The sequence below is a fragment of the Balaenoptera ricei genome, chromosome 6 (assembly GCF_028023285.1).
Source record: "Balaenoptera ricei isolate mBalRic1 chromosome 6, mBalRic1.hap2, whole genome shotgun sequence".
Classification (NCBI taxonomy): domain Eukaryota; kingdom Metazoa; phylum Chordata; class Mammalia; order Artiodactyla; family Balaenopteridae; genus Balaenoptera; species Balaenoptera ricei.
Genome location: NC_082644.1, coordinates 8,061,504 through 8,132,265, shown reverse-complemented (window position 1 = coordinate 8,132,265; position 70,762 = coordinate 8,061,504). Strand labels below are relative to the sequence as shown.

General features: G+C 48.1%; 2 protein-coding genes across 4 annotated transcripts in view; both read left to right on the top strand.

The window, feature by feature from the left end:
* Positions 1–13,308: 13,308 nt before the first annotated feature.
* Positions 13,309–59,296, top strand: GATA4 (GATA binding protein 4). Of its 3 annotated transcripts, none has more exons than XM_059926204.1 (6): positions 13,309–13,924; positions 48,482–48,648; positions 49,665–49,790; positions 56,264–56,351; positions 57,917–58,044; positions 59,114–59,296. In XM_059926204.1, the coding sequence occupies exons 1-6, from the start codon at positions 13,309–13,311 to the stop codon at positions 59,294–59,296; spliced, it is 1,308 nt and encodes a 435-aa protein (XP_059782187.1). The 3 variants fall into 3 exon arrangements, with proteins under 3 accessions (XP_059782187.1, XP_059782186.1, XP_059782188.1); XM_059926203.1 differs by having other exon boundaries at positions 48,479–48,648; XM_059926205.1 differs by lacking the exons at positions 13,309–13,924; positions 49,665–49,790 and having other exon boundaries at positions 48,484–48,648.
* Positions 59,297–69,293: 9,997 nt separating this feature from the next.
* The window catches only part of NEIL2 (nei like DNA glycosylase 2), a 14,555-nt gene continuing 13,086 nt past the window's right edge, over positions 69,294–70,762 (top strand). Inside the window, exon 1 of the mRNA XM_059926789.1 lies at positions 69,294–69,429. The gene's annotated coding sequence lies outside the window, so the exon portion shown is untranslated. The remainder of the gene's footprint in view (positions 69,430–70,762) is intronic.

The following is a 70,762-nucleotide window of genomic DNA, read 5'->3' as shown; positions in this document are numbered from 1 at the left end:
GCAACAGTCACCTTCCCTGGGAAGTCACCCTCCCTGCAATAGGGAGGACCAACCTCGGACACTGGATCCTTTTAGAAGAGATGCAAGGCTTTCTTTTATATAGAAATCACTTTTCTGAAGTATTTTAGGGGGGAGTGAATCATGTACCAGGGATGTGAAGTCTCACTAAAGACTGGAGACGGGAGTGTGTGTGTGTGGAGAGAGAGAGAGAGAATAGGGGCTGAAGAATTTTCTCCTGTCCCAGAAATACTCTTAACCCCCTGCTGTTTTTAAAGTCTGATTTATTGAGGTGAAATTTACATACAGTAAATTCACCCTTTTTAGGGTACAGTTCTATGCGTTTTGACAAACACACAAATGGTATAACCACCACCACAATCAAGATATAGACTAGTTCCATATTTTTTCACTTGACGTCTCCAGCAAGGCTCCTGATTGACAGCAGCAGAGGCTTCTTCACAAGGTAAGGAAGTGCCTCTGGCAATAGGAGGAAAACCGTGAAAACAGTGGCACTGCACCCAAGTAGCAGTGTTGGAGTGAAGCAGCGGAGAGTTCTTGCCGAGAGTGAGGATATCTCTGTGGTCCTGATACTAGGAGCTTGCTGTGTAATCTTGGGCAGAACATTTACCCTCTCTGAACCTCAGTTTTTTCATCTGTATGTTGGAGATAGTTATGGTTGGTGGTTAGAATTCTCTCTGCCCCTTGAAAATCTATGATATAATTGTATTGGGTGTAGATCACAGCAAGATGGATTTGATAACCAAATATGACACACTCCTTATAATGGAAACTGCCAAAATCATTTGAACTATTGATTTATAAAGATGGTTTTGTCAAAGAGCCTGAGAAGGAGAATCAAACTGAAAAAGACAAGTAATTACAATGTATTGCATTTCAAAAATGTTATATATGTGGAATAATAATACAACATATAACCTTTGGGGACTGGCTTTTTTCACTAAGCATAATGCCCTGGAGATTCATCCAAGACGTTGTATGTATTGCTGAATGGTATTCCATGGCATGCATGTGCCACAGTTTGCTTGTCTATTCATTTGGTGGAGGGTATTTGGGTTTTCAGTTTGGGATTTTACAAATAAAGCTGCTATGAACATTTGCAAAAAAAGAAAAAAGATATAGGCTAGCTCCAACACACCCCACCAAATTTCCTCCTCCCCCTCTGCAGTCACCTCTCCCCCAAACCCCTGCCCCTGGCAACAGCCTCTGTTTTCTATCCCTATGGTTTCGCCTTTGTGAAAATGTCATATAAATGGGTTCATTTAGTCTTTTGAGTCCAACCTCTTTCATGCAGCCCTAGTGCACTTGACATTCACTCATGTCGCTGGGTGTATTTGTAGTTCATTCTTTTTTGTTCCTGAGTAGTATTCCCTTGCATGGACTTCCCTCCATTTATTTATCCATTTCCCAGTTGAGGATCATTTGTGTGGCTTCCAGTTTGGGGCTATTAGGAGTAAAAACTGTAAGTGTGAAGATACCAGCAATCCTCTTTTATAGATTAACACACAGCTTACATTTAGCTTTTCTTATCCTGAGGCCAATCGCAAATAATTCATATGCTGAGCAGCCATGTTCAGAGAGTTTGGGACGGGGACGTCACAGTCGCTGACAATCATATGTAGCGGTGGGGGGGGGGGCGGGGAGGAAGAGGCGGGGAGAGAGAGTGAGAAGCCAGGGCTTTTGGAGTGGAATACACACCAATTTCTCACATAGTGATTAAGAAATTGATCACTCTTGGCAGATAAGGCTGTGTCTTGTTCTATCTGCTCCAAGCCCTCTCCACCCCACCCCTACCCCACCCCCAAGCAGAGTGTGGGCTCTGGGAACAGGACATCTCCAGAGACTTCCTGGGCTGGGGGCGGAAGGATTCTTCCCCTCACAGGGGAAAGGTTCCAGCCCCAGTGAGAGGTGGTATGAGACGGGAGAGGGAGAACGGGCGGGCGCAGCGAGCTGAGGCTCCTGGGGTCAGCTCTGCCCCTCCGCGGATTAGCACCTCTGCTAAAGAGGGCCTGGGGCTGCGGAAGAAAGCAGACTTTAAAGGCAGAACACGCTTGTCTTTCAGTCAAACACGCAGACACAGGAGCATGTATGGGAAAGTTGAAACTAGCGAAGAGAAATGGAATGTCAGGGATCTTGCAGTCTTTTTCTTTACTCAGGTCAAAATACAGCAAATAGCCTTTTGACAGAAATAGGTAGGTCAAGCTGTTGGAAGCTCCATGCCTCCCATTTTCTTCTGCTGTTGCAAGAAACCAATCATTTCCAAATAAGTAATAAATACCTCCAAGCGCCCAGGGGTGTGTGAGAGAAGGCAGCCCACTCTCTTTGGGCACCTGCTGCCACTGAGCGGTGGTGGCCTGTAAGCGACCCTACTGTCCAATACAGGGACGCCCAGGCCTGTGGGGAGAGGGTCCTCCCCCACGTGCAGGACCGCAGGGCCTAGAGCCCTCAGCCCCGCCGCCGCGGCTTTGGGAGATGCCCCGGGCGGGCTCTGCTTCCAGGGCTGGGGGGGTGGAGGCGAGGCAGGAGATGCTGTTTTCGCACTTGGGCTTCGCGCTTCCTTGACACTTTCCTGTCTCTCGCTCCGCCGCCAGGTCGCGGCGCCTGCCTGGGCGTCTTCTCCAACTCCGGGTCACCTCGGGCTCGGTGGCGCGGGGAAGGGTGCCGGGGGCGGCCTGTGCGGAAACCGGCCCAAGCTGGCGCTAGGAACACCGCGTCTCCGGTGGCTCCACAAGTCCCGACATGAGCGTCGGGGCCTTGGACTGGCAGCGCTCCAGCCGCTGGGTCCCCGTCAACACCGCAGCCCTCCCGGGAGCGGGGCGCGATTCGGGACTGACCTCGCCCCGTCTGGTCTCCTCGCCTCCATCCGGCCCAGGCCTTTCCTTCCCAGTTCTCTCGCTGGCCTCCCCTCTCCCTGGGGGTCTCGATCTCTATTTCTGTCACCTGGTCTCTTGACTCCTATCTCTTCTTCTTTCTCTGGGTCTGTGTTTCCCTCTCCGACCCCGCCCCCCCTTTTCCCTGGTCTCTGTTCCTCTCTGCTCTCTGCCTGTCCTTTCCCTGCTCTGTTTTTTCCATAACACTTCACACCACCTAAAAGTCTATACTGACTTATTCATTCTCCGTCTTCCTCTTATAGAATGTAAGCTCCACAGGCAGAATTTTTCTCTGTTTTGTTCTATGCTGAATCCCAGCGCCTCGGACAGTCCCTGGCACTGAGTAGGTGCTCAGTAAAAATAGGATGAATGACTGGATGAATGAGTTAATTGATGAATGAACAAATCCTGTCCCTCTGGGTTCTCAAGCCAGTCTTTTCTCTGTCCTTTCTGCCTGCCTTCTTCTGTCTCTCCCTCTTTTCTCTGCTTTCTCTTGTTTCTGTCTCTCTCCATCCCTCCCTCACTTTTTTTCTCGGTCCTGCTGTCGGACAGCGTCCCTCCAGCTTTCCAAAAGGTATGGGTTTGGGCCATCCGCACCGGGAGATGGTACACCTGGCGTCTCTTGTCGGCCTTTGTCCTAGGGAACCGGGCAGCCTCCCTGTCCAATCGTCGCAGCCTAAGCGCCTAACCAGGTCCCTAGCTGAACTCGACCTCCAAAATCCTGACTGTGCGCCTGGAAATCCCTTCTTCCTGCAGACCCCAGAGTCCTGGGACTCCCGGTTTCCTTAGAGGCAGCCTAGATTTGGGCGAGAGATTTGTAGGTGGCGGTGCAGATAAACACCCTGCAACGACTCAGACTGGGCCTCTCTCTCCATGTCTGGTCTGGGCCTCAGGGTCCTACTTTGAGAAATGGTGGTGACTCTAAGCACCTACTGTGTGCCAGGGGATGCATTCCCCTTTGAAGGGAGTGTTGTTTCTCCAACTCCCAGCAACCCTGAGAGATGCTATTAGCAACTCCTTTTGTAATTGTAATCATTCAACAAACATTTATTGGGCACCTATGTGCCAGCCCTGGCTGCTGCCCTCATAGAGCCTACATTCTGGGGTGTGTGTGGGGAGGAAGGGGTGTGTATAAGCAACCACAGATAAACGAATTTGTAACTCCGTGGAACAGAAGGCCTAGGAATTAAGCAAAGTCACATTTTATGTATTCCAAGAACATTTATTGTGCTCTTTCTCTGTACTGGGCCCAGCCAGTGCTGCAGCTTCAAAAGTCCCTAACAGGGTAGGAGGGAGGGAGAACCCACAAGGGAAAGAATGGGGCCCACGTCACCAAGAGAGATCCTGGAGGTGACAGCTTCGGTCCCCAAGAGTAGGGCCCCTCCGGACAGCTCAAAGATTCTGCAGGCCCAGAGCGGGTCTCGGTGCAGCCTGGGCAGTGGGTGCCGGAAGCTCCCGCTTGCTGCTGTTCCCCCACCCCCATCCGAAGTCCTCGGATTTGGAAGGGGAGAGGATGCCAGGCTGGGAGAGGGTAGAGGGGCGAACGCTAGGGCGTCAGCCTGGCCGCAGGGCGCCCGGTGCTCGGCGACCCGCTGGCGGCAGAGCCCGGACTTGCGGGCGCCTGGACTGGGTTTCAGTTCTCGCCTCCGCTGCCCCGGGACCTGAGGAGCGCCCTCCCCATTCAAAAAGCTTTTGGCATCCTTCCCGAACTTGGTGAAAACGTGGAGAATCCTTTTCACTTTTCTTTCCCTTCCCACGGGCTCTTAGATTATGAGACACGAACTGTTTTATTTAAACTTGATTTTAATTTTTAAATGTCAGACGTCCTCATTAAATGAAATTTAGAAATATTTGAAAAGCAAAACGAGGGCTTTAAAAAGCGTTTCGTTATAGAAACTCGATAATAAGTAGAATGGATGAAAGAACTAAGACTCAGAAATCTAGATTCGAGACCTATTGCAGAGCGCCCCGACTTTGCCACCTCCAACAAATGTCTTAACCTCTCTTGGGTCTCCTAGTTCCCGTTTGTATGAGGATGGGAACATCTTCTCTCCCTCCCTCTAGCGCGGCGATGTTGTTGTTTCCTCGAAAAATAAATGGAATTTGAAAGTGTTCTGTAATCTGGAAATATGGTAGGGTGTGCCAGAAACTCTAGTCCTCAGGGCCGGAAGCAGCAGGAAGCGTTTGCGGTCTCTGAGACAGAGCATGGCTTCGCCTTGCAGCACTGAGTAGTATTTTTACAAGCAAGACAGAATTAAGAAGCGTGGCGGACTTCTCTCCTCACGTCCACCGGCAGGAGGCTGATGAGCGCTTCCTGGGGGGCAGAGCTCGGTTCCCGGGGCGGGGGTCTCTAGCCCCCCTCCCCAAGAATTCCCGCTGCCAAGGCACGGGGGCTCGGGAGGGAAAGAAGGTCTACTAGCCTCACAGCTTAATTCGTTCTCCGTTTTTCCGTCCGCGGGCGACGGCCCTGCTCCGCACCCGGACCCTCCGTGCTCCACCCGCGGGGTGGGGTGTGGGGGTGACGCTGGGCGCAGTGTGGGCCCCGCGAGTGAGGACCGGCTGTCGCAGAGGGAGAGGGAATCGTGCCGGCAGCGCCAGGCCCGGCGGAGGAATTGAAGGGCCGCGTGGGGACAGGAGCCGGCAAACGTTCAGCGCGGGTCCCTTTGCCTGTCTGTCCCGGAGCCCTTAGGTACAAGCTCGCAGAGACGCGTCTACATCTCGGAGGAATTCGTTACACAGGACGAGGGGTGACTTTTCCAGTGCCCTCCCCGGTCCTGTCTCTCTGCGGGTTTCTTGCTCCCGATTAGAAGACTTTGGGGGCCTGCTGTTCTTTCAGGCGTCGTTGGTTTCCAGGGCTGGCGGCCGCCGAGGCTGATTTCCGCAGGGTGCCCGGCGGCCGCACCAGCCAGAACTGAGACTGTGGTCCCGGCGTTGCGCTCGGCTTAAAGCAAGCCCGCTCGGGTCCCGCCAGGAACTCCGGAGAACCCCGCCCGGGGAGACCGTCGCTGTTGTCGCTGTGAATCCTATCGTCCACTGTTTATCAACTTTTTTTTCCAGGGAACTAGAGTTCCGATTCCTCTGTACTCCATGTCCTGCCTACAAATACGTCTCTAAGGTATGGACCGGCTGAAGTCCCAGAGGCCTTAATGGAGCAAAAAAATCCGGCAACTTATTCTTGTGTCCTGGAGAGATTTTTTTTTGTTTAATCGTATAGCACATCTTAGTAATTCTTATTTGTCTAAATTTCACGACTTGACTCTTCATTAGACCCAGGCCCTTAGTAAAAAGAGGTCAAAGACTTTCACAGTATTACATTTTCCTTGCAGATTATGGGAAAGAAAAGTGGAAAGAGGGCATGAATGGGGTTGGGCCATATCCCAGGCCAGCCCAGAGACATCTCCTTAAAAATAGCCAGGAGTCCGAACCTCAAAGCACACCACACACACACACCCCCAACTCCATTCCCAGCGGCCTCCTGAGTGAGGGAGAAGCCTGGGAACTTAGCGGCAGCCGATAAACCTCCTCCAGCCGGCGGGCCAGTGAGGCCTTGAAATGCTCTCTGCTCCTGGCAACGGCGCGGCGGCCGCGGCGGCTCCCGCCTCGCCCAAGGGAGGGAGGGGGTGAGCGAAGGAAGGAGGGAGGGAGCGAAGGAAAACGAAACACCCTAAAAGAGCGGGCCGCTGGCCAACCACCCTCTGGACCGTCCTTGAGCTGAGCCCTCGGGGGAGAAAGTTGGGGCGCTGGGCCCAAAGGGAGGGGAAAACGCAGAACACAGACACAAAATTCTCGGTTCCAGGAGCCTTCCTAGAAGCAAGGAATCTTTGACGGACTCCCAGGCTTCAGCCCACCAGGAGAGCGCGGACGGGGCTGGGGGGGGCTGGGGGGTCGGTGGTGGTGGTAAAGGAGCTCAGTCGCAGGCCTGGCCAGGAGCGGCCCCCTGGTGAATCCGGGCTTCCTCGAAAGGAAGCGCTTAGAAAGAACAGTCTCTTCCATCAGGGGTCTCACAACAGCCACACAGAGCAGGGCCTGCTATTGCCCCCACCACTGTACGGGAGGCTGGGGGTGGGAGTGGGGCGAGGCTGGCCGCTGGTCACCCAGCTACTGCGACCCTCAGCACACGCGCTCTGGCGCCGCGGCCGACGCGGCACTGCGAAGGTAGCAGCCCGCGTGGGAGCGGCCCGCGTCCTTGGCTTTGGTGAGGACGCTCAGATGGCCGCTCCGCCAGATGCTAAGTCCCAAGGCCCAGTCTCCAGGTTCAGCCCCTTTCGCCCTCTGGGGGTCGCGCGCGGGAGGCAGCTCTGAGACATGGGGCATCGCTGGGGCCACAAATTCCCAGGGAGAAGAGAGATGCCGGGGCAGCTTCCTGCTCCGCCGAGCTCAGCCTTGCAACTCCTCAGAAAGCCCTCATAGGCCCCTGGCGCAGGCCTTCGGCTTCGTGGCTCTCTCGCTCACCCCAGGGGGAAGGAGGACCCGTTTCAAAGAGCACAGGGGTCGCGTGCCCTTCTCGGCTGCATCTGAAAGTGCGCCGGCCGGCGTGTCCCCGCGAAACCGCCTTTCCCCAGGTCCAGCCTCTGGGATCCCCAGGACCCCCTCCCTCTTAAGTTCCCAGGCCCGGGATCTGCAGCCCCAAATTCTGCAAGGCGCTGGCGAGGAGCTGGAGGAAGCTGGAGAAGGGACCCCCTAGCACGCCACCCTCAGCTTCCCGGGCGCGAAGGGGCCCAGGCGGGCAGCGGCCCAGGGAGCGGCGTCGGTGAGTCCAGCGGGCGCTCAGCCCTTCCGCCGCTCTGCCGGGCGCCTCAGTTTTCTCTCTTCGGCCTGAGCCCCTCTGGACCTCCGCACCTTCAGCTCAGGGAAGAGAATTCCCCGCGCAGCCGCTCTCAGTCTTTCCTCCGGGATTTTCCTGAGAATCCCCACGAGTTGGCCACGATCCCTTTGGGGGGTTTCCTTCCAATCAGCCCCGCGTCCTAGCCTCGGCCTCAGTGCCCGGATTGCCCTCGCGCAGGCCGGGAATCCACGACCGATTACAGACTGCGGAAGCGGGTCTCGCCCGTACCCTTACTTCGGAGGCGCACAGGTTTCTTTCAGGGTGGTATCCCGGCCCCCTCCAGACCCCTCCAATCTGGTATGAGAAACCTGCGCAAGGGAGAGAAACGCGACCTTATGGGGGGTGGGGGGGAAGTTTAACCGAAAGCTTGAGAGCCACCGGCCGGCTGTTATCTGGAGCTGAAGGCTGCGGTAATCGATGGGTTATTTTTACGCGGTAATAGGGCCCTGTGATTGCTCTATTAACCTTTAGACCTGTCTGAGGGACTCTCCGGCTCGCAGCCCCGCTGCGCTGCGGCCTCTAGGCACTGACGCCGACTCCAAACTCAGGCCTGCCACCCTCCCCGCCCCCGCTCTAGGGAGGGGGGCTGAGGCCGCTGGAAGAGTCCTCTCGACCGAGAAACTCCGCTGGACTGCCGAGCTCCCCAAGTCCCTGCTAAGTCCCTTGGATTGGAGCGGCGGCGCCGCAGGCGGCAGAGAAAAACGCAAAGATCTGAAGGGAGGAGGCCGCAGGGGCTGGGAAGCTTCGCCATGAAAGCGTGCACTTTTATCTGCATGAACATAAAACTGTGCGCAGGAGCCTGGCGGACTCCCCGGGCTACTGCGAAGGTGAAAGGGAGGCTTAGGTGTCCGCGCTCTGATTGAGGGGGGCAATCTCAAGTTTGGCGTCTCTTCCTCCTCCCCAGAATCTGGGGCTAGGAGAATCCCAGTACCCACTATCACCCGGAGCTCTGCAACCAGTCGGGCACCCCCGGTGACCCAGGGCCCCACACCCGAGCCGGGGTCGCGCCCAAGAGGTCACCTTCCCCTCTATCAGCCCCGCCCCTCGCCCCCCGCGTCCGGGGCCGCGGCTGGAACCGGACCACCAGGAAGCGTGGGGAGGAGGGAGGAGGTGGAAGGCAGGGGAGGAGGTGGGAGAGAGACGACTCATTAATAAAGCTGACCCTGGGCAAAACCGCAAACCGAATCGACCTCAGGCAGGGCGGTGGATGAAGCCCGCGCGCCCCGGCAGTCGCACTTTGGCGTCTTCCGAGGAGATCCCTGCGCCTGGACTTTGCCTGCTAGGGGAGTTTTTTGAACAGCCCCGCAGCCAGGCGCCCGGCGGAGGTGCAGCCCGCCGCGGCGCACCCCCGCCCCCTGTCCTTGCACGTGACTCCCGCGGGCCAGTCAGCGCCGGCGAGCGGGAGCGCAGGGAAGAGGGGATCCGCGCCGCGAGCTGGGGGACTCCGAGGCGGCCGGCAGGGAGGCTGCGAGAGCTCAGCCGCCGCCGAAGCTCCCGCGGCGCCCAGGGGAGCGCGCGCCGGCCTCCAGGAAGCTCGAGCCGCGGCAGGTACGGCTTCTCCCGCGCTTCTCCTTGCTCTTTCCCGTCTCCTCCGCGCTTGTTTGCTTGGGAGTAGAGAGGTAACCAGCGGATGGAAGGGAGACGTTGGTCATCCCCCTCTCCCTAACCTTTCCCAAAGCCGGCTCTGCTTTGGCTTAGCAGCTTCTTTAAAAAAAGAGTAAGATTTGAGGGGAAAGCGGACAGGGATACTCGAAGTGCTTCTGGATTCTTTTTGTGTGAACTTGAACGTTTTTAATCCCCGCCCCCGCGTGCAGATTTCCCAGCCCTTGTTTGCATCTCGCAGGCCTGGGCCTGGGTGGCGATGGTGGCCGCGAGAAATCCCCCTGACCGACTACCCTAGACAGGCCGCACGGCGGCTCGAACACGGAGGGAGTCAGACGGAGGAGTGTCGCCCGTGGGTGACAGAGAGGCGGTGGGAGGCGGCGCAACTGGGCCTCGGGCCCCGGGGAGGCGCTCCGAAGTCGGGAATGGCTGCTGAGCGCCCGCACTTTTCATGCCTCCCAGTCTTCCTTTCTGGGGTCCAGGGGATTAAACCCACACTGCTTCTGGGTGGGATTAGCTGAGGGCGGGAACCCAGCGGAGAGCAGTGAGGTCCCTCAGCTGGCCACGGCTAGCTACCCCGGTCCACGAAATTATGTCTCTTGGCTTTGGGCTGGGGGGGGGGGAGTCACCCAGGGGAGAGGAGGATGCCCAGGTGGTACACTGCCACCAGGTTGAAAGAATGAGGGGCCTTGCGGTTGGGGGAACAGGGTGGTGAGGGGCCCAGGGCCGGTGGGAGTCGGGGCCAGCGCCGCCGGGAAGGTTGGGAAAGCGCCTCGGGGAAGGATTTCCTGTGTTTCTCAGAAAAGGAACTGCAGCCAAGAGCAGGTTTCAGGCTTTTAAAGAGAGAAAGGTTTTATTGGGGTGACGGGGTGATACCCCACTTCTCCACTTCTGGATCTCCACGTCCCCCGCAGCGACCAGGTCCGTTATCGCCGACTCGGGTGTGCGTTCGGGTGTGACAGTTTTCTGCGCAGCAGGCCGAGGGCGAAGGCGCCAGCTGAACCGAAGGAGCAGGAGTGACCTGTAAATGCACGGGAACGTTAGGACGCTCTCGATCTTCTCGGCGCTCAGAAGTAGATCAGAAAAGGGCTCTGAGCTCACTCAGCAAGGAAGAAAGCTTTCCTGTCTGGCCTGTGAATTTGGGGTGAACTGGGATGGGTGATCAGCGGGAGAGGGAAAACTGGGGCACAAGCCCGGATCCCCACAGCAAGGCCAGACCTCTTCTGCCGTTCTCAGGAGCTCGTTCCGCTCCCTCCCGGGATGGCCTTCGAGGAGGCTCAATTACAGAAACAAGCAAGAGTCTTTTAAAGGGAGTAGTTCATTTCTTGTCTTAACAGAAAGGTATAGAGCGGTATTTTCTCCCCCTCCTATTGTTCAGTAATCCAACTCTGAGGTAATGTATCAGCCATTTAAAAAGGCAGAGAATGTAATAAAGACAAATGTTAGATTTATGGCATTTTCAGCGTTTCCATTTTAAAGCTTAAGTTAGCATCTGTATGTATATTGGAAGTTGGATTACAAAATTATAAATCTTCCTTTCCTGCAGCTTTCTGAGAAAAGAAACTTATGACATTTGTTTAGAACTGCAGGAGTATTCCAGAAAATGCAATGAAGTAGGTCAATTATTTGATTTTAAAATCAAATACCAAATATTTTATTAAGGTAAACCTATGTATTTACTTACTGAAGCCCAGACATTCCTATAGGTATTAATTTTTTGTCTTCATTTTCAAAGGGGAAAGTTGGTGATCTCGGTCAAATTTTTTAATATCCATCCTCTAACTAAACTTCTTATTGGAAGGAAATGTTCCCCAAACCAATAACTTATTGTATAGTTTTGAAAGCAAATAATAAACCACTTAAGAGTTAACATATGACTGTATAATACAGTGCTATAACATTATTATTATTAGTGATGTTGCAAAAGTGATTAAAAGCATTATATAGTGTGTATTAGACATTCCTTTTCCAGAATATTTTTACAAGAATAAAGATGACCATTTATTATAGTACATAATACGTCTGAAGCATTTTCTCATGGTACATTGTAGTAAAAATAATAGTCAATTGTATAGAATTTTCTTTGTGCCTGTTATAAAAGTTTTATAAGACCCTGTTATAAGTGCTTTCCATATACTAATTTATAATCCTCAGAATGACCATACCAGATAGTTACCTTTAATATTTGAATTTTTGCAAATGAGGAAACTGAGACACAGAAAGGTTAAGTAATGTGTCTACAGTCATTCATTCAGTAAGTGGCAGAGCCTGGATTTAGTACATAGTTCTGTTAATATATCTGTAAGTCTACTACTGCAATTAAAGAAAAAAATGTTAAGGGTAGCTGCCTCTCCTAAGGAGAAAAGTGGGCATGGACTGGACAGCCGTAAACCCCTGGAGTCCTACAGATCCTGTCCTCTACCCCCTTTAATTGTACTTTGATCTTAAAGGAGTTTCAAAACTTTTCGATGCTTCAGTCCCCTCTTTTGTAAAATGAGGAGAGACACTTTTACTTAGCGGAATTGTGGAGAAAATGACCTGGAACTAAGCAGGTGCTTCAGAACGTGGAGCGCTTAGTTTTATCAGAAAAATTGCCTGGTGAAATCAAAACACAGGATACAAGTATATAATCAAGTCCTACAAACTGTTCTTTCCCCCAAGCAGTCTCATTGGTGTTCTGATTCCATATGTGGGTGGATCAGTGATTCCATATGAAAAACCCATTCGATGAATTGGAATGGTTCAGTGAGTACTGTAGTTCTGTAAAGTGACTTTGTACATTCCTCTTACTTTTCTTAATATCAGTCTGCAAAATCTCCAAAATAAAACTATTTGCGACAAACGTGTATCTTGTCTGATTTGATGTCCACGTGATACAGCGTATGGATAAGAGATTCCACAAACTTTTTCACCGAGATTTAGCAGACACTGTGCTCACTTATAAATATTTAGACTCTGCCTCTAGTTAAAAAAAACAAAAAAAGATTGCAAACAAAAACTTCTTAGGCTGCTGGTTTTTATAAAGTTTGTCCTTGTCTTCCATGGGCAATCTAAAGTTCTTTCATAGCCAAGATCAGCTGGGGATAGGTGGGGGGACAGAGGAGATGGGACGAGATTTCTTAGGTCTAGGTTCTGCGCGGAAACCGGAAACCCTTGGACTTTTAAAATATTGTGACAAGAATATGCTAGAAATAAGGTAAAATTAAAGTCCTTCCTGACAAGCAATACGAAAAACAAAAAATTGAGCGTGAGCATAACCAGTAATTTCATGTCCAATAACTAGGAATCCCCGGGTCTCTAAATCGCCCCTCCCCGAGGCTTCCCTCCGGCAGCCGGACCCCACGGCCTCTGCAGAACAGCTTCCCGCGGAGTCGGGTGGCCTCCGAAGCCGGGCCCCCGAGAGTGGCGATTTTGTTTGCAGGGCGGGAGAAGCAACCAAGCTTAGGGGAAATGGGCTCTGAAAGCTCTGGATGAACTTATTTCCCTCTTTGTCATTCCCTCTTTAGACTCGGCTGCATCTCGGAGGAAAGGAGCCCGCCCGGCCCTCGGCCTTGGAGCCAGCCTCCCGCACCCTGCACCGCAGGCCGGGGTGTCCTGAAGACGGCGGTGCCGCGCAGCGACAGGCCAGGCCCGCGTGACCCCGGCTGGAGCCCCGTGCCCGCGCCCGGGCGCCATCCCGCGTCTTCGCGACCTCCAGCCCCTGCAGTGGATTCGGCCCCTCCTCCACCACCTCCGGGAACAACCGCAAATTCAATTTGGGATTTTCCTGAGTAAACCAGAGCCTAGAGTCTTTGGCTCAATGCTGGATTTAATACGTATATATTTTTGAAGGATTCGTGTTTTTTTTTTTTTTTAAACCTTTGATTTTTGATCTTCATTTTTGTGACAGCCCCTCACTTGTACATTAGTCGTCTTTTTATTTTTGTATTATTATTTTCTCTCCCCGCACTGCTCCTTGTTCTGAGGACTCGGACGCTGCGAGCGCGCGTGGCGATGTACCAGAGCCTGGCCATGGCCGCCAACCACGGTCCCCCTCCGGGGCCCTACGAGGCGGGCGGCCCGGGCGCCTTCATGCACGGCGCGGGCGCCGCGTCCTCGCCGGTCTACGTGCCCACGCCGCGGGTGCCCTCCTCCGTGCTCGGCCTGTCCTACCTCCAGGGCGGAGGCGGGGGCACCGTGTCCGGGGCCGCCTCGGGCGGCAGCTCAGGGGCCGCGCCGTCGGGCGCAGGGCCCGGGACCCAGCAGGGCAGCCCGGGCTGGAGCCAGGCGGGAGCCGAGGGAGCCGCCTACACCCCGCCGCCCGTGTCGCCGCGCTTCTCCTTCCCGGGCACCACCGGGTCCCTGGCCGCTGCCGCCGCCGCCGCTGCGGCCCGGGAAGCCGCGGCCTACAGCAGTGGCGGCGGGGCGGCGGGCGCCGGCCTGGCGGGCCGCGAGCAGTACGGGCGAGCCGGCTTCGCGGGCTCCTACTCCAGCCCCTACCCCGCCTACATGGCCGACGTGGGCGCGTCCTGGGCCGCGGCCGCCGCCGCCTCCGCCGGTCCCTTCGACAGCCCGGTTCTGCACAGCCTGCCCGGCCGGGCCAACCCTGCGGCCCGACACCCCAATCTCGGTGAGTGCTGAGCGCGCGTCCCCGGGCGGTCCGGGGCCGGGACAGAGGTAGTCCTGAGCCTTGTTTGGGGCATTTAATTTTACACAGGCATGCGGGGGCGGGGGCAGGGGATAGAGCGGCTACGTGAGTTTCCAAGGAAAGCAAACTGGGAGACAGAACCTGGCGGGCGGTAGTGGCGGTGAAGGTCACAGCCCCACGGAACCCAGATTCTGTTTAGTGAGGGCGGGCCTGCCCTCTAGATCCTTTTCTGAAAGGGAGAGACGTCTGCAGGCTGGCCCCGGGCGTCGGGTGTGTCTGGGTCTACGTGCGCCCGGGCAGCGCCCGTGTGTAGGTGACTGCGGCGCCGCCGGGCGACCCGGCTGCACAGCGCTGGGAACACCGGGTTTCTGCTCCCAACTCCTCTCGGCCGTTGCTCAGAATCCTCTGCAGGGAACTGATTACATGGCTTGCGCCCAAGATCTTCTGGGCCATTTGGCGGGCCAGTTGGAGGATCCCTCGGGGGTGGCAGAAGACTTTCCTGTCGGGGAGTTCACACCGGGAACAAATGAGGGACCCTAGCAATGGAGATGGGTTGACCTGGGATCAGTGCCAGGTGGGTGCCTCGGGGCCAGAGCGTGTCGTGACCGTGTGCTGGTCGGCGGGGCATAGGTGCCCAGGGCTGCGTTGGAAGCGCACCCCAGGTCGGTGTCCGGGAACGCGGGGAGCCCAGAGGTGCATCTTTATAATGCCCGACGGAAGTGGAGACTTTGCCGCAGGTCCAAGTGTTCAGCCTCGTCCGGTCCCGAGGGCTGGGGTTAGAAATTACAATCGTAATGGGCACAGTTTTATAGCTTCTTTGAATGTCAGACTTGGCAAGGACGTCAAACGTGTGCCCCTTGCTCCCATTTACAGATGAACAAAATGAAGTCCGAGGCAGGGCTTCGGCGCTTCAGGCTGAGAGAGAAAGGAAGTGGCAACGCTAGTTCAAAATGCAAATGACCTCTGGTCCTGTGGAATTTCAGGAAGGGACGGGATCCGGCTTGGATGGAGACGACTCCTGTAGGGGAGGGGAAGCCCAGACTTGAGCAACAAAGTTAACATTTACTGACTACCTACTAAGTGCTAAATCCTTTCGCATTTGTTCTCACTTTGAAGAGTAAAGCCTGTTCCTCCCCCCAGGTTTCCAGTCTTGGGCTGGCTCCGAGAAGGGTTCAGGCTTTGAAGAGCTTTTAATTTATCCTCAGACCCTGGGTGGCCTGGGGAAGATCCCCAGGGGTGTCCGCCCAAATACACATCTCAGGTAAACTGATTAACCGTGGATGTGGCGCCGGGGCTAGGAGCTGTGGCTCCCAGTTTCCCCCTCCCCGTCACGGGGGAGCCAGACGGCACCCCCAGAGAGGAGGGCCCGCCCCTCCCCAGGCTCCGGAGACTCTCGGGAGGACCTTGAGAGATAGCTGGGCAACATCTCCATACAATGGCAGCTCGAGGTGGGCGTGCTGGGCGCGGGCCCCTCGGGCCGCGCGTTCTCAGAACTCTCCTGAGTTCTCTCTAGAACTCCCTCTAGAACTCCTATTTTAAAATAGCGAGGAATGGTCCACGCAGTTTCACTTCTTCGAACTTGGGGGTGGGGTGGGGTGGGGTGGGGAGGTTGCTTCCTAACCCTTGTGATCCTGGACTGAGAATTTGGTGCTTGGTTAGGGCAAAAAGAGAAGTCTGAAATCCAAAGATGGGGGGAGGATTCTTTGTGGTCATGAGAGTTACAGCCACAACAATGTAAAAAAAAAAAAAAAAAAAAAAAAAGATACTGTGTGAGGAGTGCACACAGTGAGTATTTAGATTCTCAAATGTAACCCATACCAGGCCGGAGGGTGTTGAAGTAAGTAATGTTTCCCACACTCCAGTGTCAACAGATGGCAAGCCGACCTTTAAGGAGGGCCCCCTTGCTGACAAGTGTGGCCTGTCTTCCGGGTGCGTTGTGCTCTGTCCCCACTACTTCAGGAAGTCCCACCTGAAGACAGCCCTGGGGTCCGGCCAAGCAGTTGGATTTTCTCTTCTGTACACAGCCAAGTGTTTTAAGTGGTCAGGTGATGAATGGTTCCACATTACCTATGTGAGGGGACAGGAGGCATGTTGAATTTGTTGGCATTCACATCTCCAGCATGTTCTGCAGGTGGCACTTGCATAACAGCCAGTTAAAAGCAGCATATGTACATGTGCTTTTTATATGTTCCTCCTATCACATGGATCCTCCTGTTAATGCCTGGTAGCTCTATCGAGGACCATCACTGACATGTTAACTGATGCTGAGTGACGGAAGGATGATGACGAGTGATTACTGAGTCCGTGGTGTTTATTGAGAGCTTGCTGTGTGGAGTTGCCACCGGGTCCTAAGATGGCAGTACAGGGTGGAGGTATGACCAAGGCAAACCTAGATTCAATTTCGGGTGCCCCTGTGATCTCGGGCAAGGTACTTACCTCTCTCAGTCTCCTCTCTTTTCCTGTAAAATGGGATGGTTGTAACTACTTTTAGTGTTGTTTTAAATTAGAAAAATAAGGTTTGTGAAGTTCTTGGCTTTGGCACATAAATGATGGCTATTTGAGTAAATAGTCACTATCATGCAGAGTGACCAATTTTTCTGATTTTCTCAAGACTGAGGAGCTTTTTAGGATTGGGGATTTTTAGTGCTAAACCTAGGATAGGCCCCCAACAAACGGGGATAATTGGTCACCCTAAACAGACTTGAAGGCAGGTGAGTGACCCAGCAATGGGCTATGGCCATGAGCTGAGAGCAGAGGAGAGAGGACAGAGGTGTACCTCCCTCTGTCTACGAATCTGGAAGTCTTCACCTAAGTGGTGCCGTCTGCACTTGGTGTTGAAGGGTAAATAGAAGTTTGTCAGGAAAAGTACCTGCAATTTGGAAAGAAAAAAAAAAAAAAAGAAAGAAAGAAAATGCATGCCCTCATTTCCTGTCACACTGTCTGGTACCATGAAATAATAGAACCCAGCCTGGCTTTGTTTAAATGATGTATTTATCACCATAGGTGAAACCACACAGACTAACTCATTCTTCACTCAGAAACTGTCTTTAATTTCAAAGAGGAGAAAGAAGAGACCACCTTTATTTCTCTATGAAGTATTAAGCGTTAGTATTAATAGTAGTTCATATCTTGCCAGAGTTCTTTTGTTGGTTATTGGAATAAGGCAAAAAGCAAAGCAATAAAAGCAAACAGGGGCGTCTGTAGAGCTCTGGACTTAGGGTGGAAGGAACGTCTCTGCCTTGACTGCCATGTATATAAACTTTAATTCATTCCAAGTTCAATACGAGCCCCGACACAACCATTGAATTCATGAATTAGGCTGCACTGATGGAATTATGTGACCTTACCGAGACCAGGTACAGAGTCTCACTCATGTGTAAGTGCCTGGCACATGCTGGGCACTGAGCAAATATTTCAGTGGAGATCCAGGAGGGAGTTGCTGCAGTCCTCTGCCCAGGTCAAACCACACACCACGGCTGCTGAAGAGACCCACGAAGAGACCCACCGGAGGGCTCTGGGGAGGAGTGAGCCGGATGGGAGAGGGTTCCTGAAGCCTTGGGAAACCACTGGAGCAGTTTCCGTTGGAGAAGTCCCAGGGTGGGTAAGAGAGGGAGAGGGTGTCTGTGTATAAATATCTAAAAGGCAAAAGTCTATGTCCTTTTAACTTTGTGTTGCTCTAAGTGAGCAGATATTACGTTTGAGAAGAACACTTTTGCACACAGGATTGTAGTTGTTGAAATGGAATGTGGGCTATGGCTTGTCTTATTCATGAACCCCTGGGCACTGAAAGTGCTTAAGGAGACACCGCGTGGCCATCTGCCAGTGGAGCTGTGCTGGGGACTCTTGCATTTCAAGGGCTCGGGTCTGCGTTGGTGTGCCTGTGAGTTAGCTGTGGCGGGATGATATAGCTGTCTCCTTTTAGAGATCACAATCACAGTTGTTAACGTAGGCATATCCATTTGTCAGAACTCATGGACGTATACTATTAAAATAGGAGTGTTTTATTGTGTGTACATTACACCACAATAAAGTTGATTTTTGTACCAATTAATGCTTGTAAATACTTAAGGCTGAAAAGGAAACTGGAAATTATATGAGAATATGCCTTAAAGAAAATAACATTGTGGTAGATGTTACTGGAAAAGCTATGAAAATATAGTTTATGATGGAATAACAATTCTTTTGTGTAATAGAACAAGCAGTTATATTTTCAAAGGAGTGCAACAATTTTGAATCATTTTAAGGGTTGATTAAAAAAAAATAACACAACGAAATGCATGTATATCACTCAGTGTTAGCCAAATGGTTTCTTTGAAAGCTTTGTCTCATTCACGGTGTTCTAAGAGTTTGTTTAAGGTATAGGTTGGTGGAAAACTCTGAAGTGTTTTCTGGATCTTATGGGGACTGCTTATCAATTAAGCCACTTGCTTTCAGTGCCAGTGCATTTATGTAGGGAACTTTGTGAGATCAACTCATTGTAGGTAGCTTGTTTGGCTAGAGAATGATTCGTCAGTCTTTGAGAAACCAAAGTTGTTTACCTTTCCGTTACCACCCTGAGCAGGTCAGTCAGAGCTGGGGCTGGTCTGTGGTGTTGCCCTGAGAACCATTTAAATGGGGAAGGTGTGTGTGTGGCTGGGGGCGGGGGCGTAGCCAGGGATATGTCACTGCTTCTAGTGAGATCTGTCACCTGCCCAGGGGTGTCCCATTGAAAGGTCAAGCCACATTTGTTAGGTACTTTCTAAGCGCTCAGGTGAAATGATGCACAGGAGACAGCTTTAGATAACACTTTCTTCAGTATCCCTCCCTATTTTTTTTTTTTTTTTTTTACTTAAATGAGCTAAGAAAACAAACATACTCCGAGGTGTGGGGAAACAGGAACTCTGATACCTGTGGATGGGAGTGTAAATTGGTACAACCTTTATGGAGAGCCCTTTGTGATATCTGACAAATTACAGAGTTGATACCCTTGACCTAGAAATTTAACTTCAAGGAATTTATTCTACAAATATAGAATATATTCTGTGGGCACATGTTAGTTGCAGCACTGTTGTGTCGTTGGAAATAATTATTCCAACCAAAATTGGAAATAATCTATATGCGCATTAGGGGACTGTTTGTGTTCACATGGTACATACAAACAATATGATATCTTGCCAGCATAAAAAATTAGGAAGTTCATTATGTAATGGTATGGTATCCTCTTCAAGACATTTATAAGTGCAGGATGTGTGTGTAGCGCTGTATTTGTGTAAAAAAAGAGAAGAAAAGATTATATGCATTTGGAAATATTTAATTTCTCTCTGGAAATATTCACAAGGAATTTGTAGCATTGATTGCCTGTCGGGAATAACTGGAGAAGTGAGGGGAAAGGGTGAGAAAAGGACTTTCACCATCTATGCCTTGGAACTTTTTGAATTTTGAACCACCTTAACCATTTTTCATTGTCCTTTCTGTGCTTCTTTATTAATCCATTAAATAACAAGAAAATACATTTAAAATACAGGGAGGTTAAAGTTAAGATTTACTTTGTTTTGTTTTTACTGCCTTAATTTTTAAGTGTACAGTTCAGTAGTGTTAAGTTGTTGTTTACATTCTTGTGAAACAGATTTTCAGAATTTTTTTGTCTTGCAAAACTGAAAGTCTATACCCATTAAACAACACTCCAAACTTCACCCTCCCCCAGCCCTTGGTAACCGCCGTTCTGTCTCTATGAATCTGACTACTTTATTATTTTTTTAAATAAGTTTATTTATTCATTTATTTTTGGCTGCATTGGGTCTTCGTTGCTGCGCACGGGCTTTTCTCTAGTTGTGGCGAGCGGGGACTACTCTTCGTTGCGGTGCGCGGAGCTTCTCATTGCGGTGGCTTCTCTTGTTGCGGAGCACGGGCTCTAGGCGCTCGGGCTTCAGTAGTCGTGGTTTGCGGGCTCTAGAGCGCAGGCTCAGTAGTTGTGGCTCGCAGGCTTAGTTGCTCCGCGGCATGTGGGATCTTCCCAGACCAGGGCTCGAACCCGTGTCTCCTGCACTGGCAGGCAGATTCTTAACCACTGCGCCACCAGGGAAGCTCAATCTGACTACTTCAGATCTGTCTCTATGAATGTGACTACTTCAGATCCCTCATATAAGTGGAAATCATGCCGTACTCATCTCTTTGTGACTGCCTAATTTCACTTAGCACAATGTCCTCCAGGTTCATCCATGTTGTAGCCTGTGATATGACTTCTTCCTTCTTAATGCTGAATAATGTTCCATTGTATGTGTGTACTACATTTTGTTTATTCATCCGTCATGGACACTTGAGTTGTTTCCTCCTCTTGACTTGTGAATAGTGCTGCTGTGGACATGGGTGTACAAATGGAACCTTTTTAATTTTGAGCCATGTGACTATATTACCAATTAAAAAAACATTAAACCAATTAAATTTTTAAAAAGACATAAGTATTCATGAATTAACTTCCTGAAAGTCTCCCGCCTTTTAAAAAAAAGAGTTCTATATTTAGAGTTTATAGATGTACCGGAAAAGTACTTTAAAACATAAATTGTTATTTACTGAATTCGGCTTTTGATTTTTGCTTATCCAACAGGAGATTCCTTTACCGAGGGGTCAAAAAACCCTTATCCTACTCTCAGTAATGCCTTCTGGGAGCAGATCTCCGTCCACAGTTGTCAGATGTCCCCCCCCTCCCCGAACCCAACCCCACTGACATGACTTCCTAAGATCCCTTCGTGGGCACATACACTGGTGACCTTTCCTGGTGTGGGCACTTCTCCCTCAGGTTATATTGGGGCCAGAATGGAAAACCACTAACCTAGGACAGTGATGGGATTGTGTTAGAAAACCAAATTACCTTCTCCCGAGGCAAGGTAAGTCTTTTAACCAATTCTTTTCAACCTGTCCTTTTAAGACCTTTGAGTTGTACTGAATTTAGAGCTGAAGCAGGTTGCACACATTGCTGCTTCTGTTTGCATAAGAAAGAGGAAGGACCACTGGTTTTTCCATTGCCTTGCTCTAGAAGTGGGCAGTTCTTGCAGGTCCAGGGCTGCTGCTGTTTTAAGATCTTGAAGGGGCCTTTTTGACATCTGAAAGTATCTGTCTGCTGGTGACTTCTCTGACCTACAATCCTGCATGAGGTGCAGTTGATAAGGCTCTCTCATGGCTTGGGAATGAGTATCACTCTGTTATATTGACCTTCTGTGGCCCATGACATGGTCTCATGTAACACACTCCAGGGAGGATTATTTAAACGTTTTATTGGCTACTATAGAGCTACTCTTTTGTCTCCTTCTAAAGAAGGTAAGGGAAGATAATATGAGTGGGGTTATACTAGGAATAACCTCTGACCTGTTTTAATTTATACAAAATAAGTTTACAAGTTTGGGTACATTGATGTTTGGAAACCAACTAACAACTTTCAACTTTTTAGGGATAGGAACCTATATCTTGTACCATACATGCATATGTATATGTATATATATATACACACACACATATATATATATATGTATTGTGTACTGTGCATACATGCAAGTAAGTTGGATCCTTTCTCAAGGGTCAATGAGGAAGTTGTCAGGTAACAGGAACTTTTAAGTCCTTCTTGAGAATTAGATATTGTGATCTCCATTTTGCAGAAGAGGAAACTGATGCTCAGACTGATTAATCTGCCCCAATTCCTGCTGGTAGTAAACAACAGCTCTGGCTTAGAACCCAGGTAAGTCCCACTTCCAGGACCATGCTTTTTCCCTGTTTGCCACACTTTGCATTTGCCAAGCTTAAGGGCCCTCCACTCTTCAGATCCAGGAGGTACGTGGTGTTTGAAGGACTCAAGTAAACTTCAGGAGTTTCTATTACTTTGCTCACTACCTGCTCCCTCTCCCCAGTGTGGTTTCTCTTCTGTGTTGTCCTGTTTCCCACCAATGTCTCTCCATCTCATTCTGATACTACAGAACTTGCAATGCCAGGAATCCCTGCCTCACACAAGCTTCCTTTCAGCATCCTGATGTGGGTGTGCGGAGAATTAAAGAGAGATTGCCCAGAATTCAGACCCTCCAAACTAGAAGATTCTTCTTCCTCTGGGGGGACTGTTGGCTGCAGGAGAAGAGCAAAGCCGTGTGGCTCTCTCAAAAGTCCCTTTTCTTAAGGAAACTAGAACCATCTTCTCCGTATTCCCTTTTCTCCGAAGGTCGGAGCTAAGAAAGGAGGAGAGGAATCACAGCGATTATATTTTTTAATGAAGATGAGAATAGGGGCATGGATCAAGACAGTGGATAAAACCCCAGGCTGGAAGAGCCCATGGAATTGGTCTGAGCTGATCACAGAAGCCATGAGTGGAAGCTTTCTCGTTTCTGGCAGGGGGCCTAGGGTTTTATCTATTGCTACTCTGTAATCAGAACTGAGCCAGGATATTTAAGCCTCTTATCTGAATGAAGGGAATTTGGTTTTCTGGCCTTCAGTACTTTGCAGGAGCCCCCAAATTGCCTTCATGTCTTTAAATATCTTTTTTTTTTTTTTTTTTTTTTGCCAAAGGAGGAATATAATCCAGACAGGTAAGCCATGGCATGTGGTTCACCCTCTGCAAATGGAATGAACGTGAGGATGTCTTTCACTCTGTGTTGAATCATCATAGATGGACTTTATTTTGGAGGATGAGAAATCAAGGAGTTACCACCAGAATACGGTGGGAAGTTTTGAGGATTATTAAGCCACAGGCTTTGGGATTCGTCAGTCACAGATCCAGTTTTGCTTCTTAAAATTGAATTAAATCCTTAAAGTATTTTTTTAATCCTTTTTTTCTTCCTAGTTTATATCTCCATTTCTACTTCTAGAAATCCAGTCAAACTTTATCAGCTCCATTCAGTATTGATCGATAGCAACTGGTGAGCAAGTTAATTATAATCGCAGAATAAACGCTGAAGTCTCAAAGTTCACCACTTTTGCAATGTTTCCAAACCCCTCCGGGACCGTGCCAAGAGACTCTCATTGACACATTCAGAGCAGGTGTGGGAGTTTGAACCCAGGCAGACAATCGGATCTGATTCAAGACAACTCAATTTGGCTTCTTATCTGCAGCTTTTCCTATCTTCTGATGTCTGTCATTTCAGATAAAAAAAAGTTCAGTCAACTGAGCTGGGAAATGGCAAGTTACATTTTCTTCTGATAAAAGTTTTCTAGTTGCTGTTTTATCAGATTGGGTTGAAATTGTATGTGTTTCTGTCAAGGTCTGCAATGACCTTTTCAGATATTTTATCAGGTATTAGGTGGGGAAACCTCTTTTTTTTTTTTTCTTTCTTTCTTCGACCTAGCAGAGAATGACCTGACTTCCAAGATCATAAATCAAACCAGGCAAAGAGAGGCAATAATACAGGTTACCCATCAAAATTGAGTAGGCGGGGGAAAACAAACAACAAATAAAACCTTTCGCTAGCATATAGAGAGAACTTAACTTGACCCGAAATAAAGAATGTGGTTCTCACAGTGTACACTTAATAGGAAAATACTGCTTATTTGAAAAAAGAGAATGTTTTCCAGGTCAAAGATGGCTTCAGAAAAACAAACAGTTTTTTTTTCAAATAGTATCAGTAAAACTTAATTATTTTTCTTTTATTAAACTCAATGTATATTTACTATGGAGAAATGAAAAACTCATATAAACCAATGCACAGAATTTGTAATCTTACCATCCAAAGATAACCACTGTTAGGCATTAATCCTTGGCTTCTTAGTTACCATACATATACAGGCATGTGTATATCTATATATTTAAACAGTCATAAAAGTTACTGTTTAGTTATTTCAGCACTGAAGAAAGTTTTTTATAAGATTGGTGACCCAGACTGGCTCCTGAAGACTGGTCTCTTAAATAGAGCAAAACTGGGAAATTGACCGAAAGAACTGCCAATAATAAATAGCCAATCAAATGGGAGCGTTGTGTGTAAAAGCATAGTTTTTCAATCTTATAGTATGTTACGTTTAGCCATTTTAAGGCTAGAGCATACTTATAAGTTTTAAGTGGTTGCCCCCTTGAAGTGAGGTGACCAGCTGCAGAATGTGTTGACTTGTGAGGCTCTGATTTGTTGGGAAATGTGAGCAAGTAGCTTTCAACCCACTTTTTAGAAGGGGGGTCAATGAGGTAAATCAGTATCAGTCCAGCACCGAGGGTTCCTGGGATCCTGTCTCCTGCTCTAATCTGCCTGCTGTGTGACTTCGGACAACTTACGAAGCCCCTCTGAGCTTGAGTATCTGCCCTGGTAAGGTTAAGAAATCAGGCCAGGCACAGAAATAGTGAGAAGGGGTATTTAAAATCCAGGGTCTGGGAATTCCCTGGCGGTCCAGCGTTTGGGACTCCGCGCTTTCACTGCCGTGGGCCCAGGTTCAATCCCTGGTCGGGGAACTAAGATCCCTCAAGGCCCACAGTGGAAATAAATAAATAAATAAATAAATAAATAAATAAATAAATAAATAAAATCCAGGGTCTGATGGCAGTGCCCATGACAATAGTTCATGCTGGCTGTTACAGCAAAGCTACCATAGTAACGTGTCACCTTCCTGACCTTGTCTGGCATCCACTTGACTTCATGCAGTCTGTGTAGAGCAGGTTTCCATGGCTACCTGCCTCATTTTAAGCAATAGGATCTGTGAAATTTCAAGTTTGATGGGCCAATTTTATTTTTTCTTATAAAATACTTAATTAACTACTAAAATGTAAAAACAATGGTGGGAAACCATGGGTTAAGTGACCTCAGAGTTGGTCTCAGTTTGTGGTTCCTTTGGTTTTGTTTTTCTGTTATTAACTAAACCCATTCAGTGTCTAAGGTCCCCGCAGGCCGTGGAGATCCACAGAGGGTAGAGCTCTGTTACAAACACCGGCACCAGACACATCATTTGCCTCATCAGCCAACCAGCCAACACATATTTTTTTCCTGCTTCCTGTGAGCTGAGCACTTGTTAGGCTTTGGAGATCGAAAACGAACAAGGTGGTCTCTGCATCCCAGGAGCTTACAGTCTGGCAGGGGAGGTAAAAAAAAAGTGAGAGTCTGGGTGTATGGAGGGCTATAGCGGGGTAAATCTGGGTTCCACGTGCGTCTAGGATGCCAAACCGACAGAGACCAGGCTTCCTGGAGGAGTGGACTCCTATAGGGAGTCTGAAACGATGGTTAGGAGTTCGCTGCATGGGAGGAAGGACATGGTAAGCTGAGGACATCTCTTGAGTTGGCTATTCTGCAGTGTCGGGGGGCGGGGTGAGGGGGCCACGCAGCAAGCAGAGGTATCTGGAGAGTTCGGACTTGGCCTCGGGAAGAGAAGACTTAGACAGTGGAGGGGCAGGATTCAAGTAGCGTTTTGGATATATCATTTTGGTTATAGTGTAGAAAGGCTAAAAATAGTGGCTCTTGTTTGTTTTGCTTTTGCCTCGCTCTTGCAAGGTGATGACCGCCTTCCCGCTGCATTTCTGCACCTGTTCCCACTTGGAGAAAGATGTCTGATGGAAAGGAAGAGACACGCTGTGAAGATGTTGTGCAGGAACTGTGTGTCTGTGCGTGCTTTAGCAGTAGGGCACAGTGAGGCTGGGCGGCTTGTGTCCAGGCTGAGGTAGAAGAAGGGGCAGAAATCCAGGCTGATTCTAGTTCCCAGACCAGATCCCTGCCCTGGGAAGGATGGGGACGTGGCTGATCTGACCTCAGAGGTGGGGTCCCACCCTCTTCTTCTCAGTGATTCTGCCCGTAAAGGTGAGGTGTAAAGGGCCAGGAGTGGCCTGAATAGGAATACAGATAATTACAGGGGAAGATACTGTTTATGCAGGTGTGCAAAGCCAGATGCCACAGCACCTACCTCCCAGGAGGGTTAGAGGTGAAGATGAAGACTTTAAGTTCAATTCCTGCCTTTTAAACAAGTTTTTAAGAATATGTTAAATTTCGGGCTTCCCTGGTGGTGCAGTGGTTGAGAATCCGCCTGCCAATGCAGGGGACATGGGTTTGAGCCCTGGTCCGGGAAGATCCCACATGCCACGGAGCAACTAAGCCCGTGTGCCACAATTTAAAAAAAAAAGAATATGTTAAATTTCAAACATATGCAAAAGTAGAGAGTGTCTACTCATCCCCCAGCTTCAACAAATGTCAACTCTCGGCCAGCTGTATTTCATCTGTGTCCACACCCCCCCCCACCCCCGCATTCCCCTACACTAGGTTATTTTGAAGGAAGTTCCAGACAACTTATCATTTTATCTCTAAATACTTCTGTCTGTATCTCTAAAAGATATAAGGACACTTTTAAAAAAAATATGGCCCCAAGACCAGTATCACTCTGATACAGTTAACCACCACTCCTTAATATCATTAAATATCCAATCGGTGTTCAAATTTCCCATTTGTCTAATTTTCTTTAACAATTTGTTCAAATCGGGATCTAAATAAGGTCCATACGTTGGCTCTGTTGATGTCTCTTAAGTTTCTTTTAACCTATAGTTCCCCTTTTACTCTCTCTTCTTCTTCCTGGAATATGTTTGCTAAAGAAACTAGGCTTTTCCTGTAGGTTTCCCACAGCCTGGATTTTGTTGATTGCATTCCCCTCATTCAACATGTTCCTCTGTCCCCTGTTTTTCGTGTAAATCTGTGATTGGAAAAATAGGCTAGGTAATGTTCAGCGGCCATTGACGGTCATTGCCTAGATCTGTTATTTCATCAGGGGTTGCAAACGGTCGCATTCTAACGCTCTCATTCCTTCTTCATTTATTAGCTGAAATACGTCTATAACAGTAAAAAAATTTTTTTTTTAGTTTATCAAATATTTGGTTACCCTGAGATACAGTTTGTATAGGAAAGGCAGGATAAATGCTTGCTTCTTTCACTTTACTTCTCAGTGTTCAAAATAATGAATTAGTTCCCTACCATCCTTCCAAGATTACCAGTGAAATAAAAACTTTTTAGTATCATTAAGAACTCATGGATTTAAACAGATATGATGTGTTTTATTCCATGTCCTTATTACCCTGATTGATGTTCACATTGTCCCATCTTTTGCCAGTGGAAACTTGTCCAAATTGGCTCCTGAGTTCTTTTGACAAAATCTTGGTTTGATCCTTTCCTACTTTCCATACTACAAAATGTTCCAAGTGCTTATGCGTTTTCTCCTCCCAGACCTGGGTTTGGCTATCTCTCCAAGAAACCCTGACTCCTTTTAGTGAGAAATGGTATTTGGACACCACTCTTAGAGTTGGCTCTGCTAGTTGTGCTTTTTGCTGTTGGGTTAGTCATTCAGTATAGAGAGTTAGGAAATACTTCCCCCGTCCACCTGAAGATAAGATAAAATACATCATGTGTGGATGCTAATACTTCCAATTCAAATTTAGGACTGAAAGGCTTTCACTTCCCTTTATGCATCCTTTTTTTTAACTGTCGTAAAATTTACACAACATAAAATTGACCATTTTAACAATTTTTCAGTATCATTTCAGTTGGCATTAAGTGCATGTACATTTTTGTGCATCCATCACCACCATCTGTCTCCAGAACTTTTTCATCTCCCCCCCAGTGAAACTCTGTATCCATTTCCTCCTCTCAGCCTCTGGCAGCCACCATTCTCTTTTCTGTCTCTAGGAATTTGACTATTCTAGTTACCTCATGTAAGTGGAATCATACAGTGTTTGTCCTTTTGTGTCTGGATTATTTCACTTAGCGTCTGTCCGCAGGTTTCATCCATGTTGTGGCCTGTGTCAGAATTTCCTTCCTTTTAAAGACTGAATACTATTCCATTGTACGGATAGAACACATTTTGTTTATCCAGTCATCTGTTCACGGACACTTGGGTGGCTTCTGCCTTTTGGCTATAGTGAATCATGCTGTTTGTACACCTGTGTACCAATATCTATTCAAGTCCCTTCTTTCATTTCTTTTGGGAATATACCCAGAAGTGGAATTGCTGGATCATGTGGTAATTGTGTGTGGTTTTGAGGTACCACCATACCGTTTACCGTGGCAACTGCACCATTTTACATCTTTCCATCTTTAAATCTTTTCAGCCACACCAAGAATCTCATCCTCAAAAACCCCAACATAATTCCTCGTTTGCTTTATGCCATAACATCCGTAGAGTCTGAGGAAACCAGTACCAACGCTAACCTTGACACTCGGTTACTGAAACCTGCTCTGTCTGTTTTGGTCGTTCCTTGCCTTTTGGCTTCGGCTTTACCTCCAGTGTTTCCAGCTCTTGGCTTTGGGCTCCTCTGCCACTACACGAGCTGGTTGCTACGGCAACTCGCCCGACCTCCTGCTTCTCGATGCAGTGCTCCACCGCAGAGGACCACCTTGGGCATCTTGAATATCATCCGCCACATCTTAGACCTTTTCCCGGTGCTCCAGCGGCCTGGTTGTCCTTTAGGGAGTGGCAGAGTTGACACAGTGGGGACAGATGTGGAGGACCTTGAAAGTCAGGTAGAGGAGTTTAGGACTTTATGAATAGAGGCAAACATAATTGAAGCAGTAAATTGGGAATACATACACGCAGAGGTGTGTGTGTGTGTGTGTGTGTGTGTGTGTGTGTGTGTGTGTGTGTGTGTGTGAGAGAGAGAGAGAGAGAGAGAGAGAGGGGCTGGCATGGAGACAGAAGGCCTCTGGTTCAGTTAGAGGCTGTCAGAGGCTTTCTCTAGCCTGGATAACGAGTGAGTGATGGCAGAGGACATGGAAGGAAAGGCCTGAGATGTCACCAGGCCAGACTGTTCCAGGAAAGGCATGGGTGAAGACAGTGGTATGTGTCAGACAGCTTCCATGTGCCCCTCGTTCCCCAGTTTACATGGGCTGGGGGTGGTCATCCCCCAGTCGCTGGCCCAGAGGTGGCATCTGAGTTTGCTTCCCTGCTCTGGGAATCTGAGCTGTTCCTCCACCATGCTGCCCTTCCACTTAGCTGATAATCTCCCGGTGGGAGTGGGGGTGAGAAAGAGGGGACACTGGATCGAGGTAGGAATCCTGGATTTGAGGCCTCACATCCCTGACCTGTCGTGTGGACCAGGCCAATGTCACTTCTTCCCTTGTCTGGGATTCCACTTCCCCGTCAGGAACACACACCCCTTACCCACAGTGCCTTGATTTGCTGCATTGAAAAAGTCTGGAGGAACTTGTGAATAGGGAGTTGAGTAAACTGTTAAGTAGAATTTCTCACCCGCACATTCCCATTTAAGGCCTGGGGAATCGGAGGCGTCACTTCCCCCTCTGCCTGGTAACCTCTGACTGCTGGGACAGCCCGGGGAATACATGGCCCTTCTAAGAGAGGGCACCGAGGAGAGCTGGGAGGCTCTTATTTGACTGCTTTCCTGTGGAGAGAAGGGCAAATTGTACTGTATTCCAGAGAATCCCTGGGTTTTACTGCTTAGGCTTGGAGAGTCTTGGCCTTTGATGGCAAGGCCAAGATGGTGGGAGCTTCTGAGCTCAGCTCTGAACTCCAGAGGCCAGACTGTCTGCTGTCTGTCATGGGGAAGAAGCGCCTTGGCAAGCCACCTGGTATCTTATGGTCTCATTTTTCCTTCTACCCTAGTAATTCCACAATGGCTTTTTCATGCAAACAACTTTGGTCTCTTCTTCTCACTCACCTGCCTGTGGAAGAACCGGAAGCAAACAAGGAAGAATCAAAGAAATCAGGTTCACACTGCCTCTTGGCAGCCAAGAGGGAGCAGAGGTGGATCTTGTCGTGAATGCAAGAGAGCTGGGGTGGGCTCGTCTCTCCAGGCAGGCTTTGACTCACCTACAGGCAGAATCCCTGAGAATTGTACACAGCCAGCGTTCTCACCGTTTCCATGGTGCTATCCTTTTATTTGGATTATAGTTCTTCTAGACTGAAAGTGTTTCCAGGGCAAGAATTATACCTCACTCAGTTTGGGGTCCATGATACGATTACATGGTAAATACTAAGTAAACGTTCATTATCTGAAAAGATAAAATCAGGAATTCATCACAAAGTATATGGCCCCTCCGGCTCACATACTCATACCTGCAGTCCGGCCCACTGAGACTGGCTGGGAGGAGGGAACCATCCTTGTAAAAGGAACCTGACGGGGAGGGGTCCAGGGACGAGCATGGCCCCATCATGATCGTTTTACAGGGAGAGGGATCTGGTGAGACTGGGGGGTGGGGAGGGGAGGATACTGAGGAGCTGTAAGAATCATGCTCAGGCAGCCCAAACCTAGGAGGTGGGGGGAGAGAGGAGAGCAGACAAAACTCTAGTGATGTGTTCTCAAAGGTAACAACAAGGAAACAGGGCATCTAAGGGTAGGACAACGTACTGGACATGGTGGGCCAGAGACATGGGGGAGGGACAGTCAGGTGGGATGTCCAGGAGGCAGGTGGCCCGGGCTGGAGTCTGGGATCATCACTCTGTTTGAAGCCATGAGAACAGGAGAGAGCCCCCAGGGTCATGGGGAGAGTGACAGGGGGCTGGCGGGGGCAGTGCTGGCCTCTAGCAGAGGTGGGAGGGGTAACAGGTAAGAGATACCTGGCAAGAGGAGCTAAGAAAGGAAGCTGAAAAAATCGACAGTTAACGTGCCCTCCATTTTCACCTTGCAAAACCCACCTGAACTCATTCTTTGATCCTGCGATGCTCTGCTGAGCCCTGATGGTGCCCCCTAAGGCCCCCCAGAGCCTTCACATCCTATCAGAATTCCGGCCCTGGAGCCCATCTCCCCCTGCCAGTGTATGGAGACTTGCAGAATTTCGCTCATCAAGTTTGTCCTTTCCAACCCGTTGAGTGCCTGAATCCACTCTTTTCCCTCCTCCTCACTGTGAATAGATTCCTTGAGGTCCTTCTTAGAGAGCCTCTTAAGGCACCAGGGAGAGTTTTGTATATACGGGTAACCGCCTCTCAACCTCATCATAACAAATGGGCTCAGGAACTCAAAGATTCTCTGTAGAAACAAACTCTCCCGTCAGACTCTGTTTAAAGGGCATAAGTGCCTGTTGATTTGGGAGGCTGGTCTCTGCCTGCCTGAAGTGCTTCACAGAAGTGACAAGACACTCTCCTTCAGGGAATGTTGATATTAAGTTTCCTGCCCTGTGTAAACACATCTCCAGGAATGGCATTAATAAAGGGGACCCTTTTCCCAAGACAAAGCAGAAGGGGCGGCGGGGGCGTGGAGAAGGACCAGGAGGACGGATCTGCCGGGCCAGGGAGAGCTGGCCGAGCGCACCGTCTGACCAGCTGTTCTCGGTGAAGGCAGAGCCCGTTAGCCGGGCTGTTTTTCGTCATAGTCACAACTCTTGCTTATATTTCTTGTTGGGACGTCCATCTTTTTACTGTTTGGCAGCTGATAACAGGGAGACAGAAGAGGCTTGTGGTGGAGGGAGCAAGTCAGGAGTCAGACACTTGATTTAAAATTCTGGCTTTACTACCCATTGCAATGTTCCCCACTTTTCACGTCCGTAAAATTGAATAGAAGCCACTTCATAGGGTCATGGTGAGTAATAGGAATGATGTTTATAATGCATAGTACCTGACATGCGGTAAGCATCCTTAATGTTAGTCACTAGTCACCTGTTAGTAAATGTTCACTGTTATCATTAAACATATTATTTCAAATAGGATTTTTCGGTTCCACTAATGAAAGGTTAGGTTGCCAGGTGGAATTAAATGAGGGTTTTGTATTTGTTCGAAGTTGCCTTCTTTCTCAGTATTAGTCTACATTTAGGGACATAGACCCCATATCCAACTTAATGTCTGTAATTTCTTCTACATACGGGGGCACATGTCCATAAGCAGGGGCACATGGGGCTTGTAGACACCTGAAGAGTGACTTTTGTCATAGCTTTGGAATGTCTTTTAAATCCTTCCGAGGAAGGTGGAGCCAGTTGTCTGCCTCCAGCGAGAGCTGAACAAAAGGGACAAAACGAAGAAACCGCTTGGGTTCCACTTAGAAAGGAAGAAGGGTTGTGTGGTGTGGCTGTGGAGGGTATGTGTCCTGAGGAGGCGTGGCTGGGGTCTGTCGCTGGGAATCTGACAGTAAATGAGAACCCCTTCCGCCTTGAGCTGCTTCAGTGGGGTCTTCCCTGGGGTCCAAGTCCAGCATCACTTGGTTAACATCATCATGGGAATTCAGGGAATTGTGTGTGCTGAGGCCACCGCACATGTGCCTGAACAGCTCTTGAGGCTGGGCTACTTGGGCAGTCTTCCTTCCCTCGGGATCTTGCCGCCACAGGATTTTCCTTTTGTCTTGGCTTTTCTGAAGTTGCTGCTACCTCTGAGTTTCTTTCTGGAAGACAGAGCCATAGGAAGACCCTGCCATGAGGAATCTCCCCAGCTGGGCCAGCAAACAGGAGCCATAGTGGTCAAGATCTCACTGATTTATTTGGCTGTTCAGTGCACGGCTCTGCATTTGTTCCTGATTTTTAGCTTTTGTGTGTTTGTTTTTTTGTAAAGATGAATAAATAATTGATTTAAAAGAGAGAGACACAGTGGCCAAAAGGAGGAAGCAACCCAAGTGTCCATAGACAGATGAGTGGATACACAGAACATGGTGTGTATATGTACAATGTGCAGATTCTGACACAGGCTCCAGCACGGATGAATCTTGAGAACATTATGCAGAGTGAAATAAGCCAAAAAACAGTGCATGATTCCACTTACATGAGGGACCTAGAGTAGTCAGATTCATAGAGACAGGATGGTGGTTGCCAGGGGCTGAGGGGAGAGGGGAGTAGTTATTTAACGGGTACAGAGTTTCAGTTTAGCAAGATGAAAAGAGTTCTGGAGATGGGTTGTACAACAATATGAATATACTTAACACTACTGAATTGTACACTTAAAACGGTTAAATGGTAATTTTATGTTTTGTGTATTTTACCTCTATTAAAAATAAAAAACAGAAAGAGAGACAGTGTAAAAGCTTAGCAAGTCCCCAACACTGCATACTATTTGCCTCCCCAAAGGTATAAGCAGTATTAATCTAAGAGTTGGTAGTACTATCTCTCCTGAACTTGTTCTATGAGATTGCTTTTCTGTAGCAGCTTCACACTTTTCCTGAGATGTCTGCCAAGTTTGTGAAAGTTGTGAAAGGATGGGTTGAACTACTAGACCTTTGTCATCAAAAACGGTCCAGGGGCGCTGGGATTCAGCTGCTGCGCTTCAGGTGGGGGAAAGAAGAGCTGAGAGCTGGGTGCTGTGTGGCCCCCAGTGTGGAGAAACTCCGCTTCTTTATATGTAATTTGTGAATGTCTGCTTGGCCTCAGAGTTCTGAGACTAGAGTGAAAAAAGGAGAAAGAAAGTAAAACTAACCCAATAAACAAGGTATAAAATATACCCTGATCTCCATGTGTTTATAACTTGGTTTAGGAACAAAATATAGTTTGGAAGAAAAGAATGAAATAATACCAAGAGATGTAAATGACACTCCAAGACAAGGATACAAACAGGCAATTGAAGATCAATGTGATTAATTGCCAAATAAACCCATGGAAGCATCGGGTTAGTCTAGGAAGGCTAGTGACAGGAAGAGGAAGAGCAGGTGGCAGGATGTGAGAAGGATGCTTTTACAGTGAAGAAGCGGGTAGAGACTTTCTGTGGAAGACAGCAGAGTAAAGTATGCCTTCTGCCCTTCCTCCCTGAATACTGATGAATCAGATGAAAAGAACCCTCAGAATACAGTAAAAATTTCATCTCCGGTGAAACTAGGAAAATTCCCTCAACGACAGAAATACTCTCAAATATAATGGAAATTCAAACCACATCGAGGGGAAGACTTGGAGAGCTGACCCATACCCCTCAGATTTCCAGCCCATGTAAATTTACCTGGTAAGAAAATAGATGAGATGGGAAAGGAAGAGCCAATGTTTTCATTATTTGCAGATGAAATAGTCAACTTTGGTAAACAAATATGTAAGATCACTGTGGAGAAAGCTATAAAACTTAAAAGACATATTTTTAAAAGACATGGATAAATGGGAAAAGATACTATGTTCTTGGATTGGAAAACTTAGCAGTATTCTTTCTTCCAAATTCCCCCCCAAACAAAATCTGTAAATTTAATGCAGTCCCAGCAAACATCCCAACAGGCTTTCTTAAATACAACTCATCAAGCTGATTATAAAATTTATGTGGAAGAGTTATTGTGCAAGAATAGCCAAGATAGTTTTTATAAAGAAAACGTAGGAAGGGAGAACTTGTCCTATCAGAAATCAAAACAAGTGAAAATAAACAGGTACTGGCACAGAAATTAAGGCAATGACGTTCATTACAGCCCTGCTGTATGTAATGGTGAAAAATTACTTGCTGAAATACAGCCAAGGCATTAGGAAAGGGGAAGCTATGGTACAAAAAGACTGGCATTAAATGATGTGTCCTTTCAGGTATCAAAGTACAGCTAAACAACTGTGGGAATTATGGATTAGAACATAAATGTTTTGTACCTTTACAGTGTAAAACTAATAAATCCTCTTAAAAGAGTGAGATAGATCTGTACTGATATGGGAAAGTATCCAAATACATGCATTTCCGTGAAGAAACTAAACTGCAGAAGAGTCTGTGTGGTATGATCCCATTTGCGTTCAGGGCAGATGGCACTGTTCTTCCAGGTGTCCCTTCCCGGGGCAGAATTATATCCCCCCACCCTGATAACATAGGCTTGCCTATGAGACTTGCTTTGATCAATGACATGTGACTAGAAGTCACTTGTGCAGATTCCAGGCACAGCTTTAAGAGTCATTATGTAGTTCTGACATCACTTTTTGCCCCCGCCATGAGGCTTGTATGACCCAGACGGAGGTTGCACCTTCAGCCTGGGTCTTGGAGTGAAGCACACATGTATAACAGAACTGCAGCCAACTTGCAACTGACATGTAATGTGAGCAGCAGAAAATAAATCTTTAATATAGTAAGCCACTGAGATTCTGGGATTGTTTGGTACAGCATAACCTAGCAAAAGCTGTCTGATACATTGTTAAACAGCACCAAAACCAAACATAAGTGTTTTCTGAATATATATATTTTTTTCTCTTTAATTCATCTATATCTGTTACAAGTTTTAAAGCAGAATGTGACTTGAGCACTGCATTCCAATTCACAAAACTTGGCTCTGAGTTACTTTTCAAGGACTTTACAACATGTCTAGGTAAGCTTATAATTTTGCTACTCTAAACAATACTTTTCTTTGGAAAGCAAGTCCAGTGGATAGTTACTCCCTTCAAGTTGGTTCAGTTTAACATACTAATTTCTAGAAGCCTGGCACATGCAGTCAGTAACTACAGGGGATGGAAGGTTTTGAACATGTCTATTACGTGCCTAATATATCCTAGAGATATGTACAAGGATGCCTGTTGCAGCATTTATTACAGCAAAAATTGAAAACTACCTGAATATACATCAATAATGAAATTGACAAACTAAATATGATATGTGAATATAATGGAAAACTATAAAGCAACTCAAATAAAGTAGCTCCACATGTATCAACATAATTAAAACACAGAAGCATATTAATAAGCAAAAATAAAACTTAAGGATACAAATCATGTTATTTCTATGAAGTTTAAAACATGCAAAAAAATTATATATTGCTTTTAAAAAAGTATGCACATATATTACCAGAGTAAAAACATTCACGTGAATGATAAACCTGTTCAAGATAGAGGTTTTTTTCTACTGAGGGAAGGAGGAGACAGGGATCATGGGATGGATACACAGGAATCAACTATTTGCAGTGCTTTATTTCTTTTAAAAATCAGAAGAAAATATGGTAAAATGTTAATAAGATTTAACAAAGCTAGGTGCTGGCTTCAGGAGTGTTTTAATATTCTTTTCTTCTCAATTACTGAAATATTCCATGTTTTTTAAAAAGTAAATTTGTAAACATGATGTACAATGTGAGGGCATTCATGTAAATTAAAATTTAAATTTATACAAAGCCATACTTATAATGTTCAGAGGTACGTATATATGTGTGTAAGAGTATAAAAATGAATTGGAAGAATATACACTAAATTCAAAATAGTGGTTGGTTAAGAGATGGTGATAGGGAATAAAAGGGATTGTTATATTATTTTTGGTACTTTTCTGTAATTCTAAATTTCTAAAAATGAAAATTATAATTAATAACAGAAAATGTCTGGAAATAGAAAATTTGTTAGCCACCATTGCCTCTGAGGAGTGGGATAATGGTAATGGTGGAGACTTTTATTTTTCATGTGACATCTTTCTGTACTGTTTGAATTCTTTTTTTTTTTTTAACATCTTTATTGGAGTATTGTTTGAATTCTTATAGCAGTTATGATGTTTACAATTTAAACATAAATTAGGGGGAAATAAATAAATAAATAAATATATGAGAAGAGTTACAATGTAGTGCCAAGTTAGATGATTCAAAAAGTAGGGAGCTAGAAATCATCTTTTCCAAATATTTCATTTTTGAGTTGAGGAGACCAGAGCAAGACAGGTAACATTACTGTTGCTGAACATTTTGGCCTCCAGTTGCTTCTGGAATTGGTTCTCATTACTCCCAGCCTTTAAATCTGGTCAATGTAGTTTGTGATATTGAAGCAAAGGCTGGACCCCATTCACATCATAGGCAGAGGGTCCTGAGAAACACTCCTGCAGCTATACTTCTGTGCCCTCTAGTGGTTGGAGGACTTTCCTCAAGGCCGCTGTGTGTAGATATAGATACGTCCAGGGGGATTTGGGAAGAGTCTGGTTCATCCTTTCACCCAATCAGCTGCACTTCTCTGTCTTCTTACGTCAAGCTTCCTAAATAAGATTCTCTTTGAAGAAATGGATCTGCAGCTTAAAAAAAAACAAGTGACATCAAAATCACTGGTGCAGAGTCATTTATACATTTGATCTGATACTAATCTGGATAATTTTCAAACTAGGAAGGCCCGCGATATGTGGTCTGACACCCCCATTTTACAAAGAAGATCCTGGTCATAGGCGGGTACAATGAGTGCTGCCTGGGTCCACTGCTTAGGGAGGGACACCGACTCCTGGCCCTGCTGTAAGTGATCTTCATCCTTATTTTTTGTTTTGTTTTATGTCAAGTGAACTCAAAGCTAAACAGAGCCCTCCTGACTCTCCTTAGAATCACATTTCATGCAAAAAGCTTGCAGGGTAACTAGGTGGATTAGCAGGAGAAGAAGATATAAAGTGCTGGTGATTGAGTTTAACCTTAGTTTGATTAAATAATCCCCACGAAAGCCCCAGAGGGGGAAATAGTCCCGTGTACACAGTTCTACACCGTAGCGCCGCTCCCCTTCTGAAAGGCGTAAATCTCCCCTGAAATGCCTCCCTAGCCTTCAGAGCAATAAAGAGGTCACATTATATCTCCATAAATCTCCCCCGGCTGGCTGGCTGGCTGCTGCCATTCCAGGAGGTGAAAGGAAAGTTGTTTCCTTTTGACGGCCACTGGGCTGGAAGGAAAAGCCTTTTCCCTCCAGACCCATTGTCTTGATCCCTGAGGGAGCTGGTCTGGCAATTTGTTCAGTATTTCCTTTCCCTCCTGCCAGCTTGTCACAAGCTTAAAGAGGGGTTGCAGAGTCAAACGGGCCCAGACTGCCTTGGTATAAGTCTCTGCCTATGACCCTGATAAAGGGCCTGGCGATAGCTCCCTCTCAGTCTTCCTAATTAATAAAAGGAACAAGGTCTAAACAAGCGGTGTGCATGGGTGTAACTGAGCATTAGAAGCCAAGCCAGATCCGCCGGGGTCTGGGGCCTAAGCCTGCCGAGGAGGCAAGGCTGGGGGGCCCTTGGGACAGGAACCAGTGTGCTCTGAGAGATGACAGCAGGTCGGTTAGACTGAGAACCCGCTTGGAAAATGGTGGGAGATAAGATGCTCTTGTGGGAAATCAAAAAAGGGAAACTTCCCTGCTCTAAATGAAACATATTACTACATGAAACAGTGACGATGCTAGTCAGGGCATATTCATTTACTTTATTACTTTATTTAACCTATAAAAGAATTATTTATTGCAATTAGGAAATAAATTAGCATAGTTCAGTATTCAGAATGTTCACAAGAACATACAGTGAACAGTATCCCTGAGCTACCAGGTTACAGTCTCCCTGGAAGCAGGTCATTATTACCAGTTTCTTGTCTATCCTCCTAGAGGTATTTTTACTGTGCATACAAACAAATCTGTGTATAGATGCCTACCTCTTCTTTCTTTAAGAGAGTGTCTTATGCCCTGTTCTGTACCTTCTAATATTTCACAGCATATTTTGGAAAGAATTCCATATCAGTGTATAAAAGATTTTCATTCTTCATGGCTACACAGTGCACCCTAATTGAATTAACAGTAGTTCCATGTTGATGAACATATAAGTTGTTTTCCCAGTCCTCTGCCATTGCAGAAAAAAATGCCACATTGAGTATCCCTGTACGTGAGCCATTTTACGCAAGTGCCAGTGCATCTGCAGGATAAATTCCTGGAAGTGGAATTTCTAGATCAAGTGTGCAAGTGTTTATACTCTTCCTGAGATACTGTCATGTTGCCCACCTCCCTAGCCCCAGGCAGTACCATGTCCTGCTCTCCATCAATATCTGCCTGCTTGTTTCCCCACACCCCCCTCCCAGGGCACAATTAGGTAACTGAGGCAGGCTGGCAGGAGGCCTGGACTCCACGGAGCCAGAACCAGCGCCGGACTTTGTCCACAGCAAGATTGGCAGGCAGCTTTTGGGCTTCCCTGGTGGCGCAGTGGTTGAGAATCCGCCTGCCAATGCAGGGGACACGGGTTCGAGCCCTGGTCTGGGAAGATCCCACATGCAGCGGAGCAACTAAGCCCATGAGCCACAACTACTGAGCCGGCACGTCTGGAGCCTGTGCTCCGCAACAAGAGAGGCCGAGACAGTGAGAGGCCCGCACTCCATGATGAAGAGTGGCCCCCGCTCGCCGCAACTAGAGAAAGCCCTCGCACAGAAACGAAGACCCAACACAGCCCAAAAAAATAATAAATAAATAAATATTTTTTAAAAAAGTACCAATGACCAATAAATATATTAAAATATATTCACCCTTACTATATAAAAAAAAAAAGATTGGCAGGCAGCTTTTGATTAGCTTGTCATACATCCCCACACTTTCTGGTCCTGCCCCCTGTGGAAAGGACCTTCGTCTTTCCCTCTGTGGGGTGGAAAGAACAGTCTGTGCCATAGTGGATACCTGAGCCCAGAGAGGGCCACCTTTGTGGGAGGGGAGGCACCTGGGCCCGCGGTGGAGAAGACACTTTGTCATTGGAATGAGAGGATCATGGGAAACTGAAGAAATGAAGCAGACATCTCTAATCCCTCGACTCCTAGGCAGAGATGCTTTTGAAAATTAAATTAAAAATTGTATTAGTGTTTGGGATTCACAGATACGCACTAGAATATGTGAAAAAAAATGGTATTAGTTATTTTGTAACAGCCTTATTAATATGCATTATGCAAGTAATACGTAATTTACATTGTGTAAAGTTCACTCATTTAAAGTGTGCAATTCAGTGGATTTTAGTATATTCACAGAGTTGTGCATCCGTCTCACAATCAACCTGAGAACATTTTCATCGCTCCAAGAAGAACCCTGAACCTATTAACAGTCACTCCCATTCCCTCTGCCCCAGCCCCTGGCAACCGCTAACCGACTTTCTGTCCCTGTGTATTTGCCCATTCTGGGCATTTCGTATGAATGGAACCGCACACTCAGTGGTCTTTTGTGACCAGCTTCTTTTACGGTACATGATATTATTTTTAACCATCCATTTCCCCCAAGCTCAGGGCTTTTTTTTTTTTTTTTTTTTTAATTTATTTATTTATTTATTTATGGCTGTGTTGGGTCTTCGTTTCTGTGCGAGGGCTTTCTCTAGTTGCGGCAAGCGGGGGCCACTCTTCATCGCGGTGCGCGGGCCTCTCACTGTTGTGGCCTCTCTTGTTGCGGAGCACAAGCTCCAGACGCGCAGGCTCAGTAGTTGTGGCTCACGGGCCCAGTTGCTCCGCGGCATGTGGGATCTTCCCAGACCAGGGCTCGAACCCGTGTCCCCTGCATTAGCAGGCAGATTCTCAACCACCGCACCACCAGGGAGGCCCCCGATATTATTTTTAACCATCCATTTCCCCCGAGCTCAGGGCTTTTGCATTGCTGTTCCCTCTGCCTCTAGCCCTGTTCCCCAAATACAGAGATGCTTATTTAATTAGCTGCTGATTTAATGAATTTGAGCTGTGTTACAGGAAGAGAAAATCTTAACATAGTCCATGTAATTGTCATTTTAAAAAATCAACTCAAATGTTCATTTTTTTTTTCCTGCAGCTTAGTTTTCTTACTCATTCCCCTATCAGTGGAGATTTGGGTTGTTTCCAGTGTTTTGCCATGAACATCTTAAAAATAAATATTTCTCTCTTCCTCTGTCTCTCTCTGTGGTGGTGGTGGGGTCCTTTTGATGTATTCTCATGAATTATTAGAGCAGTTTTATCACTAGCAAGAGTGGGCTGGTTTTTAATGCATCATGGAGCACTTTTCCACATCCATCCATCTGTATATATAATTATATATACACATATTCTGTTAGCCGAATTATGATGTTTGTCCAGGAACATGCATCTTGGTGGCCAGGCAGGCAGGCCAGGGGCAGAGCCTTCAGATTTACACCATCCTACTGCTGCCTCATTAGACGCTTTAGGATGCTGATTTGTTGAAATCTGATGGGTCAAAATGCACTGAGTTTCTGTTGTGTGCTGAGCACTGCAGATGGAGTGACCCAGCCTGAGAGCAGCGTGGTGCTTGGAGGGCGAAGATCAGGTCACCAAATGTTCTAGAAGCTTAAGTGAGTGACTCACCATCCCTGGACCTTGGTTTCTTCCACTGCCCATCCACGGAGTCACCCAAACACCTCTTCTAGTTTTCGAGGCTGTGTGCTTGCCCTCCAGAAGCCTTAGAGCCAGCACAGGGCGACCAGGATGAGGGGCCGTTCAAAACTTAACCAGGCCCAGAAAAGGAAGGGTAGGGTTTGGGCTCAGTACCCGGAGTCCAGGAAGTAGCAAACATTTTCAATGGCTGATGGCCACCCAGGGATCCCGTGGCTGTAGCCAAGCCAGAGGCCAAACCCAGCCTGAACCCAGGGAGCTGGGAGGTTGTCAGTGGCCAACTAGAGAACCCAGCATTTAGAGCAGTTTTAGGCACCTCTTTCCTTGCATTCTGCATGCACCCTGCCAGGGAGGTGGTGACACTGGGGAGAAATGAGTGTGCAGGGGACCACAGGGGAGTAAGTGTGTCAGGGTTGTAGGTCTCCCACCTGGAGTTTGGCCGCGAGTGGCCATACGTCTGATTTTAAGCCTGTTGTCCCAGAATTATTGGTAATAAGCACCTTTCGAACCGAACACCGTAGAACTCTACATGGCCATGTGGCAGTCTGTATCCATCATGGACTTAACCTTGCACAATGCAGGAGGCTCAGGACGTCATGGTCACTGAGGGTCAACTGTGAATTCTACAGCACCGAGAAATTTCTCCTGGGCCAGTGACTGACCCATCTGTCATGGGGAAATTTTTACGCTGTAATTATATCCCTACCTGTGGGGATTCTTGAAGGCCACAGAGATGCAGGCTAGGAGGCATTTCCCAAGCTGGTGTGCTGGAGAGCACTGAAACACACGTGCCCTGAGACGCTTCTGTGATCAGATGAGCTGGGTAAACAGGGCATACCTGAGTCCTGGACTTCTTGTGGTCCTCGCCACTAACATGTCACGTTGCGACCCTAGACTATCTTTCACGTACTGATTTTCGAACTGTTCGTGTTGATGCTGTCTGCTGCTGGGAAGAGAAGTGAGTCCCCGACAGGATGGTCAAGCCATCTATCTGCCGGCAGGAGCTGGTGGGACTCTGGGCCCACGGTTAAGAGGCTGCCCAGTCAGTCTGGGTTGAAATCCCAGCTCCTCTATTTCCTGGGCAAGACCTAACTTCTCTGAACCCCAGGGACATTCCTCTTTCCAGGCCTCCCTCCCACCCTGCCCCTGCTGTGCACACAGACGAGGTAGGAGTGGAGGTAGATACTTGGGAGCCTGTAGGTCTTCAAGGGAGGAGCAGGGGGTCCACGGAATGGAAAGATAGAGGCTTGGCTCTTCCCACAGCTCCTTCAGTCACAGGCATTGGTTGCCCAGCGAAGTCTTCGCCTCATGTTTCTCTGTGTGATGTGTAATTTCTCTTAGCTTATTAGGAGGCATAAACTCTTGGGAATATGCTGTAAATATTTTCCTCCAGTCTGTCATAACAAGAGTTGTTCTTCAACCTCTTCTTTCTTTCCCTCCCTCCCCTTTTTTTCTTTCTCTTTCTTTCTTTCTCCCTTCCTTCCTCCCTGCCTTCCTCTCTCTCCCTTTCTTTCTTTCTTTCTTTTTTGTTTCTTTCTTTCTTTCCTCCTTCCTTCCTTCCTTCCTTCCTCTCTCTCTCTCCCTCCCTCCCTCCCTATCTCTTTCTCTCTCTTTCTTTCTTTCTCTCTCCATCCCTCCCTGTTTTTGGTGATTTTGTTCCTTCCTTTCACAATGTCCTTGCTTCTTTGTGATTTTTTTTTTTAACCTGACTCATTCTTTAACTCTCACCTCAAGCCTGAAGCCAGGGTCCTAGGTAAAATGCTGGAGGGATGTGTGTGTGTGTGTGTGTTGGGGGTTGTGGTGGAAATCTATTTCCAGTACAATTGCAATATTCACCTGGAGAAAAGTTTAAAGGTCTCTCATATTATTCCGTGGCTATCCAGAAATGCAGTGCGCTAAATGTTTCATATAGATTATACTCAGCTTCCTTGTTTGTAAATTTCTAAAGCTGTCTGCCCCTCGTGGATCGGGGTCGGGATGTAGTGGATGCTCTCTGTGAACCCCAGCGTTTTGCTCTGGGCGCTCAGAGGCAGGGGCCCCGGCTCAGCTCCCCAGGGCAGCTCCAGCCCAGCCCAGCGGGAACCGCTTCTGTTCAGCAGGAGCTTCCAAAATAGGTGCTCTAATCCCACCAGCCGGACGTTGCCTGAGCTGTGTCCGCCCTCCCCGCGGCAGCAGCCTGTCACAGGCTGGGCCTGACAAAGCCCAGAAGACCGAAGCCTCAGGAGCTGCCCCAAAACCTCGAGGTTTGTTTGCTGCTCACCAGGCGCCAGCCCCTGGGACAGAGCCGGGCCTGTCAGGAAATCCAGGCACAATCTCTGCTGAACTTTGGATGGGACTCGGGGCTGGGGTTCAGCCTGGGACGTCTGGGTGGGGCTGGGGACTTTGTTCCTGAAGCCCCTTTGGCTCCGGGAGGTCTCTGGGCAGCCCCTCCCCTCTCTTTGCCGGCCTGGAATCCCCTCTGGCCTTGATTTGCAGCACTGAGTCGCTACCCTGGGCATGGGTAATTTCCGTTGTATTTGTGTGTCTTCCCTCCCCAGATAGATCGCAGAGAGATCTAGGATGGCTGAGGATGTGCTGCTGGGGGGAGGGCGGGGGCCGGGTAGTGATGCAGTCAGGCGTCATTGCAGTTTGTCACATTTAATGTAATTATTTGCTTTGAGTTGTGCATCCCCAGCTAGACGGAAACAATTTTGGGCAGAGATTTTTGCCCCAACTTTACCTAGTATATCTCTACGTCCAGCATTTGCTACAAAGGCAAATAGAGCAGACACACACGGCAAATGTTTGGGCTCCCCGCCAGAAACCAGATGGACTCAGCACCTGAGGGCTGAGGGACAGGAGGGTCTCTCCCACCCGGGCTCGGGCTCAAGACCCAGCTCCCCTAGCAAGTGGAAGCCCCTCCGAAGAGGGAAGGTGTGACGGACACCCCTGTGGTGGAGCTCAGAGCAGAGCCAGGCTCTATGGCTCTGACCCAGCGGCTGGCACACGCATGGCCCCGTCCCTCAGCCTGAGTCCTCTCCCTCCTCCCCTCCACCTCCCCTCTCTTCCTCTCCTGCCTTGCCTCCTCCCAGCCCTGACTTGCCCGCTGGCCTGTGGGTGGGTTCCCCCAGATGGATGGAGCCGGGCATGAGAGGTCAGGTCCTTACCCGTGATTGCGTCAGCTCTCCGTGGGGAAGTCAGGGTGGGATCCTTCAACCTCCTGGCCCCCATTTTTCTTTCAGGCACTTGGGTGGGAGTAGTCTGCCTTAATTCCTAGGACTATCGGTACTAAATCAGATGCCGAAGAAATTAGGCTGGGTTTGTTCCCCTCTTTAAAAAGAATTTTTTTAAGTGGGGCATGGATGGAAGTGAGGAGTTAGACCCCCATTCTTGGGGTGAGGGCACAATTCATTGTCTGCTTTTGGTTCCTAAAATGATCATGAATTAATATTTCCCATGAGCAGAGCCCCGAGACCTGTCAGCCTGCCTGCAAGTTCATTCCCTGCCCACAGGTCTCAAACTGGGCCAAGTCTGAGAATGATATACAATTTACAATTCTGAGAAAAGGTCAGATACCCAAATCTCCTGGCTCTTTTATCTGTGCCCCCCCCCCAATATCCAGGCACCAAGGTTCTCCCTGGTTGTTCCCACTCCCTCCGAAACCCTCCAACCCTGACAATAACCCATCATTGTTATCTCATGTGGTGTTTGCAAAGCACTTTACAGCCATTGTTGTGAGTTTTTCCTCTTATTTACAAAGTACTTTACAACTATTATTACAAGTCTTTTCTCTGAATGTGGGGTAAAGCTGACCCACTTCCGAGAGAGCTGGATTCCCACTGCCTTCTAAGTGGTTGGTCCAGTTCCCGTGATGCCCAGCACTGGGTGGGTGGGGCTTTCGTAAGGCAAGGCCATGGCTGTGCCCTTCCTTATTCGCGATGGGGCTGCTGCCCACTTGCCCTCGGGAAGTTCCACCGAGTGCCCGTGTGATGCAGTGGTTGTTAGCAGGCTTCACACCATCAGATGATGGTGCTGGTTTGGGGCTCCCAGCCTGTCACCTCCCACCTCCCCCAGAGTGGGTGCTAAACAGCAGGGTTTGAACCTCTTTCTCTCCCTTCTTCAGTTCAAGGGGGGAAATATATGTTATGTGTCAGATGTAAGAGAGTAAAACAGTCCCTTCCCCCAGAGTGTACTGGGAGTTGCTTGAAGTGATCAAAAAAATTTTTTTGTTTCGTTCTTATTTTTTTTTCATATTTTAAAAACTAAGCAATTATAACAGTACAGAACGGTGTTTTTAAAAATGAAAAGTCCGGGGACTTCCCTGGTGGCACAGTGGTAAGAATCCACCTGCCAAAGCAGGGGACACGGCTTCGAGCCCTGGTCTGGGAAGATCCCACATGCCGCGGAGCAACTAAGCCCATGCGTCACAACTACTGAAGCCCATGTGCCACAACTACTGAAGCCCACGCGCCTAGAGCCCGTGCTCCACAACGAGAGAAGACACTGCAATGAGAAGCCCGCGCACTGCAAAGAAGACCCAGTGCAGCCAAAAATAATTAAGTAAATTTAAAAAATAAAAATGAAAAGTCTATACAATTTGATTAGCCTAATAGAAGCCCCTTCCTGGTGGTCTCAGCTGCCATCACCGTGTATTTGGTGTTTTGCGTGATGCATTTTTCATTTAACATGGGAGGTAGGCATTTTTCTTTATTGTTAGATTGTCTTTGTCATCATCATTTACAATTATGTAACGTTCCATTGAGTGGGTCAGATGGCAAGATTTTCTGGTAGAAGATATGGAAACTTTGCCCATTTGGAGGTGTAGTGGGTTGTAAGGAGATGTGGTGCGTCTGACGGATGCTTTTAGGAAGCACGGCCTTCACCTCCCCATCCTTCCTTTGGCTGCTGTTGTGACGCCTGACTCTTCAATCTGGGACTTCTGCACTTCCTACCCTAGGCAAGAAGTCTCTGCCACCATAATGCCCAACTTGTTTAAGATATGTGGCCCAAATGAATTCAGTAATATTTACTCATTATTGATACTCTGGCCCAATCTGCCCAACCAGGTCATTAGCATTCTGAGCTCCTGTGACATCTATCGGAGTGCTGAAATAGCAGACGCTCAGGAAGTATTTGTCGGTGACAGATACACACTTGCCAACCTCCAGTGCCTTTCCCCAGCCTGTAAAATGGTTGCTTGACTGTGTAACCCGTTCCGTGTGGCAAGAAGGCATTTCTAAGGCAAGCCTCGGTGCTGGGTTCTCAAGGTAGTCAGACCAGTAACCGGCAGAGAGACCAGGACTGCTAGGGAGGCTTCTGGGCTGAGACCCTGTCCTGGATGTAAAACAATAAATACGAAGAGAAAAGGGAATCTCCCCTCCAGAGAAGAGGAGTGGATGGAGAAAGACCCTCTCCCTGTGCAGCCTTCTTTAGATGAACTGGAACGTAGGAAAGAGGTTGGTTTGCTTATCTTCAAAAGGAAAAGAGTGTGAATCTTCATCGGTGAGAGGCACGTTCTGAAATATTTATGAGTGAAATGACAGAATGTCTGGGATTTTCTTCAAAAGAAATCAGGATGGGGGAAAGTGGGTGGAGGTATACATGAGACAAGATTGGCCACAAATTGTTGGAAGCTGGATGGTGCTTAAATAAGAGCTCATTTTCCTATTTGGGCCACTTTTTAATATGTTTACATTTTTTTTCATTGTTAAAAAAAAAATAGACTAATTGGGTTGTGCTCGGTTTGGACTGGAAAGGTGACGTAAAAAGCCCTCCATCGTGATTTAGACAGGAATGCAGAGGATTAATTTAGAGGCTGTAGCGCCATCTAGTGTTGATTGCAAACACGCTGCAAAATGAGGACATTGCCAGCGCCCCTCCTTGGTCTGAGGGCCTTTTGTGAGCCCCCCTGGCCTCTCCAGTCCCCTCACCGGAAGGCTGGGCCGAGGGAGCAGGGCCACCGGGCAAGGGCAGGTGGAGGGTGACGGTGCAGGTTGTTCACTCCACGCCTCCCCCCGGGTTTGGGGAAGCAAGCCGAGAACAGGAGTCATCGTGTCATGTGCGGCTCTCAAGGCAAGTGACCTTGCTGGAGGGTTCTCAGTGTGACCCAGGTGCAAAAATAGCCTCTCTTGTGACCGGTGTGTGCTCAGCTCCCCGGCCTGAGCAAACAGCCCCTCACACCTGCACACTGTTTACTCATAGTTACTTGTTTGCAGGTGCAAATGACTGTTTGTGTACCCAGAGCTGAGGAGAGGGCCTCCACCATCCTCTTCTCCAGCCCGAGTTCCCTCAGAGCAGGTAGCGAGGCCACAGAACTAGCAGAATGTGCGGCCTTAAACCCCAGGGTAAGGGGCTAGGCTGGTGGAGGGAGAGCTGTTACCCTCCTCCCCAAGTCTCCCTCGTGAACTAGAGAAAAATCCACTTTTGCCTCTGGTAGTAGGACAAGAACAATCTGAACACCAGGGTGGCTGTATTTAGGGACAGAAAATTTAGAAAGGATATAAACATTTTCAAAATAGTAAGCATTTTGTATACATGGAGTATACTTGGAGTCAGAGAGACTTCTGGAAGTTCTGAGCCAGGCTTTATGTAGATGACAAGGAATAAGGAAACTGGCCCAGCCTGTCTCAGCAGGATGACTGAAATGGCCATGAGCGAGATGAGTCAACTGTTAAATTCTATAGACATGGAAGACAAAGGTGATGGGGAGGGAGGGGCGTGTGAGTGAGTGTAGGGCAATGGCAGGGATGGCCACGTTCCTGTGGACGGGTTCCACTCTAAAGCACCATTGCTCATAATATGCACCTTTATTTTATGTTCCAATAAGCAGGGAAAATGTCAAACTATGACACAGCATATCATACAGATACATTGAAATGAGAAAAATGAATTACAGTCTTTTTCTGCAGGAAAGTTTGAAAATTTCAAGAACTTTCAGAAAAAGATAGTCCCTCTGGCTCAGTAATTCTACGTCTAGGGGAGTATCCTAAGGAATAACCAGAAATGCTAAGATTAGTTTTCAAAATGAGCGGTGTCTACAAAACAAAAGTCAGAAACTGGCTAAGCAGAAGTTCAATGAGAATAGTTAAAGGATGGCGCAGTACTAGCATGGGATAATATACACTAAAATACATTTATGAAGAATTTCTAACATGGGAAAATGCTTTGGTATGAAGTGAAAAAACGGGCTCAAAATGATACAGCTTGACCTCAAGTAGACAAAAATATGTCAATATATAAAACATTGCAAAGGATCTAACAGAACAAAATGTTAATAACATGGTGATCTTTGAGTTACAGGATTATGTATGATTTCTATATTTTTTTTACACATTCCAGCATTTAATTGTCCCGAAGTAAATATTTATTATATTTTTATTGAAAAGGAAATGGAATCTCAATTTTGAAAGGGAAAAAAGAGAGAAAGAAGGTCTTGAGTGGAACTCAGTGTTAGGTGAACCCCCCCCCGCCCCAGGCTCTGAAGGAGAGAGAAATCCAGGCGCTGGTGGTCTCTGCCACACTCCCTTCCCTTTCTCATGACTAGGGAGAGCCTGCTGTGTCTGGGATGCGGGGGGTGAGGTCCGCTTGCCAGGACAGCCCTCTGAGCCGGTTCCCAAGGGTTAGGGCCGAGCGAGGAAAAGCCAGGCAGCCCAAAGCGATCCGTCTTCCACTCCTTGCAAGGAGAGGGCATTATTTCCTTGGTGTCTAGATTCTCCGCTGTGAGATTTCTGGCATAAACAGAGAACTAATCCTCTGTGTTGTTTCCCACCCAGTAGATATGTTTGACGACTTCTCGGAAGGCAGAGAGTGTGTCAACTGCGGGGCCATGTCCACCCCGCTGTGGCGGCGGGATGGGACGGGACACTACCTGTGCAACGCCTGCGGCCTCTACCACAAGATGAACGGCATCAACCGGCCCCTCATCAAGCCCCAGCGCCGCCTGGTAAGCCAGTGCCGGGCGCCCAGCAGCCAGACTTCTCTCCTTCTGTCAGCTCCTGGCTTCAGGACTCGGCCTTGGTGGGAAATTCCTGGTTTTGAATTTGGGGCTTCAAGTCATGTTTCAGAGAAGGTGAAGGGCTGGGTGAGTGGCACCTAGTAATTTCTTACACCTTCAGAGTTGGCTTGAGCTACGAGGACGGTCCAGACCATTTAGTTCAACCCCTTAATTATGCAGAAGTGAAGAGTGAGGCTCAGAAAAGCTAATGGCCTTGCCCATGGTCACTTAGATACTGAGTCTCCCCTTGGGGACCAGAGTCCAGACTTCCCGCTCCCCGACCCAGCGTTGTCTGGTGTATCTCCTGTGTTCACATCAACTCCACGAGGAAAGCAAATTCATCCTTTCTGTGTTGTGACTTACCCTGTTTTCAGTTGATCCCTTGATAAACCCAAAGACCAGGGAGATTATGGGGGGCGTGCTGGGCCCTGTGGCTGGGGAAGAGTTGGAACCAAGTTTTTGTCTCCTACTTTCCTGGTCTTTTCTACTAAAATTTGATTTTGACCAATTCGAACTAGCTTTCACAGATATTAGGGAAAGAAGAACAGAGGGGATAAACCCTGGTGCTTCCCTTTCCTGAGGTCAGTCTTTGAAGACACTCAGACACAGTAATTCCTCACCCCCACTCACTCCCGGCACCTGAGGCCCGGATTCATTCTACTTTGGGGAGAAGCTTTTCTGCCTACAGCATGCAGGGCTTGCTGGGCTTTTCCCTGACGCGAGTGACTGATAATGTTGCTGACGCCGCAGTTATGACCAGGATTTGCCATCCCCTGCAGCACAGCCCTTTTGCTCCCGCGCCCCCAGGAGAGGCTTAGGGACGCGGCATCCGAGCATCCGGTGCGGTGGCTGGTCTGAGACTCTCACACAGCCATGCCCCTCGCTCGCTGCCGGTGAAGCAAGATGCTGCGGCGCCTGCTGTGTCCTTGTCCTTGGACCTGAAGGGTCTGTCTCCTGTGTTGCAGTCCGCCTCCCGCCGAGTGGGCCTCTCCTGCGCCAACTGCCAGACTACCACCACCACTCTGTGGCGCCGCAACGCCGAGGGCGAGCCCGTGTGCAACGCCTGCGGCCTCTACATGAAGCTCCACGGCGTAAGCGTCCCCCCGACCGTGTCCCGCGCTTTCCTCCACCGCTCGGGTCTCACCCCTCTTCCTCCCTGCAGATCATAATTCATTTTCTCCTTCTTAACAAAGAAATGTAGATCTGGAAGGGACCTTAGAGACTGTCGTAGTGCGTTAGGGTTGCTATAGCAATACCATAGACTGGGCGGCTTAAACAATAGCAATTAACGTCCATGGTTCTAGAGGCTGGAGCTCCGAGATCAGAGGCCAGCAGGGTCGAGGGAGGACCCCCTGTCCAGTGGCAGGCTTCTCTCACTGTGTCCTCACTCGGTGGAAGGGGCAAAGGAGCACTGTGGGGTCTCTATTATAAGGGCACTAATCCCATTCATGAAGGCTCCATCCTCATGACCTCATCACCTCCCAAAGGCCCCACTTCCTAATACCATCACCTTGCACGTTAGGTTTGTGCACATATGAATTTGAGAGGGACACAAACACTCAGACCTTAACAGAGACATTACTATGGAACATCATTTCCATCTTTAACATTACATAAGTCTAATTCCCATTTCACAGTTGAAGAGACTAAAAAATAGTCTATATGTGTGGTAGTATGGTATATAACAAAGGTAACAATTCAATGGATAAGGGATAGCTTTTTAAGAATGATTGTATTGACATAATCTGGAAAACAAAAACAAAACTTGACTTCTACCTCCTACCAAAAGCAAAAGTAAACTTGGATGTATTAAAGATATGAAACGTAAAACATCTTTAAATAGAGACAATAAAAATACTAGAAGAAAATGTAGAGGGGGAGTATTTATATAACCTTGGGGATGGGAGGAGAAGTTTTCTTCAGCAAGTTTTCAAAACTCTTAAGCCATAAAAGAAAACTTAGATATATTTGATTGTATAACATTTCATATTAGTGTATGGAAAAAGATACCCCAAGAAAGTAAAACCAATACACACATACATGAGAAAAAGGATTAATATTTCCAGAATACAGAGAGCTTCTACAAGCCTCTTTTTTTTCTGGCCACACGGCTTGTGGGATCTTAGTTCCCCAACCAGGGATCGAACTCAGGCCCTTGGCAGTGAAAGTGCAGAGTCTTAACCACTGGACCGCCAGGGAATCACCAAAGCTGTTTACGTTCTAATTTGGAACAATCTCCATTACATAGTGCTTAAAAATGAAGTCCGTGCAGAACACTGTACATAGCATGGTTCCAGTTTTATAAAGAAAGAGGGAGAACATAATTTATATGTAGTTGCTTATATATACATTGAACACTTTTGGATGGACGAATACACATACATATGTATATAGATACGTACATGTGCACACATGTTTGAGAACTTCTTAAAATGTAAGAAACAGGCTGTTATTCCAATTGCCTCATGGGCAGAGGATTGATAGTAGTAAGATGGGAGGGGTTGTTATTAACTTAATCTCATGCATCTTTTCATGTTTTCTTGTTATAATGAGCTTAAAAATGTCTAAAAATAGAGAAAGCCCACGCACAGCAACAAAGAGCCAACACAGCCAAAAAAAAAAAAAAAGTCTAAAAATATAGTTAAGAATACTCATAAGAAAACATATTGACCCTTGAACAATGCAGGGGTTAGGGGTGCTGACCTTCTGCAGTCGAAAATCCATGTCTAACCTGTAGTCTGCCCTACATGTACGTGATTTCTCCTTACCTGTGGTTCCACATGTGCAGAGTCAACCAACCACGGATCATGTAGTGCTGTAGTATTTACTATTGAAAAAAAATCCCCATTTAAGTGGACCCATGCAGTTCAAACCCATGTTGTTCAAGGGTCAACTTTTGCAAGAAGTGTATACAAGGATACTTGTTGAATCATTGTAATAATGAAAATGGAGAAAAAAAACCTTTGGGAGGAAAATGGTTAAAGAAACTATTGTTCTTCAATAGGGGAACGATAAAAGGAACTGATAGAGGAATATTATGTAGGTATTAAAAGGATTGTGTCTGTAAAAGATTAGAAATAGAATTACTATATGATACAGCAATCTATTTCTGGTATAGATCCAAAAAGAATTGAAAGCAGAAGCTCAAACAAATATTTGTATGCTCATGTTCACAGCAGCATTATTCGCAATAGCCAAAAGGTGGAAGCAACCCATGTGTCCATTGATGGACGGATGGATAAGCAAAATGTGGTCTACACATACAATGGGATATTATTCAGCCTTCAAAAGGAAGGAAGTTCTGACACAGGCTACAACATGGATAGACCTTGAGGACATGGTGCTAAATGAAAGAAGCCAGTCACAAAAGGACAAACACAGTGTGATTCCACTTATATGAGGTCCCAGAGGAGTCAAATTCCTAAAGACAGAAAGTAGAATAGTGGTTGCCAAGGGCTGAGGGGAGGGAGAAGTGAGGAGTGACCATTTAATGAGCACAGAGTTCAGTTCTGCAAAATGAAAAGTGTTCTGGAGATGGATGGTGGTGATGGTTCATAGCAATGCAAGTATACTTTTTTTTTTTTTAAGGAGTCTTGAAATTTTATTCAGTTTCAAGGGTACAGACAAGAAGCAAATTTCACAAAGAAATAATGCAGCAATGTAATTACTGGCTTGGATGGCTGTACTTGAGGTTGTTCAGAGTGCTAAGAACTATCTGGATTATCTGCTATCCAGTTTTCTCCATTCTTCAGCTCTTTGCCACACGAGGATCCATTAGTCCTAACTAGAATGGAAATGAGGTGTACTTACAGAGATAATATTTGATTCTTAGGATGCCAGAAAATGTAGAACATCTTTCTGAAGTAATAGAGGCTTCGGTCTGTAAGTGGGTCACTTATTTCCCCAATAGGTTTACCTCTAAGTCAACTTGAAGCACAGCCTTCAGGATTTCAAGCTTAAAAAAATGGTTTAAACTGTTTTCATCCTAAAATATTTTAAAATGGTTACACTGACTGGAAATTCCCTGAAATGAAACAGCTCAGTTATATTTGATAACTTTGTAGCACCCCAAATTCATTAGACACATTTCATGCATAGTTCCCAGACCTGCAGTAATACAACCATAACCATTCTAATCATATCATAGTTTAATAAGTTATTGATTGGTCCCTCTAGATAAAGTCTACAAAGCAAAGGACTGAGCAGATCTGTTGCCACGTCTCCTCAACGGCTCTATAGTAGGCACAAGCAGTTGAGCTTTTATTTTTAACTAAGGTTATTAAGAGTTACTAAACTGACAGTGATAGAGTGAATTTGTAAAGTATCCTTACCATTTTTTCAATTCATTAAGAAACGATGATCTTAGAATAAGGATAAAGCGATGACAGGTGCATTGGAAAATTAAAATGATTGGATTTGATATGGCTGCTAATAGCCCACAGTTAAATAGAAGGAAAAAAAGTGGGGAGGGAAAGGCTTTCTGATCCATACCAAATTTCATACAATTACGCATAAGATTGTGTTTAGGTACAAATCCACTGCAATTCAAGTTTTTAGACAGAGGCCATTTATAAATTCATTATTTTGAAGTCAAAAGTACTTATCTTCTAGATCCCACTTAAATAAAGTCTTCTTAAAAACTTATTTCTTAATAATCATATTTTAAACCACGAGGTTTCAGTAGGCTGGTGAATAGACATACTCTATATCAATACTAGAGGACTAATACTTTACATGAAAGATCATAGCAAGGCAGTTTACCAGAATTCTCAGAAATGCACATTAGCCTATTTTACATGGCACCTGTAAATAGCATCTGAGGAGATTTTTACAAAGATAATTCAGTAGTCTAGGTAATAATGTACACTAAAACTTTGGCACCTGTGTTACATTTTAAATCAACCAATAGTTCTATCAGTTCCTGCAAGCAGCCTACTTGAATATGACAGTCGACTCATCAGTAAAATTTCAATGCCATTTATCAACGTGTTATGATGAACAACTTTAATTAAAATAAATTCATTCGCCTAGGATTTTAATTGATTTTTATAGATGAGAAGGAACCTGAATGATTCTATTTATGATACATTTATAAATCAAGTAAGAATCTGGCAAGACCTCCAAAGCCAGTGGGAAATGATTTGTCTGATGCCTGTGGTGGGAAGGGTATAAAGCACAGCTGTTAAAAGATGGTGACTGGCAGAAAACAAAGTTCTTCTATCTTCTAGTGACCCTGGCAGAAAAAAATACTGCTTCAAGATTTGGACACACATAAAGAAACATCTGCCAATGCAAATGTCTATCACTAGGTCCCCTCTCCTTTTAAAAAAGATATATTAGAACATGCATTCTCAAATGGGGGTGGTGTCACCCCCAAGTAGGACCAAAAAAACCCCTACTCTTTTCATGTATAAAGCAGATATAATACATATACAGCATACCTATGATATTAAAATTCATTGGGGGAATTCCCTGGCGGTCCAGTGGTTAGGACTCCACGCTTTCACTGCCAAGGGCTCAGGTTCAATCCCTGGTTGGGGAACTAAGATCCCACAAGCTGTGTGGCATGGCCAAAAAAAATTCATTGGGGCACTATTTAAAAAAAAAAAGTTTAAAAGGCTTTGGGGGTGGGGTTGATGAAAAAACGTTTTAAGAAACACTGAATTAGTAGTGACTCTCTCAGTCACATGCATTTCTTCTCCCCACCATCACTATGCTATGTCAAAATACCCTGTGGCATTTTTGGTATTTGGAATTTTCATAAGAACATAATGTCTCTAGGACAATACTCCCAGAGTAATTAAGATTAAGAAATTTATCATCAGCTCTAAACACATTTAATTATGGCATCTAAGAGGAGACTTATCCTTAGAAACTGACACCAAGTTAGGGAAATCAATTAACATTTATCTGATCATAATTACGAGTACAATCTTAACATCTATATTAAGAATTACAGGTTTGAGGTTGGCACTGGCAGCTGAAATTCAAAATTGCCACTTAAAATTCAAAATGAAAATCTGCAAAGTGTTTTTAGAAAGCATGCCCTTTCTTTACACTGTACTGTCACAGGTGACTTTATCCGTTAATGCGAGTATACTTGACACTACTGAACTGCACACTTGATAATGCTTACGATGGTAAATTTTATGTGATGTGCATTTTATGACAATTTTTTTTTTTAAAGTACTGAGGTGGGTGGGGATAAACATGAGGACAGGATTCTTCTGAAGTCAGGATGGTCTTCAAGAGGTGGGCGCGGGGCGCGGGGGTAGGGGGCGGCAGAGCGGGGAGGGGAGGATACTTTCCTCCACGAGTGGGAGTGCTGTCTCATCTGACTCTCAGTTGACTAGAAGGCAGTTCAAGTTCACGTATGCTACTGCACTTCTCTTTCTTTCTGGCCGCACCATGCGCGGCTTGTGGGATCTTAGTTCCCTGACCAGGGATTGCACCCGGGCCCTCAGCAGTGAGAGTGCGGAGTTCTAACCACTGGACCGCCAGGGAATTCCCTGCACTTCTTTCTTAACAATTCCACGTTCACACCTCCGAAGTGATCATCACTTGTCCTTCTGTATTTGCAGGTGTGGCCTCTATTAGTCCCATATGGGAGACTAGCACAGACCAGGGGCTAAACAATTTGGTTGGCCAGGCTTGAAAGAAGCCAGATGTGGGGCAGGCACACTATTTTAAAATAGTAGAAAGATGACCCTGCAGGCCTGCCCCCGACCCTTGTGGAGGCATCTTGAATGGCTCAGGGGTGTGATGCCCGACAGTCACTGCTTGTTTAGGAGAACTCAGATGCCCTAACGTGCTGTCAGAAAGCACTCAGGCACTGGCCACAGAGCAGTCTCTCCACCATCGTCCCTGCTGCTCCCGACACCCGTGGAAACCACCACTTGCCCCAGCCAGGCTCAGCACGGTGCAGAGCTGCTCCGTGTAGAGTGACTTTACATCTCCACTCTCCAGGCCGCCTCAGGTTGTGCCCATGATCTCGGCATAACTATTAATAGCACCCCCTTTTCACTCGCACAGTGACCCAGTCTGGCTGATCAGTTAGCGGCTTTGGCACATACTGTTCTTGCTGCTTGAAATGTCTGCCCCTCATCTACTTGACAGTCTCCTACAACCCTGGCATCACCTCCTCAGGGAGGCCTGCCTTGATGTGCCCATGTGCCACTTTCCCTCCCCCAGCCTAGGACACAGTTCAGTGTTTCTTTTCTATTTTCCCTCATCACCTATGAATCTGGTTATCTTCTATTTGTCTGTCTTTCCCAACTGTGAACCTCTGGAGAGAAGGGACTGTGCCTTTAGGTCTTTGTTTCTCCAGAGTTTAGTATAATACCCAGCATGGAATAGACATGCTCAACACATTTTTTTTTGGTAGAATTGATTTCCTGCTCAGCAGGAGTTCCAGGCCTGATTCACTCAGTCTCAGCCCCAAGGTTTGTAGAGGAATTGCATAGATCTGGCCTTCTCATTGTGTATTTGTGTGTGTGTGTGTGTAAATAATGTCACAGATCAGGTACAAATGGAAAACCACGTATATCAACTTGTGACCCCCTAGGTCCCCAGGCCTCTTGCGATGCGGAAAGAGGGGATTCAAACCAGAAAACGGAAGCCCAAGAACCTTAACAAATCGAAGACGCCAGCAGGTGAGAAAAAGATCGATGTGTAATTATATGGATAACTCAGTAGCTCTCAGAGTGTGTGAGCATCGTGTATGCTCAGGTGGGCCAGCCCAGGCTTCCAGGGTGTAATGATAGCATCGTCCGTCCCCAGCTGTTCAGGACAGAATGAATAACCCAGTGCAAAAGTAACATCACCATGGAACATATTGGGAGCTTTTAAAGCAGGCTCAACTCATGTTGTGGCCTGGTTTTTGCCAGTTGCAAAGACTGCAGAGGTCCAGCTGGACCGGTTGAGGGCCTGGAGGAAAAAGGAACATGAGTCGGTCCCTCCATCTTTGGTGCTCCAGCCACTCAGGAACTCACGTTCTTTCAATTCGCTTTGGGCTAAGTGGGGTGAAGGAAGACAGGGTCCTGTGAGTCATGTTCAGATTGGTTTGTAACATTAATTTGTAAGCCAGTGTGTAATTAACATCATGTAGTACTCTGTACTTTGCAAAGCTCCTTCACAAATATTATCTCATTGATCTTTACAGACCCCCATGAGAGCCCATTTATGATCTCCATTTTACTAATGAGCAAGCTGAGGCTCAGAGAGGGCAATGACATCACAAGGGTCACACAGCTGTGAATGGGTAGAGCTGGAATTTAAAGCCAAGTGTTTTCACTTCAGGGTCCATATTCTGTTCAATATATACCCTGCCTTCTCAATTTCTAGATTTCAGAATGAGGACTACTCGGGTCCCCTACCAAGAGCACTCCCTCCTCAGTACCGCTGTCAAATTAAAGATTTCACTGGGAAATGTGGCAGTTGTGGAGAAATTAAGTCGGCTGATATGATGGAAAGTTTATCTTCTAATCTAAGGCCTGACAAAGTCAGATGGATTTCCCTGTTGCACTGCTGAGAACATGACCAAAGTTCTCCTTTTCCAGATTCGACAGTGGCTCGCTCCTTCTGGCAGTCACGTCTTAGCAGATCGTTCAGGGGCTCACACCAGGTCCTCGGCCTTTCTCCCTGCTTCCACATTGTTTATACGAACAGCACCTTCCCCTGGGGAACTTCATCTCTTTGCATGGTGGGGTCCCAGTGGGAGCAGGCGTCGGTTGGGGTGTACAATCCCCTATCCGAAATTCCAAATCCAGGGAGCTAGATTTGGCAGGAAAATGTAATCGGAACTGACACAGGCTAGTTACAGTCTTTATTTATCCCATGTGCGAATATTCCCATGTTTTGCTGTAGAACTATTAATGTATTTAATTACGGGGTGTTGTCCCAGACCCCGCTGCAGGTATTCTGTAATATTCAGTCTTTGCCCTTTTTCAAATCCAAAAGTTTGAATCCTGAGACACATGTGGCCCCAAGCATCTGGGTTAAGGGGTGGTGAGCCCGTCATCTGAAACAGTTCCCTTGAAATTCTGCTACTTCTGCTTCATTGTGAGAACCGTTGCCCTGCACTGATGGAAGGACCCTGCTTCTCTCCCCAGCAAATGTAGACAAGCCGTTAGCGCGGATCTGCCCTGGCTGTCTCCAAGGGCCGCCATCCGTTTGTCCCTGCCCCTGGGCTGGGTGTCCTGACTCTGCCTTGTTCCAGGTCCCTCGGGCAGTGAGAGCCTCCCTCCCACCACCAGCGCTTCCAGCAGCAGCGCGGAAGAGATGCGTCCCATCAAGACAGAGCCTGGGCTGTCATCCCACTATGGGCACGGCAGCTCCCTGTCGCAGGTACTGCTCGTTGGGGGGTAGCCTCCAGGCGGCCAGGCCCCCCGCCCGAGGCGAGGGGCTGTCTGTCTGCACGAGGATATGTTTCAGCACTTCTGATCAAGCTACGGCGATTTGGACACACGACCGTGATGCACGCGTTTAGCAGTTCCTCTGTGCCAGGACCCGTGTGCTGGCACACAGCATTGCTACAACCGGAATCAGAGTGCGGCCGCTGTGTGGGAGGCGGAGCGGGGCTTTCTAGGCCAGTCTGTCTCCTAAGTAAGGGTGGCTTGACCTTGCCCTTGAGGGTGGGTAGATTTTAACAGGAGGAAGGGGAGGAGGAGGCCCCTCCTGGCGTGGGCAAAGGTGTAGAAGCTGCAGAGGGCAGGGCGGGCGGGCTGGGGTTGGTGAGGAGGTCACAGGCAGGATGCCATTGTCATGAGGGCTGGCTGCGGGTCCAGCTTCACACGTGTGTCCAGAAGATGGGCCAGCAGGACCCTCATTTCCCTCTGTCAGATATGATGGCAGTCCTGCTCCTGCAGCCCCTTCCCTGTGTGGTTCCCCCATCCGGGATCAGGATGCCCCCAGGCTTGGTCACGGTCTCCCATTAACTCTGATCTCTTCTCCGCCTGTCCTTGAGGCGGGCGAGTCCTAACGAGCCTTCTGCCGTCAGGGTGAAGAGAAGCTGGTGCCCTGGGGTCAGGAGAGCCAGGAGCCCCTTCTGGGCAAGGGGGGGATGGCTTCCTTCTGAAAATGGAGATTGATGGTGAAAAGACTGTAGAAAATGCCTCGTGTAACCGTCAGAGGCTTCTGAGAAACCAGAATAGTCACAAAGCTACTGGGTCAGTGCTCAGAAGCAGCTGATGAGTCACACAGACCCCCTGCATCCCATAGCACAGGGGTCAGGGGGACAGAGTGCTGCCTGATGCCTCTCCTGCCCTTGTCCTTTGGCCCTGTCCTCTCGTCCCCTTCCTGGGGTGGGAGCCAGCCTGGGCACAGCTGTGGAATGGGGCTCCCCTCTCCAGCCCAGACCCCCTCCTGAGCCCCAGGAGGGATTCCACTGACCGCATCTCATACTTTTCGCTTTCAGACGTTCTCGGTCAGCGCGATGTCTGGCCACGGGTCCTCCATCCACCCGGTCCTCTCGGCCCTGAAGCTCTCTCCGCAAGGTTACGCGTCTTCTGTCAGCCAGTCACCGCAGGCCAGCTCCAAGCAGGACCCTTGGAACAGCCTGGCCTTGGCTGACAGTCACGGGGACATAATCACTGCATAATGTCACCTCCTTCCCTCCTTGGATTCCTGCATGGACTTGGGACTCGGAGGACAGCAGAGATGAGGCGCTGGGCCCCCAGGGGCCGGCCTGCTCTGTCTGGGAATGACTCCAGACAAGAGCTGGGAAGAAACTTGAAGTCAATGATTTGGTTAGGGGAGCGGGCGCTGGGTTTTATTGGATAGCTTTTCAAGGTGGGGGACTGGGGAGAGCGCAGACTCTGATCTGGAAGAGCACCCCTTCACTAGGAGCATACTTAAGCCCCTTCCGCGGAGTTGCAGACTCCTTCTCATTTTCTGCCTCACCACCCCTGACAAGAGACGAGATGTCCTTCTCCCTTGTCTTTCCACCGCTGTGGCCCGAAATGGTGGTTTTTTCCACGGTGTTCCCGGCACGGGGGATCCGAGGGCAGGGTGCCGGGGCCCCTGCTCCAGCCTGAATCAGGGTATCTGATGGACATGTGCTTGGACCCCTCGGCGGGTCCTGCCCTCGCCCAACACTCCCCTTCCGGCTCGGCACACCTGCATCCCTCATACTGAATCTTGACTCCAGAAACACGGGGTAGGGCCAGTGTTACCGGATGCTCCGTGGGGAGATGGAGGAGGGGCCGCTTCTCCCTCCGCAGAGTGGCTTCGGCAAACTCACAATCTGGCAACCTCGCCTCCCCGCAAGTTCCTTCCGCGGCTAAAATCGCTCCTTCTCTTCATCCCCGAGGCCTCTTAAAATAAGCGCCCCTCCACTGCTCTCGGTGATTCAGCTCTGCCCGCAGCTTGAACACGTCCCCAAATCCTTCCACCCCATCACGCTCAGGGGGGTCCTGAGTAAGAACAAAAACGGTTCTGGTGCTGAAGCAAGTTTGACTAGCATTCATCCAAGACTTGAGATCCTTCTAGAGAGGATGTCTAGTGGACACCATCGCGGGGCCTGGGGCCGCGCTGCGTGGGGCGGGCTTGTCAGCCTGGAATTTGCGCATGCGCCATGGTACCGCGGAGACGCGTCTGTTGCCGGGACTGCGGGCCGAGTGCAGCCGAGGGGCGCAGCGCCTGCACCCACGTTCTTTCTCCAGCAGCAATCTTTTGTCCAGGAGGCCAGATGCTAGGGATTTCTCAACATAAATTCAAACCAACACTACACAACTCATGGAAGAAAGACGACGAGTGATGAGAGAAGACACCGGGCGGGCGGCCGTGGCGGGGTGGGGGGGCCCTTCCCACTCTCGCGGGCTGGGAATCGGCCTCCTCTCCACGTTGCTGTCTCTGCCCGTGGCCCTGGGCTCACGAAGACGCTTCCTTCCGTGTCCTGGCTGCCAACAGAATGTAGCTGACTGGCCTTCCTCTGTGCTACTCCAAACACCCAGCCCCCAGCCCAAATCCTCCTGGCGGTAGCAGAGAGTATCTTTAAACCCAGGTTCTGTTTTAATCATCATTTACATCGCTTTCTTCTAAGAAAGCCGCCTTCGTATACCTTCCTTAACCCACAAACCTGCTAACGTTGTCTTAAGGTGAAATGGCTGTAAAATCAGTATTTAACTAATAAATTTATCTGTATTCCTCTTTCCCTTCTCCTCCTCCCTCTGAGGTCTTTCCTGGGAGGTTCGCTGCTGCCGTTTGCAAGGCAGCCCTGAGCCACTGAGGCCCCTTTGCTGATGTGCTCACAGGCTGCGTCTGAATCGTATCTCCCTTCATTCCTTTCGGCAGTTGGCTGAGGCTTCCTCTGTGTGTGACGGGAGCTAGTGACAAGGACTAGCTTCTGACCTTGACAGGTAACCTCTAGGCTTGGTTTCCTAGGAGAGGGTTGGACCAGCCCTTAACTAAATTTCCTGTGGCCCAGAAGTTGCCTCCCAACGAAGGGGGCATTTTTAGACCTCCCCTCGGGCACACCAGTGGCTGGAGCGTGAGGCAGAGCTGCCGGGCCGTGGTCTCTCCAGCCCTCCAGGTTTGAGACGTGCGCAAGACGTGCTCTGCCAGCTTCTCCTTTCTGGTTTGATCCAAACAAGCCCCTGGAGGGGCTCAGTGGTGCTCCACACCAGTGGCACAGAAGGTGAAAATTTCTCCTTTGTCCATTTTGTCTTCACTTTCTTAGTCTACAGAATTGCTTAATTGCTTCATCTTAAAAGTGAGGTGGGGTTGAAGGGAGTGGCCCTAAGGCCTGTGGAACGGAACCCAGACAGGCAAATCCACCCCCACTGATAATTGTTGGCAGTAGTTTCCTGCCTCTCAGCTGGCTTATGCCAAACCCAGTGGGCAACTGGCGGCCTTTGACCTTTCACAACACCCTTGTTATTTTTGAGCAGGTAAGGGAAAAAAAAAAACTATAACAACCATTCTTCTATGTAAAATCGGAAAAGCCTTTTAAGAAATAGCCAAAGCTATTCAACACAGCTACCATCCAAAGGGATGAGTAACCGATAACTCTAGCAAAGAATAAAAAAAGAGATTCAAAACCAAAAATAAAATCTACCAGGATTTATGTTGGCCTTGGGGAGGACGTGTTTTCTGATGATGAAGTCTTTGCTGAGAACATTTTTGCCACTTCCCGTTAGGAATGGTTTTCAGAAGGATATATATATATATATATATATATATATATATATATATACATACATACACACACACACACACACAGTACCAGAAGATTGACCTCATTCCTTATATAGTCATAACTTATGCTTCACCCCAGATGGTAAAATCCAGCTTGATTCAGCCTCCTTGCTCACCAGACTTGGTTGCTTTCCCAAATCAAATGCATCCTCAGAGTAAGTCAAGTTGCTACCAATCAGGATACTCAAAAGGATGCAATTCCCAGACGGTTGGGAAGTGGCTGGGGAGGGGGAGGGAGGCCAGCAACGAGAAATGTCTGGCCTAATACGGTGAGTGCAGCAGCCAGTGGCATGTGTTCGGGCTCAGACATCCCTCACATTCCCTTTCGGGCTCACCTCTCACTATGAGAAAAATTTTGAAGCACAGGTCAAATCATTTTAACAGTCAAGAACATTAATCCTTAATATTTGACTTTTGGATGCCTTTGGGGCGTGAGTAGTAGCAGATTTAGCCATGATTATGTTTGGCTTGGGTTGACAGTAGTGAAAATAAGTTTATATTCACTGAACATGCATCAGATAGAGCTGGGCTGGAGTTTATTTGATGCGCCCCCCCTTCTGAGCCCCCAGAACTTACTGACTTGGATACTAGCACATGAGAAACAGCCATTTGGAAAGCTGCTTTTGGAGTGGAGGTGACTGGCTTTCAGTTTTTTAAATCATTTTCTGACATTGGAAACTACTCTTCAGCTTGCATCCTTGCCTTGCTTGAAGCTGGAACACAAACACGCCACCATCCTTAACAACACAGATATGTATCTTCCCCGAACCAAGGACCAGCCTCAAAGCTTCCAGGTTTAGCCTGGGAAGTGGAATCCATGCTCCTGAGGGCTCCCTGCCCGGGACACTGTTGCTTTCCGTTCAGTTCCTTAGCCTCCTGGGAGCACTGCTGCTCTATTTCACCCTGGCTCCTGTGCAATTTTTATCTCCCCTCCAGTAGCTGCAGCTGTAACGTTTGCAAAAAGACTTCAGTAACAAGGAGAACTAAATAATCCAAGCAAAAATGGCATTAAAACAGACCTAGTTTCTCAAAGTCCAGTTTTCTTTGGGTCTGTGCATGACTAGATCACTGGTTGAAGCCTGGGAGATTGTGGGTTCGGTTTTACAGAAAGAGGCGATCATACACAGCTGTGCTCTGGGCTAACGGGAACAGTGGAACCAGGAAAAGCCTGCAAGGTACCGGGTGGTACTCTTGGGCCCCAGCTTAGCAGCGGTGGCAGGCCCTGTGCTAGGGGGTTTTCAGACCCAAAGAGGGAGCTTCTCTTCTTGAGTGAAGGGTGATAAATGAGATCCCCACACTCCATCACGCACGCACTCCATCCCCTCCCTGCTCTGCGGCGACTGCCTCCTGTCCTACAGCTGTGGTGGCCTCGCTTCACCTGAGAAATAAACATGTGACTGCATAGGTTTTTAACCAGATGTACTTGAAGTTCAAATCACTGGGCAGTTTGGAAGTTCCAAATCAGTGAATCTCTGATTGCAGGACTCAATTCAGATGAAGTTCAATACTAGTAAACGATACTAGTGAACACTACCAGTAGACCCCTGTTACAACGAAGATATTGTAGTCTCTTGTGCTGCTGCTTCTTTAAGATAGATTTACTCAGATGAATTGGGTTGTAATTAGACATGTGAAACATTTAGCTCTATCATTCCTCCTCTGTCCTTTTCCTTTAGAACTCTTGAAAATAAAAAATTGAAAATGTCCGTTATTTCTAGGGTTCTTGATTATCTTAAGACTTTTGGGCTGGGCTGGGAAACAAAAGAGGTAAGAGTGAAATAACAGAATCCTAAACAGACCTTTGACCAGGACTCTGCTGAACAAAGCAATGAGTGATGCCAGCTAATGTGCTTTACAATGTAAAGCCGTTGCTTTGTACTTATTCAGAGAATCCCCCAGACTTCTCTGTAGTGGTATGGGCTGGAAACACTTTCAGGAAGTCTTCCTGTCCCCCCACCCCTTAACATCCTTGCAGATTTCCTTAAAGTGGCTTCCAGCCTTACCACAGCCGAAGTTCCCCCTTTACCCCACCCCACCCCTACCATAGTGTCCATGTTTAGAAATTATTTTGTCTACATAATTATTTGGGCTTTCCTCACTTTTTATAGATCAAAACCCAAACTGCAAATAAATTACACTTCAGTTTTTAACAGAACAGAAAGCATAGCTTCTCATCTCTGCTAACAAGTACTACCAGATAGTCCGTAACACTAAGCTGATTGAATTCCCGTCTTAGGCAGAGATGCTCGATTTAGGTTGCTCTGCAGTCTTGGTATGGCTATTGGATAGATGGTTACCTTGGGGCTTTTCTGACTATTTGAAAATGGCTCATGGGGTCCTATTGGGTGAATCTCTGGGTCCCGGGGGCTCTTGGAGGGGACCACTACCATACAATCACTTCCTGGAACAGATTCTGTACCCATTTCCACCCGTGCTTCTGCTTCCTTGAAAAGTAAGGGAGGGACTTCCCTGGCGGTCCAGTGGTTAGGACTCCACGCTTTCACTGCCGAGGACGCAGGTTCAATCCCTGGTCGGGGAACTAAGATCCCACAAGCTGTGTGGCATGGCCAAAAAAAAAAAAAAGAAAGAAAGAAAAGAAAAGTAAGGGAGGAGCCCACCAGAAAGAGCCAGACACGGGATTCTGAGGTTTCAGAATTCTAGTCCAGGTTCGGCCAGTGTCTAGCTGTGGGACTCTGGGCATTTCACCAAACTGCTCTTCACCTCAGCAGCTTCATCTGCAAATGTTTTGGAGGAGGAGATCTTTAAGTTCCCTTTAAGCTCTAAGCAGTTGTGAGAGCAGAAATAATCCGAAATTATCCTTGCCATATCTGGTATCACGCAGGGAGCACAAGTCCCATGCCTGGCTGGGGCTGTCATGCTGTGCGGATGGTCAGGAAAAGACATGAAGAAATTCATCCCTGGGGTCACACTGAATTCCATCCAGCATCCAGGACTTTGGACCAGCAGCTCTGAAACCACAAGTTGAGCAAAGTGGCTCATCTCTCTCAGTCTTACATACTCTTGTTGGTCCGGATGAAACCTCAGGGCCCCAAGATTTGAAAATACTCCCTCTGGAGACTCCGGATGGATGTTCTCCAAGGGGAAAATAGTACCTTTATTGTGACCCAAGTAATGAGGTTTTAAAATGTTTCAGAAGCTATTCATCCAAATGAGCATTGCCTCTCAAAGTAGCTGCCTTGGAAACTACTTATTCCACTGTTTCAGCCACGGTGAAAACATAGGTTGGAACTCCCTTTAGAGGCTCTCCAGACCTGCTCAGATCAGCCTAAGAGAACCAAGCTTATTGCTTCTCAGCCACAAACAGAATTTGGGGGTCCCAAATAGAATTACATCACTTGACCAATTTTTGTCACCTGTCCTGATTCTAAACGCCCCTTCAAAGAATAGAAATTTCCCATCATGAAGAACTATTGAAGAAAGGACTGTAGGCTCTGAAAGCTGATTTCAGTGGAGGAAGCAGATCGATGGAAAACATTTTCAGGTCTTTTACCGCTGTGACACTGATGGGGACAGCATGCCATGCTGTAGTTGTGGTGTGTTTTCTTACGTCCATCAAATGACCTTGGTGTCTTCCCTCACTACCCAGCTGCGTTGATGAGGTTTGAGAGGCACTGCAGGTTATGGGACCGGAACAGGGTCCTGCTTGGAGAATGCTTGAAGAAAGTCATTTCTGCAATTTGGGGCAGTGTTTTTTGTTTTTTTTTTTAATTTTTGGAGTCCCAGACCTCTCTGAAAATGTAACAAAATCCATGACCACTTTCCTAGAAAGGTACACATATATGAGTGGTACCCATACACCACTCACAATTTCAGGGGTTCTATGAACTCTGGAAACTTCTCCATATTCCCCAGGTTAAGAACGCCTATACTCAGGCTCCAGTTTAGTCCAGGGCTGCAAGGCTGTGTTGGTCAAACTGATGAGGTCAGCTCCATCTGACCAGGGTGTCCTGGTACTTGGGACCCAGAGCAAACCTTGCCATTTAGCTATGAAGCAAAGCAGTGGGACAGTCCCAGGGCAGTTGTCAAGGCCCCTGGAGCTGCTCTAGGCGCCCCCGGAGGTCCTGCAGCCTAAAATCTAGCAGTTTGCACAAGGACAGGGCTGAGGAATTCCTGGTAGCCCCTTCCTTACAGGAGGGTTTGGGCCTGGGGTCTGTGGGAGTACAGGGGGGGTTACAGGACACGAGCTGCTAAGAACTGGGGGTAGTATTGCTGAGGTTTCCTTCCTCAGCTGACCAGGGCAAGTCGAATTGAAGGGAAATAACCCCACTAGGAAAAAGGATGCCTGGATTGGGATGCCATGCCTGACTCGTTTACAGGTCATGAGGGGTCTCAGAGATGATCGGGTCCAAGCCCTCTTGTCCCACCATCGTCGAGGGAACTTGCCCAAGGCCACAGAGCTGGCATGAGGAAGAGCGGCACTTACTGAGCACCTACCCTCACTAAGGAGGCCGAGAGTGGCATAAAGATACCTCCCTTGCAGTTAATGCGCTCACCATTTGGGGGCGCCGGCGTTCTCTTCCTTGTGGCCTCCAGAATGCAACAGCCTGATTTTCAAACATTCCATCTGAGACCACCCCAGAAATTGTGCTAAAAAAAGCACCTGCCACTTACCGAGCACTCCTGCAAATCAGCTGCGCTAGTAGCTTTATACATCCATTAAAACTTTCCTATATCCTCACAACCACGTTTGGCACACGAAGAAGATACAGTCCATGGATTTTAAGTAGCTCCCTTAGGCCACAGAACTAGTACATGCAGAACCAGGATTCAAACCTGACTGCAGAATCTGAGCTTTTACACCGCCCCCCTGCCTCTCCCAAAGAGTGGAAACCTAAAAGCTGAAAACCCCGCACAACCTGGAGTCCCACTCCAAGAAGAAGTCTTTCAACGTCTCTCTAGAAGTTGGGGAGAATCCTTGGTTCCGAATTCTCCAGTTTAGACATGATGAAAGAAGGTCCTAGAACCACTGGAAAATAGGGCTCACCGTCCACAGTCACACGTCCAAAAAAGAGGGGCAACTGGAATGGGCCCAGGGGCCTCACTCTCAGCCCTCCAGGCTCCCCAGGGGTTCCTAGAGACACATGAAACCTCCTCCATGTGGTTCAGGACCCCAAGCTCATTCACTGGCAATCTGATTCCCCACCACATCCTACTGCTTTTCTCCATCACATCCTTTCTTGCTTTAATCGATTTTCATGGGCATTGTAACTTTAACCCTGTTTAAGATGTCACGGGCACAAAAGGAGAGGGAGAAATCGGCTCCATGGCCCTTAGAAAACTGGGTGCTGACCCCCATAGTGCTGAGGCCCAGGCTCCTGTGGGCTTTGAGGTTGCCCGCCCCCTCCCCGTCCAGGATGCAACTAACAATAACTAAAAACATATTGATCTGTCACTATATGTCAGGCCCAGCGCTAAGAGATTTAGGTGAATCATCTCAGTAAATCCCACCATAACCCAGTGAGGTAGGCATTTCACTGCATTTTACAGACGAAGAAACTAAGGTATGGAAAGGTTAAATTACTTGCCCAAGCTCTGCCCACAGAGCGGTGGGATTTGGACCCAGGTAGTCTGATGCAGCAACAGTGTTCTTCGCTGCTCTTCTACAGAGTTGCGCTTCTGGAAGCTTGCCCTTTGCCAGGCAGATTCCCCAGCTTTATTGTCTTAGAATGGTGACTGCATACATTTGCACTGCACTTTACAGTTTATGAGTTTCGTATCTAAGATCTAATGTAGCCATTCATTCAAAGAATATTAAGTGCCACCAACTGCCAACCGCTGTGCTCCTAAGTCCTCACTGCTCCACCTTATGTCCCTGGACCACCAGCAGCATCTGGGAGCTTGTGGGAAAGGCAAAATCTTGGGCCCTGCTCCAAACCTGAGTCAGAATCTGCATTTAAACAACATTCCCAGGTGATTCATATAAAGTTTGAGAAGCCTTGCTTTGTGATATTTCCATAATAACACCATGAAATAGCTATCCCACTTCATGCTGAATAGATTCAGAGATACTGTGACTTGCTTTGTCTCCCCATAACTACTACTGAGGCAATATATGTAAGGAGCTTAGAATAGTGCATGTGCTCAGCAAACAACAGCTATACTGTAAATGACAGAGGTAAGCTGTGAACCACGTGGTTGCTCAACTCTACAACCCTTCAGCCTCAGAAGAGCCCTCTTAGGCACCAGGCATTCAGTCCAAGAGGCGAGGCAAGGATTGTGGCTCTGGCTTCCTTCCCAGCTCAGCCAGAGTCTACAGAATGGGGAGTTAGGGGCTCCAGAAGCTACTGTTAGGGTGTGCTTGATCCTACAGCAGGTGGCATGCCGTGGTGGGTATGTTGTTCCCAGAAGAGGCCAGGTATAGAAAGAGGGAGACCAGAAGGCTCGGGGGGGATGGCAACACCATCCCCTCAAACCTCATCCCCCCTCCAGGGCTCCTCTGTGCTGAGCACCCTCAGTAGCCCAGACCTTCCAACCTTCCAACCTTCCTCTCCTCACTTCCTGCCCTAGCCGGTTCAGTAGAAGCGCCACCCGTACTGCTCCGGCTGGATCAGCAAGACACAACCTGGGGAGGGACTGGGCCTGTCTCCCTGGGCTGGCCAAGACCTCCCCAGGGCCCTCTCAGCTACAGTCCCTGGTGCCTGCCATCCGGAACAGTTTCCCCAAACTTCCCTGCTGACTTCTTGGAAAGTGCTGGCTCCCCATCCTCTGGAGAATTAACAACAATGGAACATTCTTATTTTAAAAGTCTACTATTTTATCTTTTTTATTGTCTGGAAAATTTTAATATTATCTTTAAAGCAAAATTTGCTTACGGTAAAAATTCAAATAATAATATTCAAATCATATAAAGTAAAAAAAAAAATCCCACCCTTTAAAAACTTCATGAGATTTCTTGACAACCTGTTTCCTTTTCACAATTACCTCGCTGGGCTCGGAGGCTCAGCAAAACCAAAGGCTTGCCTTTGCCTGACCACCTAAAGTTCTCCTATTCAGCAACTTAATTTTCTCTATCTTCGTAAGACAATAAACTTTCCAAAGGCGGTTTGCTTCTTCCCCACCGTCTGCTCTGACTCACTCTCTCTCCACCCGTTACCCGCGACACTCGGCATTGGCCCAGCCTCCAGCGACCTCCTTAGGGGAGGAGCTCCGCACCCTCACCGCCTCTCCCAAGGGCGAAACCCCACTCCCGCCTCCCAGGACAGAGCCCCGCACCTGTTTGGACAACGGAATCCCGAACCCCACCCGCGCAGGGCGAGCCCCGCCTCCTACGCTCACCGGGGGCGGAGCCCCGAGCTACCCCACCCCCCGGGGGAGGAGTCTCGCTCTACCCACTCCCCACCTCCAGTCAGAGCCGCGCTCCCCTCACGCCTCCCCCGCCCGCCTACGACAGAGTGCCGCGCGCATCCCGGGGGCAACCCGCGCGCACGCCGGGCGCCGGGTCTTCCACGGCCCGCGCGGAGGCGGTCTGCGGGCCTCGCAGGCGCTGGGGTCACGGGGTCTGCGGGCGGGGAGCCGGTAAGTCCCGCCGCGAGTCCCCCTGCCGCGTCGCGGGACCTGCGTGGGTGGGGAGGGGGCGGAGCGGCGCGTCCTCGGCGGTAGCGGGTCCCCCCGCCCCCCGTCGGAAATGCAGGGCTTTCCCCAGCTTTACCCTCGTCACCTTGTTACCGGCGTGAAAACTCAGTTACCGAACGTTTTAGAAGCGTCCCTCATGGAAACCCGCAGCCCGGGTTGAATTTTTCTTTTTATTTTGGCTGTTTACCACTTTTTAACATTCCCCCCCCCCCCCCCCGCCCGACCGAGGCTCCTGCAGTGACCGTCAGTCCCGTCTCTGCGTCCGCTTCTCCCCCCATCACCCCGAGAAGGCGCTGGGCAAAGCAGCCATTTTAGACTCTCCCCGGGGCGGGGGCGGGGGCGGCGGTGACGTGCTGAGAAGAGAGGACGCCGGCGACGCCCCCTCCTCCGTCAGTGTGGTCCGCTAGGCAGCCCCTTACCAGCCTCGCGCGGCTAACGAGCGTGCGCGGGGTGTCCCCTCGGGACCTGTGTCCCTGCGGCTTCTGATCTTTTAAGGCTGTGGTAGAGGCCGCTCGCTGCCCAGCTTTCCATTTACATAAATAAACCCGAGAAAGAAACATGCCCTTGTGTCGAAAGATTTTAAGCATCAGAGGCATTTCAGAGGGGAGCTTTTCCAGAAGCTTCCACGGTTGGAGAGACAGGGCACAGAGCTGGTTGAGGTTCAGGTCGGCTGCACGGTGGCCGGTCTTCCTGCAGCCCCGCAGTTTTGTCAGGAGAGCCTCTTGAGTGACTTGAAGGTCTGATTAGGGGCAGTTGTACTACATTTTAGTGAGTCTAAAGCACCATCAAATTAAAAATACGTATTATGGAACGTGCTGCTAATTAAACTCTGGGAAAGCATGGACTGTAAGAGGCACCGCCATTTCAGAGATTTTAAAATATTACTTAGAATTACTGAAATGCAGTAGCTACCACTGTGCCAGGAAACTGCTTAGTTCTTTGGGTTTTCATCATAACTTGCAGTCTTGCGCAGGTGAGGGAACAGGTGGATAAGTAGGGTAAGGGTGGGGGGAATGCCTTCTGTGTCTTAGAAGCTGGGGTGCCGAGCACTCAGGCTCAAACACATGAATGCCTCCCGCACAAGCTCGCAGTGAACTTGGATGATTTGGGCAGGAGGAGATGGGGGTCACAGGTCACCCTACATCACGGTTAAAATGGAACCCCAACTGTTTCTCAGTTACCAGGGATAATCTTCCCTAGGTAAGCCAGATGTGGCCTCTCCCTGATCTGACCTGACATGACCCTGTGTCTGCACCTGCCATGATTCTGAGCTCTG

Excerpts from the sequence above, each read along its gene's own strand:
- GATA4 (XM_059926203.1), top strand. The coding sequence starts at position 13,309 with ATGTACCAGAGCCTGGCCATGGCCGCCAACCACGGTCCCCCTCCGGGG. Across the intron at positions 49,791-56,263 it reads TCTACATGAAGCTCCACGGC|GTCCCCAGGCCTCTTGCGAT; the intron begins GTAAGCGTCCCC and ends GTGACCCCCTAG. Across the intron at positions 56,352-57,916 it reads CAAATCGAAGACGCCAGCAG|GTCCCTCGGGCAGTGAGAGC; the intron begins GTGAGAAAAAGA and ends GCCTTGTTCCAG.